The 72,089-nt window shown below is 50.6% G+C and overlaps 1 long non-coding RNA gene across 1 annotated transcript; it reads right to left on the minus strand.

Annotated features, from left to right (window-relative positions):
• Positions 1-13,895: 13,895 nt before the first annotated feature.
• Positions 13,896-42,209, minus strand: LOC147083073 (uncharacterized). Its single transcript, XR_015075987.1, has 3 exons — positions 40,085-42,209; positions 34,303-34,469; positions 13,896-14,146 (listed from the first exon to the last, which is right to left on the minus strand). It is a non-coding gene; the product is annotated as an uncharacterized LOC147083073 (long non-coding RNA).
• Positions 42,210-72,089: the final 29,880 nt, after the last annotated feature.

The raw sequence follows: 72,089 nt of genomic DNA on the forward strand, positions 1-72,089 counted from the left end.
ATTCACCTCCTGCTATAGATTCAGTCTGTCAGGAGGTCTGATAGTCCTCTGGGAATGACGTAACTCTTGCTGAGGTTCCTCCCAGGGTACTAACTCCGGTTCATTCAAATTCCCAAATCATCAGTGTTTTCCACACTGAGGGTTTGTGTCTCTGAAGGTCCAATACCACGATTGAAAACTCTACTCTCAGAGTCGAACTCTTTTCGAGCTCCAGCAGGTGCAAGATCTTTAATAGAGACTGTATCCTCTCACCCATCTGGATATTGAATGTACGCATACTGGGGATTAGCATGGAGGAGTTGTACTTCCTCCACCAGTGGATCAGTCTTGTGGCCTCTCACATGTCTGCGCAACAGCACAGGGCCCGTGGTCGTCAACCACGTGGGTAACAGTACTCCATTGGTAGCTTTTCTTGGAAAGCTAAACATCCTTTCTTGAGGGGTGGCATTCGTCACTGTACACAAAAGAGACCTTATGGAATGCAGCATGTCTGGCAGGACATCCTGCCAGTGAGAGGTCGGCAGGCCTCGCGACTTCAGAGACCGTACGATAGCCTTCCACACTGTCACATTTTCTTTCTTGACCTGACTATTACCACAAGGGTTATAGCTGGTAGTTCTACTCGTTGCAATCCCTTTCGATAGCAAAAACTGTCGCAATTCTTCGCTCATAAAGGCAGAACCCCTATCACTATGTTATAGTTAGGCATGCCAAACAAGGAAAACAGTTGGCAGAGGCATTTAATTACAACAGCACTGGTCACATCCGGACAGGGGATAACAAAAGGGAACCGAGAGTGCTCATCTATTATATTAAGAAAATAGACATTACGGTCGCTCGATGGAATGGGACCTTTAAAATCGAGACTCAAATGCACAAATGGTCGAGTTGCTTTAATAAGATGAGCTGGCTCGGACGGCTTATAGAAGCGGGGTTTGCATTCAGCACAAACACGACAGGTTCTGTTCATTGTCCGGACCTCCTCAATAGAATAGGGTAGATTGTGGGACTTAATGAAGTGGTTCATTCTGGTAACCCCAGGGTGGCAGAGTGCATCATGGAGACTTTGAAGCTTATCTATACCTAGACTAGCACATACTCCTCATGACAAAGCATCCGATGGCTCATTGAATACTCCAGGCCTGTACTGAATATCATAGTCATATGTTGACAGTTCTATTCGCCATCTTAAAATCTTATCATTTTTGATCTTGCCTCTCTGCTTAGTATTGAACATAAAGGCCACAGATCGCTGGCCAGTAATAAGCGTAAAATGTTGGCCAGCGAGATAGTGTCTCCAATACCTGACTGCTTCGATAATCGCCTGTGCCTCCTTTTCCACTGAAGAATGTCGAACTTCTGGTCCTTGCAATGTACGAGAGAAGAAAGCTACTGGTCTACCAGCTTGGTTAAGAGTTGCTGCCAACGCAAAATCAGATGCATCACTTTCCACTTGAAAAGGGATCTTCTCATCCACGGCACATACCACTGCCTTCGCAATGTCCCGTTTGATATTAAAGAAAACCTCCTGAGCTTCCACCAATAGCAGAAAAGACCTTGACTTAATGAGGTCGGACTTTATCTGAGTAGCTAGCCACCCACTGGGCATAGTACGAGAAGAATCCCAGACACCTTCTTAAAGCTTTTACAGTGTGAGGTAAAGATAATTCCTTAAGTGGGCGTAATCTTTCAGGATCTGGCCCGATTACCCCATTCTCCACAACGCAACCAAGAATACACAAACATGTAGTATTGAAGGTACACTTGTTTTCGTTGTAGGTCAGGTTTAACCTCTTAGCAGTCTCCTGGAACTTCACGAGATTTTGATCATGCTCCCGTTGGTCGCGGCCACAGATAGTAACATTGTCCAGGTACGGGAATGTTGCTTCCAATGCGTATTCATCCACCATATGATCCATCTCCCGTTGGAAGATGGATACCCCACTCGTCACTCCAAAGGGCACCCTAAGGAATTGGTACAGGCGCCCATTAGCTTCAAAGGCCATATAAGGTTGGTCTTCTATTTTGACGGGGAGTTGATGGTAGGCAGACTTTAAATCAATGGTGGAGAACACGCGGTACTGAGCTATCTGGTTCACCATCTCAGAAATACGAGGCAAAGGGTAGGCATCTAATTGGGTATACAAGTTTATAGTCTGACTACAATCAACCACAAGTCTTTTCTTTTCATTAGTTTTAACCACCACCACCTGGGCACGCCATGGGCTATTACTGTGTTCGATGATTCCCTCCCGTTGAAGCCTTTCCACTTCCTCTTTTACAAATTTTTTATCTTCTGAACTATACCGTCGACTCTTAGTCGCTATAGGTCTACAATTACGAGCAAGGTTCACGAACAAAGAAGGCGGACTTATTTTTAAAGTAGAAAGGCCGCAGACTGTGAGCGGAGGCTGGGATCCACCATACTTAAGGGTGACGCTCTCATGCTGACACTGGAAGTCCAAGCCTAAAATTAAGTTCACACACAACTGAGGTAATATGAGGAGTTTAAAGTCCTTATACTCTGTATCCTTAACGGTCAATGTGACTTTACAATATCCAGTTACCTCCGAAGTAAGGAACTTGGACGCCATCACGATTTCACTTCGAGTAGGATACACCTTCAATGAACAGGAGTTAACAAGGTTGGGGTATATAAAACTTTCAGTACTGCCACAGTCTATCAAACACCCAGTAGGACGACCATTAATCTCGATGTCCATCATAGATTTCGACAAGGAACATGGTATGGTCTGGTCAACCATTGCCGAGGCTAGAGTAAAACGATAGGCGGCAGCAGAGAAGACATCGGGTACAGGATTACCCTTACACATTTTACGAAAATGTCCCCGTTTCTTACATTTAAAACAGGTAGCCTCTCTGGCTGGGCATCTTTGCCTGGGGTGTTTAGATTGGCCACAAAAATAACACATAGACCCATGGGGTACAGCCACAACAATAGGATTAAGTGGAGGCTCCTTTGGTGTTATGGATGCCTCCATACTCGGAACGCACGAGGCTGAGAGAGATGCATGGGCTGATGCATACACTTCTAAATTCTTCTGGGCTACATCGAATGATCGAGCAGTAGCGACGACCGTTTTTAAAACTAATGAGTCATTCTCGAGGAGTCTCTGTCTAATATAATTAGATCGGAGGCCAGATATGAAAGAATCGTGGATGGATTCTTCCTGATACAATATGGCAGAGACAGCCTTATAGTTGCAATCCTTAGCCAAAGCCTTAAGACCCTGCAGGAAATCGTCCAGGGATTCCTCGGGTAATTGCCTGCGAGTAGACAAATGATACCTGACGTATACTTCATTAACCGACTTAAGGTACTGGGCCTTAAGGGCTGCGAGGGCCTCTTCATATGTAGTAATATCTTCAATTATAAAGTAAGTTTGATGACTTACTAAGTTGGTTAGAAGACCCAACTTGTTAACCGTCGGATCGAACGATGCGATGAAGTGCTCAAAACATCGAAGCCAATGCGTAAATTTCTTCAACGCATCTGCCGAATGGGGATCGATATCCAGATGCTCTGGTTTCAAAAATCGATCCATCTTGCAAAAATTGTTACTTAATAAAATTGATGTGCCAAATAACTGCCTAAATCCAAGAGGTTAAAGCTTAAAACTAAAGGCTTTTATTAAGTAAGAACATGGCATCGAGTTAACACAGGGCAACCATCATTCATCACCGACCCAGCCCTTATGAGTAAGACTCACACCAATCCGGAAGGATCCAGAGGGGCGGGGCTAGGGAGGAGCATTAGTGGCTACACCTGGAGAACATTCCAGACATTAACAAGTACAACAACAACAGACAATACAAATGCCAGAACACAGAGTTATTTCATCACATTACCCTACTGTAAAGTGCCTTGAGATGTTTTAAAAGCTCTATATAAATGTAAATTGTTGTTGGTGTGTAGAGAACTCTGTTGAAATTTAGTGAAATGATCAATAATGAAGGAAGATCATTTCTTTGTTTGGTTCTGTTAGTTTTCATAGAATCATGGAAACGTACAGCACGAAGGAGGCCATTCGGCCCATCGTGCCTGTGCTGTCTCTTAGAAAGAGCACTCGTGCTTAGTCCCACATCCCTGCTTGTTGTCCGTAACCCTGTAAGATCCTCATCCTCAAGTACCCGCCCAACTCCCTTTTAAACTCATTGATGGAATCAGCTCATGACCTTTTCAGGTCGAGCGTTCCAGATCCCCACAACTCTGAGTTTTATTCAATTGTTACCACAGTTGCTTCTGTGGAGGTTTAATAATAAATGCATTTTGCTATGAAAGCAATTAAAACATTCCTAGTATATAAATAGACAGATGCATCAAAATATTAAAATTGTGGGAGGGAGGGCAGTGCTCGCCCAGGGCCCAATAAACAATGGATTTCTTCTTTCCCAACCCAATGCTCAGAAGATGAAGTCCCAGAGCTGCCTCTGGCTCGGTTCCACCTGCCCTATTCTGACAAGCTGAGGTGTTGGTCAGTGCACTGTGATTGCCCTGTGGGCAGAAAATGGCAAATCTAGAAATATGACCAAAATAACACATTTTAACCCCAAAGCTGTAAATCCCCATCCCACACACTCTCCCTCCTCCCTGTGCTGAAATCCAAACCCATCGCACCATCTCCAACATTTCTTTCCTCCACTCCCAGTTCTCCCCCTCCCTCTACTCTGGTTGGGTTCAGTTCCACACCCGCTGTGTGCAGAGTGAGAATAAAATCAATGAGTCAATGATTGTCTCTCCTGGTCACTGGGACCCTGAAACCTTCAGTTCTACACCCGCTGTTTGCAGAGTGAGAATAAAATCAATGAGTCAATGATTGTCTCTCCTGGTCACTGGGACCCTGAAACCTTCAGTTCTCCACCCGCTGTGTGCAGAGTGAGAATAAAATCAATGAGTCAATGATTCTCTCCTGGTCACTGGGACCCTGAAGCCCCACCCACTCTCTGTTCCTGTACCAAGATGGCCGCACATGCGCCGTGCTACAGGTGGAACCAGTCTGTCTTTCCTCCACCAAGATGGCGGCATCTAACCCGGGCCTGTCACTGAGAAAAAGCCTCACCGCTGCCATCCGGTGGAACACATTCGGCCGCTGGATCTCATTCGGGCCTGAGACCATTCTCCAACTTTAAAAACTCTGCGGTGCGGCCTACCCATAGTTTATTAATCTCCCGGCCCCGCTCCCACCGACCTGCATCTCCGCCCGGCGACCGCGCGGGGCTTTCTCTGTAAAGTCGGTGAGGGCCACATGACCCGAGCCCAGGGCCTGATTGATGGGAGCTTCCTACCAACAGGGAGCGAGTGGGGCGGGGCTGGAGGAGCGAGCCGGCGGCGGTTCCTCCAACCAATCGGGGAGCCCGAGGGGCAGGAATGGTGGCACCCAGTGGGCGGGGCTGGAGGAGCAAGCCGGTGGCGGGTCCTCCAACCAATTGGGGAGCCCAAGGCATGGGACTAGCGGCACCCAGTAGGCGGGGCTGGAGGAGCGATCCGGCGGCGGGTCCTCCAACCAATCCGGGAGCTCAAGGGGCAGGACTAGTGCCGGCTGATTGTCTGATCCGCAGGGTAGCGAGTTTCTCCAGTCCCTTATTCAGGGCCCGGGGCCAGGGGAGGCTGTGGGCCTTTATTCCCCGCATTGGACACAAGGCTCTTTGGCTCACAACACACTGGCTCAGGTTTTAATAGAGACTTTTTAAATTCATCAATAAAAGCAGATAAACCCCGTGCTTCTGTGGAAACCCGTCCCTAACTGACAAGGTGCCCGCACTTCCCCACCATGACTCCTCAATAGCTAGGTTTCCCGCAAGTGAAATTCGGTCAGGATAGTGCTGGGGTGGGGCCACCCAGCTCGGGCCATCTCTTCCACGTAGGATGAATAGGCAGGTTCCTCCAGACCCTGTCCGGTTTCTCCCGAAGGTCGCTGCGGGGTCTCCTCCTAGATTCGTCCAGTGGCGAGGTGATCCCCAACATTCTATATAACTATATCTTCATTCGATGCTCAGCTCGGGCTGGGCGAACAGGGCTGCTCCTTTGTCCACTCTCCTGCAAAAGAACTTAAAAGGACATGCAGCCAGGTCTCTCACTGACCTGCTGTCTTAGGTGGAGACATGGTCGGGTCCCTCGGCCTCGGACCAAAATACAAGCATTTGGCACACTTATAAACTTAAACCTTGAACTTAAACTCAAAACTACTAGTTACATTCTAAACTTAAAATTTAAACACCATAAAAGCAAGCTATAAACATTGGTAACTTAACACAAAGCTATAATACAAATGCCGCCCATCTCCAGACGGCCAGGTTAATCTCTGGTGTCACTGTCGCAGATTACTGCTGCCTGCAGCAAAGCTGGACTGCCTCCTGCTTCTGGTCCCTGGCAGCTTATGGCTGCTAGTTGGGGACCTCTGTGGTCTGTTTCCTCCCCGGCTCGGGAGATTGCTCTTTGTGGCGGGTACTCTGGTGGCCATCTTATCTTGGGCTTGTGGACCCGCTGAGACCTTCTGAGGGACGTCTCTGTGGGGGAAACTTTGGCTGACGGACCCTGAGCCTGGGTCACAGCCCTAGCTGGCTGGGAACCTTCTCCCCCTGATGCAAACAGCCCGCACTGTTTAATACACCTGGCAGCCTGCCAGTAATCCGGGTTTGTCTCCTTTTCCCTACCCACTCCTGTACTGGGGGCAGGTATCCCCTCACCACCCGCTGCTGGTGGCTGAAAATCTTCCTCTCCAGGTCCAAAACCTGGGACCAGCTCCTTCCATATGTCCCCTGCAAGAGGAATTGTTATCCCTTCCTCCCAGAGTCCCACACCATAGGGGGAATCACTCTAGAAGCAGGCTGGGAAGCTTGTCCCTTTAACCAGGCGACTGCGCCTGCGTGAGAAAACTGAAGAGGAGCCGCTGTGGTCACGGGCTGGGGAACAGCACCTGCGTGAACAGGCCATTCAAAAGACTGGGGAATCCCTGTCTCCAGACCGGTGACTACGCTTGAGCAGGCAGTCTCTTCAAAAGGCGGCTCCTTTCTGGAGCCCCCCAAGCGATTTTCTGTGAATGAACTTGCAGCAGCCTGCAGATTTCTACTCTCAGGCTGCGGTTTCTCTGTTTCTGAACTAAGTAACTGGTTCAAATTTAAACTTTGGCCAAAACTTAGGTCCCACTGGGGCGGGGAAGTGTCCCAATTGGTGGGCCGGACAACTTTCCCCTTGAAACAAGCCACAGCGCCTGTCTTTACAGCCTGTGAACTTGAACTTGTATGGTCAGATTTATACAATTTACATTGGTTGGCGTGGAACCACTTTGTGCACCGGGGTAGTTTTACTGCATAGACCATGGGGCTGGCCCTATCAACTATACTATAGGGTCCCATGTAGAGTGGCTCTAAACTTCCCACCTGGGCATAGTTTCTTACCATCACGAGGTCTCCTATCTCCCACTGGTGGCTCTTGCTAGGCTCGAGCAGCGGCCGGTTATTCCGATGATGCTTCCCCATGCTGTCTGCTGCCTGCCCATAAATTACCCCCGCCTGCTCCTGACCGGTGAATCCCGATAGTATGTATGGAACCCCGTTAGACAGAGGTGAGGTGGTGGGATTATCCATATGGATCACGGTGCATGATGCCCCCGTATCCAATAGATAAGTCCCTGTAACCTTCTCTACCCCCATCTGTACGAGCGGTCTCTTCCATTCATCGTACTGGAGATTACACAGACGGACAGGCTGCGTGGGCTCCAGTCATTGTGGGGAGGCAGAGGTGGGTGAGGGGGCTGCAGCACCACTGATGGCTGCTACCTTTCCCTGATTGGCCCTGAGGAAAGATTTTATCGATTCCATGACGGACTCGACTGTATCGGGAGGAGTTTCTGTCTCTGCCTTCTGAGTTGGGCCTCGGGGGTCCGGGCTTTATCATCTCTCCCAGGCTTTTCACAATCCCTGTGCCAGTGGCCATCCTCCCCGCACCTGGAACAAGTGACCTTGTTCTGGGAGGGATGGCTCCCCTCCTGGCGCCACTCTTTCTTGTTTTGAGCCCCAGGTTTAACCTCGTGGACCTTACCCTTTTGCTGGGGGTTCCCACTATTCTGACCGTTCCTATATGCTACTGTGAGCTGCCGGATTACAGTCTCTTCGGTTGCTAGGGGGTCTCGGTGGTCAAACCAAGTATCAGCCTTTGCTTTTATCTGGGGCAGGCAATTGGACACCAGGCAACGAAGCCATTGGATCCGCTGCTGCTGGTTCAGGTGTGCCCTATCTTGTCCCCCTGTACACGCGCTGTTGTAGACTGGCCACAGCCTGTCTGCAAATGCCTGTTGGGTCTCCCCTTCCTTCTGCAGAGTTTTCCCTATGCGATCGAATGGACTGCCGTCGTTCGCACCCATGGCTTCCAGTGTTTCCTCCTTTAGGTCCTCAAAACCCTTCTGCCCTCTCTTAGCCTCATCTGAAAGGGTCTGATAGAGCTTACTATCTACAGAGAAAAGCAACATCTTGGCTTTCTCTTCGTCATCACAGCCGTTAACACAGGCTGCCTGTTCTATCTCTTGGAAGTGCACTGAGGGGTCTCCTTATTCAGAGCGCAGGGGAATATGTTTCACCAGGCCTCTGAGCTGTTGGGTATCATAGGGTACCAGATAGGTATGCTGAACAGCCCCATGGTCATTATTGTTCACGGGCGGACCGTACCTCCGTTGTCGGAGGGGGTACACTGGTCCTGGTCCCCGCCTGCCTAGTGGGACTTGCTGGCGTTCTCCGACCACCCCATTGTCCACCCCTTCTTGCTGCCAGAGCTCCTCAAAACTCGGAGCTGTGGGCTGCGGTCTTGGGATCTCTAATTCCCTAGCCAGCTCTGTTCTGGGTGCTGCCTGTGGGGCGGTTTGATTTGGGCTGCTGGTACTGTCCGACGGACTTCCCTTCGGACTTATGAGACATACCATCCCTTTAGTCCTGAATAACTCCATACCCAAACTCACTATCTTTCTGTTACATGGGGTATGATCTGCTCCACTAAATCTTTGGTCGCAGGCCAGCTTATAAGCTGCCTTTACCTCCCTAACCTTTTCCTCCTGCTCTGTTACTGGTGAGGCGGGCATTCTCTTCCAGCAGTCTCATCTCGTTACTCTTTGCTTCTGTAATTTGGCACTTTAGGAACTCTATCTTGTGCCTCGTGTGGCTTTTGCCCTCGCTAGCTTCTTGGGTGAGATGAGCATTTTCCTCCTGTAGCCTCATCTCACTGTCCCTAGCCTCTGTGACTTCCTGCACAAGGTGCTCTATCTCTGCCTGGCATTTTGTGACCTCTAGTGTGAGGCATGCATTTCCTTCCCACACCCTCATCCCACTATCTCTGGCCTCATTCACCTCTCTTATGAGGCGTTCTACCTCCGCCTGGCATTTTTCAAACTCTGACTCCCGATTCTTGGCCTCTGTAACCTCCTCCCGCACCCTCATCTCACCCTTCTTAACCCAGCCACCTATACTATAATAGGTCAGCTTACATGCTGCCGCTAACTTCTGCAGGGCTACCCACAGACTGAAAGCAAGAAAAGCAAGAGCTGATGCTTTCTCCAGATCCAGACCACTTATCCTATCAAAAACTTCCTCCAGTCCTGCCGCGGTCGCCAATTTGTAGGTGGGCATCCTTTACCTGGTTTACGGTAATTTACCTGGTCAGGCAGCCTTTGCCATTGCACTGTGACCAATTTCAATCAGCGGTTTCCAATTGCTAAAAAAAAAACCTCCAGTTCTGACTGGAGGAACTTATAATTAATGATATATTAAAAACGGACAAATAGCCTGGATGCAAGAAAGTCAAATTTTATTAAAACTAAAGAAACTACACCACACGATCAAAGTAATCACAGTAAAATTGCTTAACAGGGGAAGGCAGACGGCAAAAATGAGGGATAAATGGCTACAATGTTAACCTTACAATCTTAGCAACATTTCCCTTAAATTACCACCCCTTTACTTCTCCCGAGATTGTCTTGCTAGTGGGTCAGAAGTCTTGCTCACCTGCAGTCCAAAGAGTAAAAGAGACAAAAAAGGGGGCAGAGGACTTCCTGGGCTTAATCTTTATACCCTGGGAGTCCCTGCTGTTTTCGCGCCGAAAAGGTCCGTGCTCAATTTCGCTCCGAAAAGTCCAAATACACAAGAGAAGGGCATTTAACTTCCTCCATTCATACATGGAGACATCACGTGGTAGTCAATTTCAGTGAATGGATGTGTGTTAGCAACCCATTGTGCTTGCCGTCCGATGATTGGCTGATTCAAATGGGCTACTCCCCAGTGTAAACAAGCAGCTTGTAGGTTACCAGACCCACCCAATACCACAGGGTGACTGACAGCTCGGTCTCCATTCAAACTTACTACAGGGCAGCGCTGAGCTTTTCATATGCTAACAGCCTGTCTGTCCTTTTCTGCTGCCTTTTAAAATTCTGTTTCCATGAAGTCTGTTCAGCCATTTTTATGCCCTGGGCAATTTAAACAGTCCAAAACTCAAGAGTACATCTTTTAATAAAATGTACAATCTTAAAGTGTGCGATTTTCACAAAGTTCTTTGATTCCAGTGTCCAAGTGCTGCCTAGCTTACGAGCTTTTTAACGCAGCCTTTTGCGGTTCTGGGTATGTTTTAAAACATTATCCAACCCAGAGACAATTTAAATCACACAAGTCTTCGTCTACGATGTGGATTAATATTTCCCGATCTTCGGGGGCTGAGGGGATTTTGCGACCCCTACAGTGGTGGGTGAACGACTAGAGACCATTGTCAAGGACAAAATTAATTCTCACTTGGAGAAGCATGGATTAATAAGGGGCAGCCAGTACGGATTTGTTAAAGGTAAATCGTGTCTGATTAACCTGATTGAGTTCGCTGATGAAGTAACAGAGGGTTGATGAAGGTAGTGCAGCAGATGTTGTATATATGGACTTTCAAAAGGCATTTGATAAAATACCACAAGAGACTTACTCTGAAAATAGAAGCAGAGGGAATTAAAGGGCTGATGGTAATTTGGGTATATAATTGGCTAAGGGAGAGGAGGCAGTGAGCAGTGCTGAGGGATGTTTTTCTGACTGGAGGGAAGTATTCAGTGGGCTCCCCCAGGGGTCGGGATTAGGACCATTGCTTTTCTTGTTATATATAACTGACCTGGACTTGGGTATAGGTGAACAATTTCAAAGTTTACGGATGATACTATTTACTATGTTGCCAAGTTTTGAGAGTGTAGTAGTAGCAGACTTCAGAAGGACAGAGACAGACTGTGAAATGAGCAGACACAAGGCAGAAGAAATTAAATGAGGATAAGTGTGAAGTGATGCACTTTGGGAGAAACAACAGGGAGAGGCCGTATCATCTAAATGGGACTAGTTTGAGGGGGTGCAAGAGCAGAGGGACCTGGGGGTCCATATTCACAAGTCTTTGAAAGTGCCACGGCAAGTTGGTGAGGCGGTTCAGAAAGCGTATGGGATACTTGGCTTTGTAAATAGGGCCATTGAATACAAAAACAAGGAAGTTACACTAAACCTTTACAAATCACTAGTTAGGAACATAGGACAGGAGGAGGCCATTCAGCCCCTCGAGCCTGTTCCGCCATTCAATGAGATCATGGCTGATCTGCGACCTAACTCCATACACCCGCCTTTGGCCCATATCCCTTAATACCTTTGGGTAACAAAACCTATCAATCTCAGATTTAAAATTAACAATTGACCGAGCATCAATTGCTGTTTGCGGAAGAGAGTTCCAAACTTCTACCACCCTTTGTGTGTAGAAGTGTTTCCTAATTTCACTCCTGAAAGGTCTGGCTCTAATTTTTAGACTATGCCCCCAGTCCTAGAATCCCCAACCAGCGGAAATAGTTTCTCTCTATCTATCCTATCTGTTCCCCTTAATATCCTGAAAACTTCGATCAGATCACCCCTTAACTTGCTAAATTCCAGGGAATACAACCCTAATTTGTGTAATCCCTCCTCGTAACTTAACCCTTGAAGTCCAGGTATCATTCTGGTAAACCTACGCTGCACTCCCTCCAAGGCCAATATATCCTTCCTAAGGTGTGATGCCCAGAACTGCTCACAGTGCTCCAGGTGTGGTCTAACCCGGGTTTTGTACAGCTGCAGGGTTTTGGCCTCAGCTGGAGTCTTGTGTACAGTTCTGGGCACCACACTTTAGGAAGGATGTCAAGGCCTTGGAGAGGGTGCAGAGGAGGTTGGCCAGGATGGTACCAGGGATGAGGGACTTCAGTTATGTGGAGAGATTGGAGAAGCTGGGATTGTTCCCCTTAGAGCAGAGAAGGTTAAGAGGAGACCTAATAGAGGTGTTCAAAATGATGAGGGGATTTGATCGAGCAAGTAGGGAGAAACTGTTCACTTTGGCAAGTGGGTCGGTAACCAAAGGTCACAGATTTAAAATAGTTGCGAAAAGAACTAGAGGGGAAATGAGGAGAATTGTTTTCATACAGGGGGTTGTTAAGGTCTGGAACACACCATCTGAAAGGATGCTGGAATCAGGTTCCACAGGAACTTTCAAACAGTAATTGGACAAGTCCTTGAAGAGGACTAGTTTGCAGAGTTCTGGGGTAAAGCTGGGGTGTGGGACTAAATTGGACAACTCTTTCAAAGACACGATGGGCCGAATCACCTCCTTCTGTGCTGTTAGATTCTATGATCAGTGTGAAGTCGCTGGTGTCTCTTCAACTCCCCGGAGCTTTTAAAGCTCTTCCCACAGTCAGAACATTTAAAGGGCCTCTCGTCAGTGTGAACTTGCTGATGTGTCAGCAGGTTGGAGGGCCGAGCGAATCCCTTCCCACACACGGAGCAAATGAATGGTCTCTCCCCAGTGTGAACTCGCTGATGTGTCAGCAGGTTGGATGACTGAGTGAATCCCTTCCCACACACGGAGCAAGTGAACGGTCTCTCCCCAGTGTGAACTCGCCGATGTGCCAGCAGGTTGGCTGAATCAGCGAATCCCTTCCCACACACAGAGCAGCTGAACGGCCTCTCCCCGGTGTGTAGGTGTTGGTGTAGCTTGAGGTCCCCGGATCTTATAAAACTCTTCCCACACTCAGAACATTTAAAAGGTCTCTCGTTAGTGTGAACTCGCTGGTGCCCCTTCAGCTCCCCGGAGCTTTTAAAGCTCTTCCCACAGTCAGAACATTTAAAGGGCCTCTCGTCAGTGTGAACTCGCTGATGTACCAGCAAGGTGGATGACTGAGTGAATCCCTTCCCACACATGGAGCAGGTGAACGGGCTCTCCCCAGTGTGTAGGTGTTGGTGTAGCTTGAGCTCCCCGGAGCTTTTAAAACTCTTCCCACACTCAGAACATTGAAAGGGTCTCTCGTCAGTGTGAACGCGCTGGTGTCCCTTCAGCTCCCCAGAGCTTTTAAAGCTCTTCCCACAGTCAGAACATTGAAATGGTCTCTCATCAGTGTGAACTCGCTGGTGTCCCTTCAGTTCCTGGGGGCTTTTAAAGCTCTTCCCACAGTCAGAACATTGAAATGGTCTCTCATCAGTGTGAACTCGCTGGTGTCCCTTCAGTTCCCAGGAGCTTTTAAAGCTCTTCCCACAGTCAGAACATTGAAATGGTCTCTCATCAGTGTGAACAAGCTGGTGTCTCTTCAGATACTTAGCGCTTTTAAAGCTCTTCCCACAGTCAGAACATTGAAATGGTCTCTCATCAGTGTGGACAAGTTGGTGTTGCTTTAGTTCCCCGGGGCTTTTAAAGCTCTTCCCACAGTCAGAACATTGAAATGGTCTCTCCTCAGTGTGAACTCCCTGGTGTGTTTGCAGGTGGGATGAACAAACAAATCCCTTTCCACACACGGAGCAGGTGAACAGACTGTCCCTGGTGTGACTGCGCCGTTGAACTTTCAATGCAGATGGGGAACTGAAGCCCTTCCCACCGTCCCCACCTTTACCCGGTTTCTCCCCGGTGTGACGGTGCACATGTCTCACCAGGTCAGGCGATCGGCTGAATCCGCGTCCACACACCGAACACGTGTGCGGTTTGTCTGCGCTGCGATCGCTGCTCTCTCCTTCCATGTGCAAAGGCTGATGATATTCAGGTCCTGATGAATCCAGCGACTCTGTCAGATCTTGACGTGATGTTTGGTCTGAGCTTCCCGCCTGTAACTGCTCCACTTCTATAACCCTGCAAATTGAGATCAGAAAAGGATCAGAGGCAAACTGTTGTTTAATATTCCCCTTTCCGAACCAAGGTGCAGTGAAGCTGATTTTCAGGCCCCAGCTGCTGCACAGGTTGGTTGAAAGGATCAGCAGTAATGGCGGCTGTAATACCCACAAGGCCCCGGCTCTGCAGAAAGTGCTCTGTTGACTGAGTCCCGCGCATGTGCTCATGGCCCCCGCGCTCTCCCTCCTGCTCTACAATCGCCCGTCCCGATCGGTCCGCAACACGCATGCTCAGCACACAAAACCCTGCGGTTGGAACATCGGGCGTGCCTGCGGAGCCGCAACATCTGGTATGCGTGAGCGGCTCAGGTGGGGGCGAGTCGGTGTTTCGCCTCAGCCACAGGGAGGTGCGTATGCGCAGGACGACCCAACATTCTTCCCGTCAGCAATCACTTCCTCATTTCTTTAATAAAAACAGAAAATGCTGGAAATACTCAGCAGGTCAGGCAGCATCTTTGGAGAGAGAAACAGAGTTAACGTTTCAGGTCGATGACCTTTCGTCAGAACTGCTTGCTCTTTAGTGTCAGCCAGTGGCTCAGTGGGCAGCACTCTCGCCTCTGAGTCAGAAAGTTGTGGGTTCATAGTCCCACTCCAGAGACTTGAGCACAAAAATCCAGGCTGACACTCCAGTGCAGTGCTGAGGGAGTGCGGCACTGTCAGAGGTGCCGTCTTTCGGATAAGATGTTAAATTGAGGCCCTGTTTGCTCTCTCAGGTGGATGTAAAAGATCCCATGGCATTATTTCAGGAAAGAAAGACTTGCATTTATATAGTGCCACCAGATATCCTAAAGTGCTTTACAGCCAATGAAGTACTACAATGAAGTAGTCACTGTTGTAATGTGGGAAAGAGCAGGGGAATTATCCCCAGCGTCTTAGCCAATGTTTATCCCTCAATCAACATAAAAAAGATAGATTATCTGGTCATTATCACATTGCTGCCTGTGGGAGCTTGCTGTGCTCTAACTGACTGCCGCATTTCCTACATTACAACAGTTACACTTCAAAAGTACTTCATTGGCTGTAAAGTACTTTGGGACGTCCGGTGGTGGTGAAAGGCGCTATATAAATGCAAGTCTTTCTTTCTTCACTGGTCTCACCAGCGACCTCTTCTGGCGGTTGGTTGATTGACAGGCGAGAGCCCGCACAAGCGCACTCGGAGCGGCGGATTGGGCCGAGTCCGGCACAGTGACCCCTCCCGGTCACAAAGGGTAATGACTGCGCATGCCCAGAGGAGACCAACCCCCCTCCCCCACTCGGAGCTGCGCCTGCGCACTCGGATCCTGCTGGACAGAGTCGGTGCGGGGCCATTCCGGGGAAAGGCCTTGGTGTCGGTTCCAGAGTCGCGATCGGTGACGCGAAGTGAGTTTTCTCTGCTCCGATTGGGTGGAGAATGGCGCGGGGTGGATCGGTAGAGAATCGAGAGAAATAGAAAAACCGGAGAGTCTGCGAGGCCCCGGACCGAGCGGCGGCACTTGGACGGTGCACGTGATCTCCTCGGGGACACGTCACCCGGGCCCGCGGCCTGATTGACGGCAGCTTCCGACCAATAGGCAGCAAGCGGGGCGGGGCTGGAGGAGCGAGCCGGCGGCGGGTCCTCCAATCGGGGAGCCTGAGGGGCGGGACTAGCGGCACCCAGTGGGCAGGGCTGGAGGATCGAGCGGGCGGCGGGCCCTCCAACCAATCGGAGAGCCCGAGGGGCGGGACCAGCGCCGGCTGATTGTCTGATCCGCAGGGCAGCGAGTTTCTCCAGTCCCTTGTTCAGGGCCAGGGGAAGCTGTGGGCCTTTATTCCCCGCATTGGACACAAGGCTCTTTGTCTCAGGCATAGGGTGACGTCGCACTGAAACTTTCCGCCCTCCTTTACAAAGATGGCTGCCGTTAACCTGGGCCTGTAAGGGGAAGAAATCCCCACAACTGCAAACACAGGATCTTCAGCTTATTATTGGGGGCTTGCCTCCTGCACGAGTTGTTTATGAAGCCTCCCCACCCACCTACTGGTCCATTACTCCCTCCGTCGCGATTTTTACCCGCTGCACCATCGCACTCCCGGCTTCAGCCCCTCTCCATCTCCAGTAACGCACTGCGCATGCTCAATATACCGGCCCCCCCCCGCGCCTGCGCGCTGGGCTCTTGTAGGCTGGGTGCGGCACGTGGTCCACCGCGGGGAATGCTGGGTAAAAGACCAGATTAGTGAATGGAACATGATTTACTGTGATCAGATTGAGGACTGAACCATGTTCATTCTAGTAGTCATGGTTTGTTTCTGCTGATCTTAATAACTCCTGTATCTGCGCTGGAGATTAATATTCTGTTTAAATAGTGAATAAATAAAGCTCGAGGAACAGCACCTCATCTTTCGATTCGGCACTTTACAGCCTTCTGGACTCAACATTGAGTTCAACAATTTCAGACTTTAACCCTTACTCCCATTTTTCATGCTGTATGATTTTGCCATCCCCATTTGTAACATTTTCCAAGACTCGGTTTCACAGCCACATCTCTTTCCTCAGCACCTGTCTCCGGTTCCAACTTATTCCACGTGGATTCCAACTGAACTTCCACCCTTCCTGTTTCAGATCCACCCAGGATAACTTTCCTGCCTCTTACCTTAGTAATATCTGTTACATCTCCAGCTTTTTCCAGTTCTGATGAAGGGTCCCAGACCTGAAACGTTAACTCTGTTTCTCTCTCCACGGATGCTGCCTGGCCTGCTGAGTATTTCCAGCATTTTCTGTTGTTATTTCAGTGAATAAATAAGCTTTGTTTCAAACACACAGTGTGTCAAATATTTGATTTCTCCATGATACGAGAAGACAAATTGATGTTCTGTTCCAGACTGTTTCATTTTTGGGCCTTTTCTTACTCTAGATTATTTCCGTTCTCATCTCGTTCGCCTTCTACCACATCAAACCCCAAGTTTGCTCCGTTTACATAGAAACATAGAAGATAGGAGCAGGAGTAGGCCATTCGGCCCCTTGAGCCTGCTCCGCCATTCAATGAGATCATGGCTGATCATCCAAATTCAGTACCCGGTCCCTGCCTTCTCCCCATATCCCTTGATACCTTTAGCTCTAAGAAATATATCTAACTCCTTCTTGAATATATTTAAAGACTTGGCCTCAACCGCCTTCTGTGGTAGAGAATTTCACAGGTTCACCACTCTCTGGGTGAAGAAATTCTTCCTCATCTCTGTCCTAAATGGCTTACCCCTTATCCTTAGACTATGACCCCTGGTTCTGGACTCTCCGACCATCAGGAACATTCTAACTGCATCTAATTTGTCCACACCTGTCAGAATTTTATAAGTTTCGATGAGATCCCCTCTCATTCTTCTAAGCTCCAGCGAGTATAAGCCCAATCGACCCAATCTCTCCTCACACGTCATTCCTGCCATCCCAGGGATCAGCCTTGTGAATCTTCGCTGAACTCCTTCCATGGCAAGAACATCCTTCCTCAGATAAGGCGACCAAAACTGCACACAGTACTCAAGGTGTGGTCTCACCAAGGCCCTGTACAACTGCAGCAGGACATCCTTGCTCCTGTACTCAAATCCTTTTGCTATGAAGGCCAACATACCATTTGCCTTCTTCACCGCCTGCTACACCTGCATGCTTACCTTCAGCGACTGGTGCACAAGGACACCCTGGTCTCATTGCACTTCCCCTTCTCCCAATCTACTGCCATTCAGCTAACAAGGCCTTGATATCCTCCCTAAAGTGTGGTGCCCAGAATTGAAAACCATACTCCAGCTGAGGCCTAACCAGTCTGTTATAACAATTTAACATAACTTCCTTGCTGTAATTCGCTATTCCTCTTGTAATAAAGCCGAGGACATGGCTCATGGTGTCAGCACTTGACTAATGAGCACTGTCGGAGGCGAGGACATTCACCACTGCTCCACTAATATTAACAGTGGTGTCACTTTAAGCAGATTGGTGACGCAATATCTTTAGGGGTCTTACAATATCTGCAAACGTCTTAAATACATAACTGGTTTGATCTGACTGCTGTTTTACAATTATAATTCTCCACGTGTGCACGTGTCCCGCTGTGTGTCTAACGAACTCTCAGTCAGCGTCCTTCCCTTTCCCCACTGTGGAAATGTGAAAGCGATTCAGTCCCGGATCAGTAATTTCTCCAAACTTAAGTTGATGTTATTCGCCGGCATTAAGTTATAACCCAATTTGAGACCTTGTAAGATGGAGTTTTCTGCTGTTTGACACACGCAGACTCTGGTATAATAAACACACAACAACAGCAGCACCGTAGGGAATCAAGCTGAATACAGAAAGTACAGAGGAGAAATCAAAAACAAACTAAGAGGGGCACGGAAAAACTGAGGAAAGATTAGTGGGAATAGAATAGGGAACATTAAAATCTTTCTTAAACATGTAAAGCCTAAAAGGAGAGTCAATGGAAAGGTGCGATGATTAAGGACCAAAAGGGCAATCTTCTGGTGGATGCAGTGGGCATGGCTGAGGTACTGAATGAGTACTTTGCATCTGCCTTCACTAAAGAAGAGGATGCTGCTAATGTTACAGTGAAGGAGAGGGTGGTAGTGAAATTGGACAGGATATAAATAGACCAAGAGGATGTAGTGAAACAGTTGACAGCGCTCAAAGTGGAAGTGTCATGGTCTGGATGGGATGCATCCTGGGTTACTGAGAGAAGGAAGGCTCTGGCCACAATCTTTGAATCCTCCTTGGATAGGGGAGTGGTGCCACAGGACTGGGGATTTGCAAATGTTACCCCCTTGTTTAAAAATGGAGCATGTGGTAAACCAATGAACGACAGGCAAATCAGTCTAGCGCCGGTGTTCAGGAACCTTCTGGAGATAAATCATTGAGAACCTGCTAAGATATTGTGGTGATTATTCTTGTTTTGTAAGAAGTATTGTGATTGGTTGCCTGTTTCCTGCCTTGAGATATATGCTGTAAACTCATTGGTAGTTGATGTCATGTGATTTGTGGTGGCCATCTTAAATTCAGTTCTCTACAGCCTTGGTTGGGACTGGGTGTTGAAGATATGCTGCTGGGTTTTAAGGTTAATAAAGCCTAGATTTAGAAAGGCAAATCTACTCTTTATTTCAATTTATTAACCTTCTGTTAGAATGGAGCGATATCTTCAACCGGAACGATTTAATGCTGACCCTAATTCTGCAGGAGTGGATGATAAATGGAAACACTGGTATCGTACATTTGAAAACTTTTTGGGTGTGTTGGATCAAGAGTCTCTAAATAAGTTGAATATACTGATCAACTACATTGCTCCGGATGTGTATAAGTATATCTTGGACTGTGAAACTTACGAATTGGCTATTGCTACATTGGAAAAGATTTTTGTTAAACCAAAGAATGAGGTATTTGCACGTCATCTTCTATCTGCCCATAGGCAGCAGGTGGGAGAATCTTTGGATGCTTATTTACAAGCACTTCGGCGCCTTGGTGCTAACTGTAATTATAAGGCCGTGTCGGCAGAAGAATATAAGGAAGAATCGGTACGGGATGCTTTTATTAATGGATTACTGTCTAGATCAATTCATCAGCGGTTATTAGAAAATAAGACTTTGGATCTCAAGAGTGCTTTTGAGCAAGCCTCTACATTGGATTTGGCTCAGAGAAGTTCGGATTCTTACGCTCTTTTTAATCGGCCTGCGACTGTGGTTTCGGCAGTTCCGGATAAAAAGGAATTATGTGGACTTAATAGGAGTGGTTTACCAGATTTTGAAACAGTTTCTACTTCGGCTGCTGTTGCCTCTAGGATTCAGAAGTGTTATTTTTGTGGGAACGCCCGGCACCCTCGTCTGAAGTGTCCTGCTCGGGAGGCTGTGTGTAGTAAATGCGGCAAGAGAGGTCATTATGCACTTGTTTGTAAATCAATTGCCTCCTCTGCGACTATTCAGCCTTTAGATAGGGGGTTTATTGCATCAGTTTCTGCTGCCTTTGCTCATGGCCTAAATAAAGCTATAGTTACAGCCCAATTTAATGGGTTAGAAGTGAAGGCCCTTATAGATACGGGCAGTACCGAGAGTTTTATAAGTCTTCAGTTTGTGAAGGAGAAGCGTTTGAAAATTTCGCCTGTTACTTATCAGGTGTGTATGGCTCAGATGACTCTCACCTCACAAGTAGCTGGTTGTTGCCTTGTGAAATTAATTCTTCTAGGTAATACGTATACTGATATACGCCTATCTGTTTTGCCTAATCTCTGTGCGGATATTTTGATTGGTCATGATGTGCTTCAATTACACGAGTCTCTCAGTCTTTCTTTCGGAGGAACCAAGCCACCTTTATCTATTTGTGGATTAACTTCTTTATCCATTTCTCCATTATCACTTTTTTCCAATTTGATGCCGGATTGTAAGCCAATTGCTACCAAGTCAAGAAGGTATAGCAGTCAGGATAAAGAATTTATTAATTCTGAAGTTCAACGTCTTTTATTGGAAGGAATCATTGAACCTAGTTGTTCGCCCTGCCGGGCACAAGTAGTTGTCACCACTAACGAGAGACATAAGAAACGAATGGTGATAGACTACTCAAACTATTAATAGGTATACTCAATTGGATGCGTACCCTTTGCCTAAGATTGATGAGCTTATCAACAAAGTATCTCAGTATAAGGTTTTTAGCACTATTGACCTAAAGAGTGCTTAGCATCAGATTCCTATCGTTAAGAGGGATCAACCATATACGGCCTTTGAGGCTGGCGGAAAGCTGTATCAGTTTTGCCGAGTACCATTTGGTGTTACTAATGGTGTTGCCTGTTTTCAACGGGCAATGGATGCTTTTATAAGTGATAACTCTCTCTCTGACACCTTTTCATATTTAGATGACATCACGGTGTGTGGCAAATCAAGGGTGGAGCATGATTCTAATTTAGAAAGATTCCTTCAAGCTGCGGAAAAAGTTGGTTTAACTTTTAATAAAGAGAAGTGTATCTTTTCGACCACTGAGGTAAATCTACTGGGGTATATTACCTCGGGAAACAAGATTAAACCAGATCCAGAACGCCTGCGACCATTGATTGATTTTCCTTGTCCTACTAATTCTAAGGCTTTGCAACGAGTTGTTGGACTGTTTTCTTATTATTCTAATTGGATTGCAAACTTTTCGCAGAAGATCCGGCCCCTTATTCGGGTTACGACATATCCTCTATCATGGGAGGGCAGGACGTGTTTTGATAATTTCAAAAAGGATATCCTTGGAGCAGTTGTGCATTCTATTGATGAGCAGGTTCCCTTTGTGATTGAGACGGACACTTCCGATTTTGCAATTGGGGCTACTCTGAACCTTTTTCTCACGTACTTTGAACAATAGTGAGAAAAGACACTCCTCAATAGAGAAAGAGGCGTATGCAATAGTAGAAGCACTGCGTAAATGGAGACATTATTTATCGGGGCGACATTTTACGTTGGTAACTGACCAAAAATCTGTGTCCTTTATGTTTGATGTCAAACATTTTGGAAAGATCAAGAATGATAAAATAATGAGGTGGAGGATTGAGTTGGCATGCTACCATTTTGATATAGTTTATCGCCCAGGGAAGGATAATGTTGCTGCTGATGCACTGTCGAGGGCTTATTGTTCTGTGATTCACGGAGATACGCTTATTAATCTTCATAATGCTTTGTGTCATCCTGGTGTTACGAGGATGATACACTTCGTACGCAGTAAGAATTTGCCCTTTTCAGTTGAAGACGTCAAGCGGATGACTTCATCATGTTCTATCTGTGCTTGGTGTAAACTGAATTTCTTTAAGCCTCAACGAGCTCATCTTATAAAGGCTACTTCTCCTTTTGAACGTTTGAGCATTGATTTTAAGGGGCCTCATCCTTCAACGACTCAATCGATATATATTTACTGTTGTGGATGAGTTTTCAAGGTTCCCTTTTGCTTTTCCTTGCGCAGACGTATCAGCTGCTACAGTTATCAAATGTCTGACTCAACTTTTTGTCATCTTTGGGATGCCTGCGTATATCCATTCAGATCAGGGAAGTTCTTTTATGTCTTCCCAGTTGAAGGAATACCTCCAGAGTCGGGGAATCTCTACGAGTAGAACTACCCTGTATAATCCTCAGGGTAATGGGCAGTGCGAACGATATAATGGGGTGATCTGGAAGGCAGTTATGTTGGCTTTGACATCCCGGAACCGTAAGAATACACAGTGGGAAATGGTATTGCCTGATGCCCTGCATTCCATTAGATCATTGCTTTCAACGGCTACTAATGTGACCCCCCATGAAAGGCTCTTTAACTATCCGCGAAGGTCTACTACGGGATATTCGGTACCTTCATGGCTTACTATGCAGGGACCTGTGCTGCTTCGGTGCCATGTTAGATTGTCAAAATATGATCCTTTAGTGGAGGAGGTGGAGCTGTTGGAGGCAAATTCCCAATATGCTCATATTCTATTCCAAGATGGGAAAGAAAGTACTGTTTCAATTAAAGACTTGGCTCCTTGTGGTGGCCAGCCCTCTTCTGAGGATATTAACAATAGTCATGATTCAGATAATGTGGATGTCGTCACAGATACTACGAATATTTCCAATCCTATTGCAGATAATTATAATTCTATTAGTCAGCCCTCGATGGATGTTCATGACCGTCCCAGTTTACCTCCTGATGGGATTTCCAATCCGGAAACCGTTGATAATCGGGATATGGATAGCCTTCCTGCAGAAGATACTTCTGTGTCTCCTGGTGTGGGAGGGCAAGGAATTTCACCAAGGTTAAGAAAGTCGACACGAACAAGATACCCGGTCGACCGATTGAACATGGACTTTTAAAATAATTTGATAGTAATGTTTCAAAATTGTTGAAATATTATATTTGTATTGTTTTAGTTATAAATAATTAATTGTAAATTGTAAAGGCTACCTAGGTTGGAGTATGTTTTAAAAGGAGGGGTGAATGTGGTGATTATTCTTGTTTTGTAAGAAGTATTGTGATTGGTTGCCTGTTTCCTGCCTTGAGATATATGCTGTAAACTCATTGGTAGTTGATGTCATGTGATTTGTGGTGGCCATCTTAAATTCAGTTCTCTACAGCCTTGGTTGGGACTGGGTGTTGAAGATGTGCTGCTGGGTTTTAAGGTTAATAAAGCATAGATTTAGAAAGGCAAATCTACTCTTTATTTCAGATATCATCCCTCCTTACAGCAGTAATTGACTCCTTGATTAATATTGCAACACCCCCTCCTCTTTTACACCCCCCCTCTGTCTTGCCTGAAGATTCTATACCCTGGAATACTGAGCTGCCAGTCCTGCCCCTCCCTCAACCATGTCTGTGATAGCAACAAGATCACACTCCCATGTGTTCATCAACACCTTGAATTCATCTGCTTTACTCACAAGACTCCTTGCATTAAAATAAATGCCATCCAGCCTTGCCATGCTCCCTTGTGCCGTTACATATTTGCTCTGCCTTCCAGGCTGACCTGTTTTTTCCTCTATATTTGGCTCTGCATCACACCCTACTATAGCTCCACTTTGTATCCCATCCCCCTGCCAAGTTAGTTTACACTCCCCCCAACAGTACCAGCAAACCTCCCTGCAAGGATGTTGGTCCCGTTCCGATTCATGTGCAACCCGTCCGACTTGTACAGGTCCCACCTTCCCCAGAAGCAGAGCCAGTGATCCAGGAAACTAAAGCCCTCCCTCCTGCACAAACTCTTCAGCCACGCATTCATCTGCTCTATCCACCTATTCCTATAATAATCACTACCACGTGGCACCGGGAGCAATCCAGAGATTACAACCTTTGAGGTCCTGCTTTTTAATCTGCTACCTAGCTCCCTAAATTCTTGTTGCAGGACCTCATCCCGCTTTCTACCCATGACCTTGGTACCAATGTGAACCACGACCTCTGACTGTTCGCCCTCCCCCTTCAGAATGCCCTACAGCCGTTCAGTGACATCCCTGACCCTGGCACCAGGGAGGCAACATACCATCCTGGAGTCACGTCTGCAGCCACAGAAACGTCTATCTGTTCCCCTTACGATAGAATCCCCCATCACTATTGCTCTCCCACTCTTTTTGCTCCCCTCCTGTGCAGCTGAGCCACTCGTAGTGCCACAGACTTGGCTCTTGCTGCATTCCCCTCAGAAAGCATCTCCCCAGCAGTATCCAAAATGGAAAATCTGTTGGGAGAGAGAGATGGACCCAGGGGACTCCTGCACTGCCTTCCTAGTTCTTTTACTCTGTCTGGCAGTCACCCATTTCCTGTCTGCCTGTGCACTCTTTACCTGCGATGTGACGACCTCATTAGACAAGCTATCCATGAAGAACTCAGCTTCGCGGATGCTCCACAGTGACTCCAGCCGCAGCTCCAAAACGCAGATTGCGAGTAGCTGCAGCTGGAGACACTTCCTACACACATGTTCGCCCTGGACACCAAAAGTGTCCCCGACTTCCCACATAGCACAGGAGGAGCACTCCACACTGCTGAGCTGCTCTGCCATGTCCTACCCTTAATTTACTCCCTTTAAATATTAAATACACTAGGGACCTTACTTCCCTTTAAACACTACTTACGCTAAACTAGAGACCTTACTTTTACTTTAACGACTGGACTGTAGAAATACTCACCAGGTCCTACTTACCAATCAGCTCCTTCCCTGGTTGTGATGTCACTTTAGCGGTTTTGCAGTTGTGGTTTGACTGCTCCCGCTCTCGGATTCTTTCCTGCAGTCCTGTGACGTCACTCCTTGATTTTGCTGTTCTTTTGGAATTCGCCGGATATGTATCGGCCTCCTCACTGCTGCCGACTCCTCGCAGGTCCGCGCTGTCCTCGGCCTCCCGCTGTTCAGCGAATGAGGCCCGACCAGAGCGGACCTGCGAGCGAGCAGCTGAGGAGTTTCAAAAACCGGCAGCAGTTGGGGAGCAGCGGCTGATTCAGCGAACGAGGCCCGACCAATTCAACAGCAGGGGAGAGAAGTAAAAAGTAATCAAATTGTGACGTCACCAGGAAGCAGGTGTGATTGGTTGGTGAGTATTTCTCTCTTTTTAAACTTTAACTCTGGTTTATAGTTTCTAAGGTCTCTCTAGTGCAGCAGGGACTGCTGGTAAACCAGTTAACTGTAGTGTAATTAATGGGATTGATTGATTTAATTTAAATTCAATTAATTAAAGGGTAAGTCATGGCAGGACAGCCGGGCCCAGTGATATGCTCCTCCTGCAGTATGTGGGACTCAGGGACACTTCCTGTGTCCCTGACAACTACATGTACAGGAAGTGTATCCAGCTGCAGCTACTGACAGACCGCATTGCAGCGCTGGAGCTGCGATTGGATACATACTGGAGTGTTCACGATGCTCAGGACATCGTGAATAGCACACTTACGGAGTTGGACACACCGCAGGTAGAGGTTGGACAGGAAGAAAGGGAATGGGTGACCAACAGGCAGAGTACTAGGTGCAGGCAGGTAGTGCAGGGGTCCCCTGTAGCCATCCCCCTCTCCAACAGATACACCACTTTGAGTGCTGTTGGGGGGGATGGCTTATCAGAGGAAGGCAGCAGCAGCCAACTTCCTGGCACCAGGGGTGGCTCTGCTGCACAGAATGGGAGGAAAAAGAGGGGTAGAGCTATAGTAATAGGGGATTCAATTGTAAGGGGAATAGATAGGCATTTCTGCAGCCGCAAACGAGACTCCAGGATGGTGTGTTGCCTCCCTGGTGCAAGGGTCAAGGATGTCTCCGAGCGGCTGCAGAACATCTTGGAAGGGGAGGGTGAACAGCCAGTTGTCGTGGTGCATGTAGGCACCAACGATATAGGTTAAAAGCGGAATATAGGAAGTTAGGAGATAAATTAAAAAACAGGACCTCAAAGATCTCAGGATTGCTACCAGTGCCACGTGCTAGTCAGAGTAGAAATAGAAGGATACTTCAGATGAATACGTGGCTAGGGGAATGGTGCCAGGGGGAGGGATTCAAGTTCCTGGGACATTGGAACCGGTTCTGGGGGAGGTGGGACCAGTTCAAACCAGACAGTTTGCACCTGGGCAGGGCTGGAACCAATGTCCTAGGGGGAGTGTTTGCTAATGCTGTGGGGGAGGGTTTAAACTAAAATGGCAGGGGGTTGGGAACCTGAGCAGGGAGACAGAGGAAAGGGAAACAAGGATAAAAGCAAAAGATAGGAAGGAGAAAAACACAAGTGGCAGTCAGAGAAATCAACGGTTTAAATCAAACATGGCCACAGTAAATAATAATTCTAATAGGTCTAAGAGCGTTAAAAAAACAAGCCTGAAGGCTTTGTGTCTTAATGCGAGGAGCATTTGTAATAAGGTGGATGAATTGGCTGCACAAATAGAAGTAAACAAATACGATTTGGTTGGGATTACGGAAACGTGGCTCAAGGATGGCCAAGACTGGGAACTCAACATCCAGGGGTATTCGATATTCAGGAAAGATAGACAAAAAGGAAAGGGAGGTGGGCTAGCATTACTGGTTAAAGAAGGGATTAACACAATTGTAATGAAGGATATTAGCTCTGATGAGGTGGAATCTGTATGGGTAGAATTGAGAAATACCAAGGGGAAAAAAACGTTAGTGGGAGTGGTTTATAGACCTCCAAACAGTAAGGCGGAGGTTGGGGATGGCATTAAAAGGGAAATTAAAGAAGCGTGCACTAAGGGCACAGCAATCACCATGGGTGACTTTAATCTATATATAGATTGGGCCAACCAAATTAGTAACAATACTGTGGGAGGAGGAATTCCTGGCGTGTTTACGGGATGGTTTCCTGGACCAATATGTCGAGGAACAAACCAGAGATCAGGCCATCTTAGACTGGGTATTATGTAATGAGAAAGGATTAATTAGCAATCTTGTTGTACGAGGCCCCTTGGGTCGGAGCGATCATAATATGATCGAATTCTTCATTAAGATGGAGAATGAAGTAGTTGACTCGGAGACTAGGGTCCTCAATTTAAATAAAGGAAACTACGATGGTCTGAGGAGCGAGTTGGGTAGGATTGATTGGGGAATGTCACTCAAAGGGTTGACGGTGGATAGGCAATGGCAAACAAAGACCGAATGGACGAACTACAGAATTTGTTCATCCCAGTTTGGCATAAAAATAAAAGTGACCCAACCGTGGCTAACAAGGGAAATTAGGGATAGCACAAGGTCCAAGGAGAGGGCATATAAATTGGCCAGAAAAAGCAATAATCTTGAGGATTGGGAGCAGTTTAGGATTCAACAAAGGGATTAATTAAGAAAGGGAAAATAGAATATGAGAGTAAGCTTGCAGGGAACATAAAAACTGACTGTAAAAGCTTTTATAGATATGTGAAGAGAAAAAGATTGGTGAAGTCAAGCGTAGGTCCCTTGCAGTCAGAATCGGGGGAATTTATAATGGGGAACAAAGAAATGGCAGACCAACTAAATACATATTTTGGTTCTGTCTTCACAAAGGAGGACACAAATAACCTCCCAGAGATGCTGAGAAACATAGGGTCTGATGAAAGGGTGGAACTGAAAGAAATCAGTATTTGCAGGGAAATGGTGTTAGGAAAATTGATGGGACTGAAGGCCGATAAATCCCCAGGGCCTGATAATCTACATCCCAGGGTACTTAAGGAAGTGGCCCTAGAAATAGATGCATTGCTGGTCATCTTCCAGAACTCCATAGACTCTGGAATGGTACCCATGGATTGGCAGGTAGCTAATGTTACCCCACTATTCAAAAAAGGTGATAGAGAAAAGGCGGGGAATTATAAACCGGTAAAGTGGACATCGGTAGTGGGGAAAATGCTGGAGTCCATTCTAAAAGATGTAATAGCAGAGCACTTGGAAAGCAGTGACTGGATCGGACAAAATCAACATGGATTTACAAAAGGTAAATCATGCTTGACTAATCTACTGGAATTTTTTTGAGGATGTAACTGGTAAAATAGATAAGGGAGAACCAGTGGATGTGGTGTATTTGGACTTTCAGAAGGCTTTCGATAAGGTCCCGCATAAGAGATTAGCGTGCAAAATTAAGGCACATGGGATTGGGGGCAAGGTATTGACTTGGATAGAGAACTGGTTGGCGGAGAGAAAGCAAAGAGTTGGAATAAACGGGTCGTTTTCCGAGTGGCAGGCAGTGACTAGTGGGGTACCGCAAGGATCGGTCCTAGGACCCCAGCTGTTCACAATATATATTAATGATCTGGACGAGGGAATTGGATGCAATATCTCCAAATTTGCAAACGACACAAAGCAGGGTAGGAGGGTATGCTGTGAGGAGGATGTCGTGAAACTCCAGCACGATTTGGACAGGTTGGGTGATTGGGCAGAAACATGTCAAATGCACTATAATGTGGATAAATGTGAGGTTATCCACTTTGGTGGCAAAAACAGGAAGGCAGATTATTTTAATGGCAATAGATTGGGAGAAGGGGAAGTGCAAAGAGACCTGGGTGTTCTTGTGCACCAGTCACTGAAGGTGAGCATGCAGGTGCAGCAGGCGGTTAAGAAGGCAAATGGTATGTTGGCCTTCGTAGCCAAAGGGTTCGAGTACAAGAACAAGGATGTCCTGCTGCAGTTGTACAGGGCCTTGGTGAGACCACACCTTGAGTATTGTGTGCAGTTTTGGTCGCCTTACCTGAGGAAGGATGTTCTTGCCATGGAAGGAGTGCAGTGAAGATTCACCAGGCTGATACCTGGGGTGGCAGGAATGACGTATGAGGAGAGATTGTGTCGATTGGGCTTATACTCACTGGAGTTTAGAAGATTGAGAGGGGATCTCATTGAAACTTATAAAATTCTGTCAGGCCTGGACAGACTAGATGCAGGAAGGATGTTTCTGATGGCCGGGGAATCCAGAACCAGGGGTCATAGTCTAAGGATAAGGGGTAAGCCATTTAGGACTGAAATGAGGAGGAATTTCTTCACCCAGAGAGTGGTGAACCTGTGGAATTCCCTGCCACAGAAGGCAGTGGAGGCCAATTCATTAAATATATTCAAGCAGGAGTTGGATATATTTCTTAAGGCTAAAGGGATATGGGGAGAAGGCAAGGACAGGGTACTGAAATTGGATGATCAGCCATGATCTCATTGAATGGCAGAGCAGGCTCGAGGGGCTGAATGGCCTGCTCCTATCTTCTATGTTTCTATGTATTTATGCCTCCTCGCTGCTGCTGCCAACTCCTCGCAGGTTCTCTTTAGAGCAGAAAATGTTAATTGGGAGATTTAATAGAGGTGCTCAAAATCATGAAGGTGTTTCCATAGAGTAAATAAGGAGCAACTGTACCCACTGACAGAAGGGTCGGTAAACAGAGGAGACGGATTTAATGTAATTGACAAAACGCCAGAGGTGAGGTAAGATAAGATTGTTTTTAGGCATCGTGTTATGATCTGGAATGCAATGTCTGAATGAGTGATCGGAGCAGCGACAATAGTAACTTTTAAACCTGAATTAGTGAAATACACGAAGGGGAGAACATTAGCAGTGCTCTGGGCACAGAGCAGGGGAGTGGGACACATTGGCCTGCTCTTTCAAAGAGCCGGTACAGGCCCGCTGGGCCCAATGGCCTCATTCTGTGCTGTCTGGTTCCCAGTTTCTATGGTATCAACCTCTAACTCTTTGTTCCTAACCGTGTAAACGATAAATGTACCTGAATGCTATTTACAGAAGCAGACCTTCAGCGTCTGAAATTGCATTGGGAAGTTTAATTCTGTTAACCAGCAAACGATGACCGAAAATTGATAAAAAAGGGAGAAAATCGACTGAGTGTACCAGCAAGAAACATTTAAAAATTGTAGGAGCTTCTGAAAGTAAGTAAACATGGAGAGTAGCAAAAGTAAGCATTGGTCCCTTAGAGGCTGAGACAGGAGAAATTATAAATGGGAAATGAGGAAATGGCAGATTTTAAACAAATATTTTGTATCGGTCTTCACAGTAGAAAACACAAATAACGCACCAAAAATAGCAGGGAACCAAGGGACTAATGAAAGGACTGACATCAATTACTTTAAGTTCCTTAGAGGAAAAAAAGTACTTGAGAAACTAATGGGACTAAAATCTGACAAATCCCCAGGACCGGACGGCCTACATCCTAGGGTTCTACAAGAGGTGGCTGAAGAGAGAGTGGATGCATTGGTTGTGATCTTCCAAAATCCCCTAGATTCTGGAACAGTCCCAGTGGATTAGAAGGTAGAAAAAGTAACCCCGCTATTCTAGGAAGGGGGAAGAGAGAAAGCAGGGAACTACAGGCCAGTGAGCCTGGCGTCAGGAAAATGCTGGAATCCATTATTAAGGGAGGGGTAAGAGGGCACTTAGAAAATCATATGATCAGGCGCAGTCAACATGGTTTTATGAAAGAGAAATCATGCTATTAGTGTTTTTTGAGGATGCAACTAGCTGGATAGATAATGGGGAACTGGTGGATGTAAAATATTTGGATTGCCAAAAATAAATCAAAAAAGGTGACTCAACCGTGGCTAACAAGGGAAATTAGGGATAGCGTAAGATCCAAGGAGAGGACATATAAATTGGCCAGAAAAAGCAGTAAACCCAAGGATTGGGAGCAGTTTAGGATTCAGCAAAGGAGGACAAAGGGATTAATTAAGAGGGGGAAAATAGAATGAGTAAGTTTGCAGGGAACATAAAAACTGGCTGTAAAAGCTTTTATAGATATGTAAAGAGAAAAAGATTGGTGAAGTCAAGCGTAGGTCCCTTGCATTCAGAATCGGGGGAATTTATAATGGGGAACAAAGAAATGGCAGACCAATTAAATACATACTTTGGTTCTGTCTTCACAAAGGAGGACAAATAACCTCCCAGAGATGTCAGGGAACATAGGGTCTGATGAGAGGGAGGAACTGAAAGAAATCGGTATTTGTAGGGAAATTGTGTTAGGGAAACTGAAGGGATTGAAGGCCGATAAATCCCCAGGTCCTGATAATCTACATCCTAGGGTACTTAAGGAAGTGGCCCTAGAAATAGTAGATGCATTGCTGGTCATCTTCCAGAACTCAATAGACTCTGGAATAGTTCCCATGGACTGGAGGGTCGCTAATGTTACCCCACTATTCAAAAAAGGTGGTAGAGAGAAAACAGGGAATTATAGACCGGCAAGCCTGATATCGGTAGTGGGGAAAATGCTAGAATCCATTACAAAAGATGTAACAGCAGAGCACTTGGAAAACAGTGATATGATTGGACAAAGTCAACATGGACTTACAAAAGGTAAAACGTGCTTGACTAATCTACTGGAATTTTTTGAGGATGTAACTGGTAGAATAGATAAGGGAGAACCAGTGGATGTGGTGTATTTGGACTTTCAGAAGGCTTTCGATAAGGTCCCACATGAGAGATTAGCATGTAAAGTTAAGGCACATGGGATTGGGGGCAAGGTACTGACTTGGATAAAGAACTGGTTGGCAGACAGGAAGCAAAAGAGTTGGAATAAACGGCTCTTTTTCCGAGTGGCAGGCAGTGACTAGTGGGGTACCGCAGGGATCGGTCCTAGAACCCCAGCTATTCATATATATATATATATAAATAAATGATCTAGACGAGGGAACTAGATGTAATATCTCCAAATTTGCAGACGACACAAAGCTGGGTAGGCGTGTGTGCTGTGAGGAGGATGCCGAGAAACTCCAGTATGATTTGGACAGGTTGGGCGATTGGGCAGAAGCATGGTAGATGCAGTATAATGTGTATAAATGCGAGGTTATCCACTTTGGTGGCAAAAACAGGAAAGCAGATTATCTGAATGGCAATAGATTGGGAGAAGGGGAAGTGCAAAGAGACCTGGGTGTTCTTGTGCACCAGTCGCTGAAGGTAAGCATGCAGGTGCAGCAGGCGGTTAAGGCGGCAAATGGTATGTTGGCCTTCGTAGCGATAGGGTTTGAGTACAGGAACAAGGGTGTCCTGCTGCAGTTGTACAGGGCCTTGGTGAGACCACATCATGAGTATTGTGTGCAGTTTTGGTCACCTTATCTGAGGAAGGATGTTCTTGCCATGGAGGGAGTGCAGCAAAGATTCACCAGACTGATACCTGGGATGGCAGGAATGACGTATGAGAAGAGATTGGGTCGATTGGGCTTATACTCGCTGGAGTTTAGAAGAATGAGAGGGGATCTCATTGAAACTTATAAAATTCTAACAGGACTAGACAGACTACATGCTGGAAGGATGTTCCTGATGGTCAGCGGGTCCAGAACCAGGGGTCACAGTCTAAGGATAAGGAGTAAGCCATTTAGGATAGAGATGGAGGAATTTCTTCACCCAGAGAGTGGTGAACCTGTGGAATTCTCTACCGCAGAAGGCAGTGGAGGCCAATTCATTAAATATATTCAAGAAGGAGTTGGATATATTTCTTAAGGCTAAAGGGATCAAGGGATATGGGGAGAAGGCAAGGACAGGGTACTGAATTTGGATGATCAGCCATGATCTCATTGAATGGTGGAGCAGGCTCGAGGGGCCGAATGGCCTACTCCTGCTCCTATCTTCTATGTTTCTAAGAGGCATTTGATAAGGTGCCACATAAAAGGCTGCTATGCAAGATAAGGACTCATGGGGTTGAGGGTAATATATTAGCTACAAGGACAGGTTGGAGAAGCTGGATTTGTTTTCATTAGAACAAAGGAGGTTGAGGGGTGATTTGATCGAGGTGTACAAGATTATGACGGGTTTGGATAGACTAGACAGGGAAAGGCTGTTCCACTAATGGATGGTACGAGGACTAGGGGACACAGATTTAAGGTTTTGGGCAAGAGATACAGGGGGCGAATGAGTGTAAAAACCTTTTTACACAGCGAGTGGTGAGGACCTGGAACTCGCTGCCGATGGAAGTGGAGACATTCAATGTTTTCAAGGGGAGACTGGATAGGCACTTGAGGGAAATAAACTTGCAGGGCTACGGGGATAGAGCAGGGGAATGGGACTGACTGGATTGCTCTACAGAGAGCCGGCACGGACTGGATGGGCCGAATGGCGGCCTTCTGTGCCATTATGACTATTAGCATTGATAGAGGATTGGTTAACTGACAGAAAACAGAGTGTAGGGATAAACAGGACATTTTCAGCTTGGCAGGCTAGTGGGGTGCCACAAGGATCAGTGCTGGGGCCTCTGCTATTTACAATCTATATTACTGACTTAGATGAAGGGACCGAGTGCAATGGATCCAAGTTTGCTGCTGATACAAAGCTAGGTGGGACAGTAAGCTATGGGGACACAAAGAGCCTGCAAAGGGATATGGGCAGTCTAAGTGTGCGGGCAGTAAGGTGACAGATGGAATATAAATGTGGGGAAATGTGTGCGTATTCACTTTAGTAGGAAGAGTAGAAAAACAGAACCTTTTTTAAATGGTGAAAAATTATTAAATGTTAGTGTTCAGAGAGATTTAGGTGTTCTCGTACAGGAGACAAAGTTAGCATGCAGGTACAGCGAGCAATTGGGCAGGCTGATGGCATGTTGGCCTTTATGACAGGGGGTTGGAATACAACAGTGAGGAAGTCTTGCTACAATTGTACAGGGCTTTGGTGAGACAACACCGGAGTACCGTGCACAGTTCTGGTCTCACATCGATAAAGGATGGGATAAAGACAGTAGGGAGAAATCATCTTAGCTCCAAAAATAAAGTAAAAAAATCAGTTTGGATGGAGCCAAGAAACAGCAAGGGGCAGAAAACATTGGTTGGAGGTGTTTATAGGCCCCCCAAACTGTAGTTGTAATGTAGGGCGGCGTATAGTTCAGGGAACTAGAGGTGCATGTAGTAAGGGTAATATATTAATCATGGGGGATTTTAAGCTATGTATAGATTGGGGAAACCAAATCTGCAGTAATAGTGTGGGGACATCATCTGAGTCAATGGGACTCTCTGACCTTTCTCCCCAGTCCATCTCCAGGACCAGTGTGTATCTGAGTCAATGGGACTCTCTCTGACCTTTCTCCCCAGTCCATCTCCAGGACCAGTGTGCATCTGAGTCAATGGGTCTCTCTCTGACCTTTCTCCCCAGTCCATCTCCAGGACCAGTGTGTATCTGAGTCAATGGGACTCTCTCTGACCTTTCTCCCCAGTCCATCTCCAGGACCAGTGTGTATCTGAGTCAATGGGACTCTCTCTGACCTTTCTCCCCAGTCTATCTCCAGGACCAGTGTGTATCTGAGTCAATGGGACTCTCTCTGACCTTTCTCCCCAGTCCATCTCTGGAAGCTCTTTGAATCGGAAGAGTTCTCTCCGGTTGGTGCTCTCACAATCCTGTGTTGGTTCACCTGCTGTCGTTCCTCAGTCTACAATCCCGGTTTACTCTCAGCTGTGAACCTCTCTCAATCACTCAGTCTTTCACCGGGAGATCTAATTATGGCAGGACAGAAAATAACAATATCAACAGTGTGAAGTAATGTAATATAGACATTTCTTCCGCTTCATAAAAATAAAAGTTTGGGTCCGAGTGCTTCTGTCTGATGTTGTCCCTTTTCTCAGAGCCCCGCCACGCCCGCCTGGGCTTCCAGCAAATCACCAAAGTTCTGGATAGAAATGTACAATTTCCCTGTGCTTTAGGCAAACCGAAGCTGGGGCAATCTTTCCCAGGTAACACACTGTCTGATCTCACTGGGCCCATCCTCCCCGGGTTACACACTGCCTGATCTCACTGGGCCCATTCTCCCCGGGTTACACACTGTCTGATCTCATTGGGCCCATCCTCCCCGGGTTACACACTGTCTGATCTCACTGGGCCCATCCTCCCCGGGTTACACACTGTCTGATCTCACTGGGCCCATCCTCCCCAGGTTACACACTGCCTGATCTCACTGGGTCCATCCTCCCCGGGTTACACACTGTCTGATCTCACTGGGCCCATCCTCCCCGGGTTACACACTGTCTGATCACACTGGGCCCATCCTCCCCGGGTTACACACTGTCTGATCTCACGGGGCCCATCCTCCCCGGGTTACACACTGTCTGATCTCACTGGGGCCATCCTCCCCGGGTTACACACTGCCTGATCTCACTGGGTCCATCCTCCCCGGGTTACACACTGTCTGATCTCACTGGGCCCATCCTCCCCGGGTTACACACTGTCTGATCTCACTGGGGCCCATCCTCCCCGGGTTACACACTGTCTGATCTCACTGGGCCCATCCTCCCCGGGTTACACACTGTCTGATCTCACTGGGCCCATCCTCCCCGGGTTACACACTGTCTGATCTCACTGGGCCCATCCTCCCCGGGTTACACACTGTCTGATCTCACTGGGCCCATCCTCCCCGGGTTACACACTGTCTGATCTCACTGGGCCCATCCTCCCCGGGTTACACACTGTCTGATCTCACTGGGCCCATCCTCCCCGGGTTACACACTGTCTCATCTCACTGGGCCCATCCTCCCCGGGTTACACACTGTCTGATCTCACTGGGCCCATCCTCCCCGGGTTACACACTGTCTGATCTCACTGGGCCCATCCTCCCCGGGTTACACACTGTCTGATCTCACTGGGCCCATCCTCCCCGGGTTACACACTGTCTGATCTCACTGGGCCCATCCTCCCCGGGTTACACACTGTCTGATCTCACTGGGCCCATCCTCCCCGGGTTACACACTGTCTGATCTCACTGGGCCCATCCTCCCCGGGTTACACACTGTCTGATCTCACTGGGCCCATCCTCCCCGGGTTACACACTGTCTGATCTCACTGGGCCCATCCTCCCCAGGTTACACACTGTCTGATCTCACTGGGCCCATCCTCCCCGGGTTACACACTGTCTGATCTCACTGGGCCCATCCTCCCCGGGTTACACTCTGTCTGATCTCACTGGGCCCATCCTCCCCGGGTTACACACTGTCTGATCTCACTGGGCCCATCCTCCCCGGGTTACACACTGTCTGATCTCACTGGGCCGACCCTCCCCAGGTTACACACTGTCTGATCTCACTGGGCCCATCCTCCCCGGGTTACACACTGTCTGATCTCACTGGGCCCATCCTCCCCGGGTTACACACTGTCTGATCTCACTGGGCCGACCCTCCCCAGGTTACACACTGTCTGATCTCACTGGGCGCATCCTCCCCGGGTTACACACTGTCTGATCTCACTGGGCCGACCCTCCCCAGGTTACACACTGACTGATCTCACTGGGCCCATCCTCCCCAGGTTACACACTGTCTGATCTCACTGGGTCCATCCTCCCCGGGTTACACACTGTCTGATCTCACTGGGCCCATCCTCCCCGGGTTACACAATCATAGAAACTTACTGCACAGAAGGCTGCCATTCGGCCCATCTTGTCCGAGCCGGCTGACAAAGATCTATCCACTCTAATCCCACTTTCCAGCACTTGGTCCATAGCCTGGTAGCTTACGGCACTTCAAGCAGTTTTTAAACGTGATGAGGTTCTCTGCCTCGACCACCCTTTCAGGCAGTGAGTTCCAGACCTCCACCACCCTCTGGGTGTAAAAAACTCACCTTAAAACCCCTCTAATCCTTTGACCATCTGCTTTAAATCTATGCCCCCTGGCTATTGATCTCTCCACTAAGGGAAATAGGTCTTTCCTATCCACTCTATCTAGGCCCCTAATAAATTGATGCACCTCAATCGAGTCTCCCCTTGGCCTTCTCTGTTCCAGAGAAAACAACCCCAGCCTATCCAATCTTTCCACATAGCAAAAATTCCCCAGCCCAGGCAAAATCCCCGTAAGTCTCCTCTGCACCCTCTGGTGCAATCACATCCTTCCTGTAATGTGGTGACCAGAACTGCACCCAGTATTCTAGCTGCGGTCTAGCTATACAGTTCACTCATTACCTCCCAGCTCTTATATTCTATGCCTCGGCTAGTAAAGACCTTTCTCCCCAGTCCATCCACTAGACGGTGCAGAGCAGATGTAATTTTTTTCACCCAGAGGGTGGTGGGGGTCTGGAACTCACTGCCTGAAAGGGTGGTAGAGGCAGAGACCCTCAGCACATTTAAAAAGTACTTGGGTGTACACTTGAAGAGCCGTAACCTACAGGGCTGTGGAGCAAGAGTCTGCAGGACGGGTTCATGGAATCCATTCGGGACATTTTCCTGGAACAAAATGTCATGGAACCAACAATGTTAGAACTTGTATTGTGTAATAAGACAGGGTTAATTAGCAACCTCATAGTAAAGGATCCAGTGGGGCAGAGTGATCATAATATGTTAGAACTTCACATTAATTTTGAGAGAGTGACTTGCCTAAGTCCAAAACTAGTGTCTTAAACTTAAATAAAGCCAATTACATAGGTGTGAGGGGCGAGTTGGCTGAGGTAGATTGGAAAAATAGATTAAAAAGGTATGGCGGTAGATAAGCAGTGGCTAGCATGTAAAGAAATATTCATAATTCTCAACTAAAATACATTCCATTAACAAAAACTCCACGGGAAGTGATCCAACCGTGGCCAACTAAAGGTAAGGATAGCATTAGATTGACAGAAGCTTATAATGTTGCAAAGAATAATAGTAAGCCTGAGGATTGAGAGAGTTTCAGAAACCAGCAAAGAGTGACCAAAAATTGATAAAAAAGGGGAAAAAATGCAATGACAGAAAACGAGCAAGAAATCTAAAAGCAGATTGTAAGATTGTCTACAAGTATGTAGGAAGGAAGAGAGTAGCAAAAGTAAACATTGGTCCCTTAGAGGCTGAGACAGGAGAAATGATTATGGGGAATAAGGAAATGGCAGAAACGTTAAACAAATATTTTGTATCTGTCTTCACAGTAGAAGACACAAAAAGCATATCAAAAATGGTGGGGAACCAAGGGTCTAATGAGGGTGAGGAACTTAACGTAATTCATATGAGTAGCGAAAAAGTACTTGAGAAACTAATAGGACTGAAAACCGACAAATCCCCTGGACCCGACGGCCTACATCCTAGGGTTGTAAAAGAGGTGGCTGAAGAGATAGTGGACGCATTGGTTTTGATCTTCCAAAATTCCCTAGATTCTGGAATGGTCCCAGCGGATTGGAAGGTCGCAAATGTAACACTGCTATTCAAGAAAGGAGGGAGAGGAAAAACAGGGAACGACAGGCCAGTTAGCCCTACATCAGTCATTCGGAAAACACTGGAATCCATTGTTAAGGAAGTGGTATCCAGGCACTTAGAAAAATCATAACATGATTAGGCAAAGTCAACATGGTTTTATGAAAGGGAAATCATGTTTGACAAATTTAGAGTTTTTTGATGATGTTACTAGCAGGGTAGATAAAGGGGAACCAGTGGATGTAGTATATTTAGATTTCCAAAAGGCAGTCGATAAGGTGTCACATAAAAGGTTATTGCACAAGATTAGGGCTCATGGGGTTGGGGGTAATACAGTAGCATGGATCAAGGATTGGTTACCAGACAGAAAACAGAGTAGGGATAAACGGATCTTTTTCAGGTTGGCAGGCTGTAACTAGTGGGGTGCCACAAGGATCAGTGTTGGGGCCTCAGCTATTTACAATCTACATTAATGACCTAGATGAAGGGACAATGTGTAATGTATCCAAGTTTGCTGACGATACAAATCTAGGTGGGACGGTAAGTGGTGAGGAGAACACAAAGACTCTGCAAAGGGGTATAGATAAGACTGAGTGGGCAGTAAGGTGGCAGATGGAGTGTAATGTGAGGAAATGTGAGGTTATTCACTTTGGTAGGAAGAATAGAAAAACAGAATATTCTTTAAATGGTGAGAAACTTTCAAATGTTGGTGTTCAGAAAGATTTGGGTGTCCTCGTGCAAGAAACACCGAAAGCTAGCGTGCAGGTACAGCAAGCAATAAGGAAGGCAAGTGACATATTGGTGTTTATTGCAAGGGGGGTTGGAGTATAAGAGTAAGGAAGTCTTGCTCCAATTGTACAGGGCCTTGGTGAGACCACACCTGGAGTTCTGTGCACAGTTTTAGTCTCCTTATCTAAGGAAGGATATAATTGCCTTGGAGGCGGTGCAACGAAGGTTCACTAGATTGATTCCTGGGATGAGAGGGCTGTCCTATGAGGAGAGATTGTGTAGAATGGGACGATACTCTCTGGAGTTTAGAAGAATGAGAGGTGATCGCATTGAAACATGTAAGATTCTGAAGGGGATTGACAGGGTAGATGCCGAGAGGTTGTTTCCCCGGGCTGGAGTGTCTAGAACTAGGGGGCATAGTCTCGGGGCATAGTCTCACAACGTGGACCACTTTCCATACCTCGGGAGCCTACTGTCAACAAGGACAGACGGCGATGACAAAGTCTAACACCGCCTTTAGTGTGCCAGTGCAGCCTTCGGTCGCCTGAGGAAGAGAGTGTTTGAAGACCAGGACCTCAAACCCGGCACTAAGCTCATGGTCTACAGAGCAGCAGTGATACCCGCCCTGCTGTATGCCTCAGAGACATGGACCATGTACAGCAGGCACCTCAAAGCACTGGAGAGGTACCACCAACGCTGCCTCCGCAAGATCCTGCAAATCTATTGGCAGGATAGACGCACCAACGTCGGTGTTCTCGCTCAGGCCAACATCCCCAGCAGCAAAGCTTTGACCGCGCTCGATCAGCTCCGATGGACGGGTCACATTGTCCACATGCCCGATACGAGACTCCCAAAACATGCGCTCTACTCGGAGCTCCGACACGGCAAGAGAGCCCCAGGTGGGCAGAGGAAACGCTTCAAGGACACCCTCAAAAGACTCCTTGAAAAAGTGTAACATCCCCACTGACACCTGGGAATCCCTGGCCCAAGACCGCACAAAGTGGGGGAGAAGCATCCGGGAAGGCACCAAACACCGAGTCTCCTCGCGGGAGCAATCGGAAGACAAACGCAGGCAGCGCAAGGACCGCACGTCAACCCAAACACCCCACCCCCAAAGAATCGCCCCCCGGGCCAGCTTCCAGCCCCCCCTGGGCCCCGCGCCCGCTTCGCCCCCAGGTTCCCAGAGATTGCCTGAGAGAGGCCGGCGCTGCTGTAAATGCCGGAGATTCTCTGATCCACACTCACCGCACCATCCGCCGCTCCTCAGTCCCGCCGCCATTTTATCTCCTTCCTCAAACCGGAGCCTCATCCGGGGACTGCGAGCAGCACCGAGCATGCGCACTGCGGGCACACAGCCCGCGCTTAAAGTTCCTCACGGAGTCCGTCTCTTCTATTGGCTGCGACTCGTAGATTGACAGCTGCGCTCACCAATCGCAGCCCGCAACGGCTCGGGGCCCCGCCCACTGTGTTAAAAGGCCGCCGCCAGCTCCGGGGTCACGTGGCTCCTGATCGGCCGTTCAACCGCCTCAGCGCGCGGGTGAGGTCATAGCCCCGCCCACCCGCGAGCCCTTGTTGCCCAAGGTGCCGGCCGGCGGCTGTCCTTCCCCCGGGGGGCGGACTCCTCTCTAACTCTGGTCTCCAACTACTCCTCCCCACTCCGGGCTGTCCTTCCCCCGGGGGGGGGGACTCCTCTCTAACTCTGGTCTCCAACTACTCCTCCCCACTCCGGGCTGTCCTTCCCCCGGGGGGCGGACTCCTCTCTAACTCTGGTCTCCAACTACTCCTCCCCACTCCGGGCTGTCCTTCCCCCGGGGGGGGGGGACTCCTCTCTAACTCTGGTCTCCAACTACTCCTCCCCACTCCGGGCTGTCCTTCCCCCGGGGGGGGGGACTCCTCTCTAACTCTGGTCTCCAACTACTCCTCCCCGCTCCGGGCTGTCCTTCCCCCGGGGGGGGGGACTCCTCTCTAACTCTGGTCTCCAACTACTCCTCCCCACTCCGGGCTGTCCTTCCCCCGGGGGGGCGGACTCCTCTCTAACTCTGGTCTCCAACTACTCCTCCCCACTCCGGGCTGTCCTTCCCCCGGGGGGGGGACTCCTCTCTAACTCTGGTCTCCAACTACTCCTCCCCACTCCGGGCTGTCCTTCCCCCGGGGGGCGGACTCCTCTCTAACTCTGGTCTCCAACTACTCCTCCCCGCTCCGGGCTGTCCTTCCCCCGGGGGGGGGGACTCCTCTCTAACTCTGGTCTCCAACTACTCCTCCCCACTCCGGGCTGTCCTTCCCCCGGGGGGGCGGACTCCTCTCTAACTCTGGTCTCCAACTACTCCTCCCCACTCCGGGCTGTCCTTCCCCCGGGGGGCGGACTCCTCTCTAACTCTGGTCTCCAACTACTCCTCCCCACTCCGGGCTGTCCTTCCCCCGGGGGGGGGGGGGACTCCTCTCTAACTCTGGTCTCCAACTACTCCTCCCCACTCCGGGCTGTCCTTCCCCCGGGGGGGGGCGGACTCCTCTCTAACTCTGGTCTCCAACTACTCCTCCCCACTCCGGGCTGTCCTTCCCCCGGGGGGGGGCGGACTCCTCTCTAACTCTGGTCTCCAACTACTCCTCCCCACTCCGGGCTGTCCTTCCCCCGGGGGGGGGCGGACTCCTCTCTAACTCTGGTCTCCAACTACTCCTCCCCACTCCGGGCTGTCCTTCCCCCGGGGGGGGGCGGACTCCTCTCTAACTCTGGTCTCCAACTACTCCTCCCCACTCCGGGCTGTCCTTCCCCCGGGGGGGGGACTCCTCTCTAACTCTGGTCTCCAACTACTCCTCCCCGCTCCGGGCTGTCCTTCCCCCGGGGGGCGGACTCCTCTCTAACTCTGGTCTCCAACTACTCCTCCCCACTCCGGGCTGTCCTTCCCCCGGGGGGCGGACTCCTCTCTAACTCTGGTCTCCAACTACTCCTCCCCACTCCGGGCTGTCCTTCCCCCGGGGGGCGGACTCCTCTCTAACTCTGGTCTCCAACTACTCCTCCCCACTCCGGGCTGTCCTTCCCCCGGGGGGGGGGACTCCTCTCTAACTCTGGTCTCCAACTACTCCTCCCCACTCCGGGCTGTCCTTCCCCCGGGGGGGCGGACTCCTCTCTAACTCTGGTCTCCAACTACTCCTCCCCACTCCGGGCTGTCCTTCCCCCGGGGGGGGGGCGGACTCCTCTCTAACTCTGGTCTCCAACTACTCCTCCCCACTCCGGGCTGTCCTTCCCCCGGGGGGGGGGACTCCTCTCTAACTCTGGTCTCCAACTACTCCTCCCCACTCCGGGCTGTCCTTCCCCCGGGGGGGCGGACTCCTCTCTAACTCTGGTCTCCAACTACTCCTCCCCGCTCCGGGCTGTCCTTCCCCCGGGGGGGGGACTCCTCTCTAACTCTGGTCTCCAACTACTCCTCCCCACTCCGGGCTGTCCTTGCCCCGGGGGGGCGGACTCCTCTCTAACTCTGGTCTCCAACTACTCCTCCCCACTCCGGGCTGTCCTTCCCCCGGGGGGGGGGACTCCTCTCTAACTCTGGTCTCCAACTACTCCTCCCCGCTCCGGGCTGTCCTTCCCCCGGGGGGGGGGGGCGGACTCCTCTCTAACTCTGGTCTCCAACTACTCCTCCCCACTCCGGGCTGTCCTTCCCCCGGGGGGGCGGACTCCTCTCTAACTCTGGTCTCCAACTACTCCTCCCCGCTCCGGGCTGTCCTTCCCCCGGGGGGGGGGGGACTCCTCTCTAACTCTGGTCTCCAACTACTCCTCCCCACTCCGGGCTGTCCTTCCCCCGGGGGGGGGGGACTCCTCTCTAACTCTGGTCTCCAACTACTCCTCCCCACTCCGGGCTGTCCTTCCCCCGGGGGGGGGGACTCCTCTCTAACTCTGGTCTCCAACTACTCCTTCCCCCGGGGGGCGGACTCCTCTCTAACTCTGGTCTCCAACTACTCCTCCCCACTCCGGGCTGTCCTTCCCCCGGGGGAGGACTCCTCTCTAACTCTGGTCTCCAACTACTCCTCCCCACTCCGGGCTGTCCTTCCCCCGGGGGGGGGACTCCTCTCTAACTCTGGTCTCCAACTACTCCTCCCCACTCCGGGCTGTCCTTCCCCCGGGGGGCGGACTCCTCTCTAACTCTGGTCTCCAACTGCTCCTCCCCGCTCCGGGCTGTCCTTCCCCCGGGGGGCGGACTCCTCTCTAACTCTGGTCTCCAACTACTCCTCCCCACTCCGGGCTGTCCTTCCCCCGGGGGGGGGGGCGGACTCCTCTCTAACTCTGGTCTCCAACTACTCCTCCCCGCTCCGGGCTGTCCTTCCCCCGGGGGCCGGACTCCTCTCTAACTCTGTTCTCCAACTACTCCTCCCCACTCCGGGCTGTCCTTCCCCCGGGGGGGGGCGGACTCCTCTCTAACTCTGTTCTCCAACTACTCCTCCCCGCTCCGGGCTGTCCTTCCCCCGGGGGGCGGACTCCTCTCTAACTCTGGTCTCCAACTACTCCTCCCCACTCCGGGCTGTCCTTCCCCCGGGGGGCGGACTCCTCTCTAACTCTGGTCTCCAACTACTCCTCCCCACTCCGGGCTGTCCTTCCCCCGGGGGGCGGACTCCTCTCTAACTCTGGTCTCCAACTACTCCTCCCCACTCCGGGCTGTCCTTCCCCCGGGGGGCGGACTCCTCTCTAACTCTGGTCTCCAACTACTCCTCCCCACTCCGGGCTGTCCTTCCCCCGGGGGGGGGGACTCCTCTCTAACTCTGTTCTCCAACTGCTCCTCCCCGCTCCGGGCTGTCCTTCCCCCGGGGGGGCGGACTCCTCTCTAACTCTGGTCTCCAACTACTCCTCCCCACTCCGGGCTGTCCTTCCCCCGGGGGGGGGGACTCCTCTCTAACTCTGGTCTCCAACTACTCCTCCCCGCTCCGGGCTGTCCTTCCCCCGGGGGGGCGGACTCCTCTCTAACTCTGGTCTCCAACTACTCCTCCCCACTCCGGGCTGTCCTTCCCCCGGGGTGGGGGGGACTCCTCTCTAACTCTGGTCTCCAACTACTCCTCCCCACTCCGGGCTGTCCTTCCCCCGGGGGGGCGGACTCCTCTCTAACTCTGGTCTCCAACTACTCCTCCCCACTCCGGGCTGTCCTTCCCCCGGGGGGGGGGGGACTCCTCTCTAACTCTGGTCTCCAACTACTCCTCCCCACTCCGGGCTGTCCTTCCCCCGGGGGGGGGACTCCTCTCTAACTCTGGTCTCCAACTACTCCTCCCCACTCCGGGCTGTCCTTCCCCCGGGGGGGGGGGACTCCTCTCTAACTCTGGTCTCCAACTACTCCTCCCCACTCCGGGCTGTCCTTCCCCCGGGGGGGCGGACTCCTCTCTAACTCTGGTCTCCAACTACTCCTCCCCGCTCCGGGCTGTCCTTCCCCCGGGGGGGGGGACTCCTCTCTAACTCTGGTCTCCAACTACTCCTCCCCACTCCGGGCTGTCCTTCCCCCGGGGGGCGGACTCCTCTCTAACTCTGGTCTCCAACTACTCCTCCCCACTCCGGGCTGTCCTTCCCCCGGGGGGGGGGGACTCCTCTCTAACTCTGGTCTCCAACTACTCCTCCCCACTCCGGGCTGTCCTTCCCCCGGGGGGGGGGGACTCCTCTCTAACTCTGGTCTCCAACTACTCCTCCCCGCTCCTGGCTGTCCTTCCCCCGGGGGGGGGGACTCCTCTCTAACTCTGGTCTCCAACTACTCCTCCCCACTCCGGGCTGTCCTTCCCCCGGGGGGCGGACTCCTCTCTAACTCTGGTCTCCAACTACTCCTCCCCACTCCGGGCTGTCCTTCCCCCGGGGGGGGGCGGACTCCTCTCTAACTCTGGTCTCCAACTACTCCTCCCCACTCCGGGCTGTCCTTCCCCCGGGGGGGGGACTCCTCTCTAACTCTGGTCTCCAACTACTCCTCCCCACTCCGGGCTGTCCTTCCCCCGGGGGGGGGACTCCTCTCTAACTCTGGTCTCCAACTACTCCTCCCCGCTCCGGGCTGTCCTTCCCCCGGGGGGGCGGACTCCTCTCTAACTCTGGTCTCCAACTACTCCTCCCCGCTCCGGGCTGTCCTTCCCCCGGGGGGGGGGACTCCTCTCTAACTCTGGTCTCCAACTACTCCTCCCCGCTCCGGGCTGTCCTTCCCCCGGGGGGGCGGACTCCTCTCTAACTCTGGTCTCCAACTACTCCTCCCCGCTCCAGGCTGTCCTTCCCCCGGGGGCCGGACTCCTCTCTAACTCTGGTCTCCAACTACTCCTCCCCACTCCGGGCTGTCCTTCCCCCGGGGGGGGGGGGACTCCTCTCTAACTCTGGTCTCCAACTACTCCTCCCCACTCCGGGCTGTCCTTCCCCCGGGGGGCGGACTCCTCTCTAACTCTGGTCTCCAACTACTCCTCCCCACTCCGGGCTGTCCTTCCCCCGGGGGGGGGGACTCCTCTCTAACTCTGGTCTCCAACTACTCCTCCCCACTCCGGGCTGTCCTTCCCCCGGGGGGGGGGGCGGACTCCTCTCAAACTCTGGTCTCCAACTACTCCTCCCCACTCCGGGCTGTCCTTCCCCCGGGGGGGGGCGGACTCCTCTCTAACTCTGGTCTCCAACTACTCCTCCCCACTCCGGGCTGTCCTTCCCCCGGGGGGCGGACTCCTCTCTAACTCTGGTCTCCAACTACTCCTCCCCGCTCCGGGCTGTCCTTCCCCCGGGGGGCGGACTCCTCTCTAACTCTGGTCTCCAACTACTCCTCCCCACTCCGGGCTGTCCTTCCCCCGGGGGGGCGGACTCCTCTCTAACTCTGGTCTCCAACTACTCCTCCCCACTCCGGGCTGTCCTTCCCCCGGGGGGGGGACTCCTCTCTAACTCTGGTCTCCAACTACTCCTCCCCACTCCGGGCTGTCCTTCCCCCGGGGGGCGGACTCCTCTCTAACTCTGGTCTCCAACTACTCCTCCCCACTCCGGGCTGTCCTTCCCCCGGGGGGGCGGACTCCTCTCTAACTCTGGTCTCCAACTACTCCTCCCCGCTCCGGGCTGTCCTTCCCCCGGGGGGGCGGACTCCTCTCTAACTCTGGTCTCCAACTACTCCTCCCCGCTCCGGGCTGTCCTTCCCCCGGGGGGCGGACTCCTCTCTAACTCTGGTCTCCAACTACTCCTCCCCACTCCGGGCTGTCCTTCCCCCGGGGGGCGGACTCCTCTCTAACTCTGGTCTCCAACTACTCCTCCCCACTCCGGGCTGTCCTTCCCCCGGGGGGGGGGGGGAGACTCCTCTCTAACTCTGGTCTCCAACTACTCCTCCCCACTCCGGGCTGTCCTTCCCCCGGGGGGGGGGGGGGGGGGGGACTCCTCTCTAACTCTGGTCTCCAACTACTCCTCCCCACTCCGGGCTGTCCTTCCCCCGGGGGGGCGGACTCCTCTCTAACTCTGGTCTCCAACTACTCCTCCCCACTCCGGGCTGTCCTTCCCCCGGGGGGCGGGCGGACTCCTCTCTAACTCTGGTCTCCAACTACTCCTCCCCGCTCCGGGCTGTCCTTCCCCCGGGGGGGGGACTCCTCTCTAACTCTGGTCTCCAACTACTCCTCCCCGCTCCGGGCTGTCCTTCCCCCGGGGGGCGGACTCCTCTCTAACTCTGGTCTCCAACTACTCCTCCCCGCTCCGGGCTGTCCTTCCCCCGGGGGGCGGACTCCTCTCTAACTCTGGTCTCCAACTACTCCTCCCCACTCCAGGCTGTCCTTCCCCCGGGGGGCGGACTCCTCTCTAACTCTGGTCTCCAACTACTCCTCCCCACTCCGGGCTGTCCTTCCCCGGGGGGGGGGGGGACTCCTCTCTAACTCTGGTCTCCAACTACTCCTCCCCGCTCCGGGCTGTCCTTCCCCCGGGGGGGGGACTCCTCTCTAACTCTGGTCTCCAACTACTCCTCCCCACTCCGGGCTGTCCTTCCCCCGGGGGGCGGACTCCTCTCTAACTCTGGTCTCCAACTACTCCTCCCCACTCCGGGCTGTCCTTCCCCCGGGGGGCGGACTCCTCTCTAACTCTGGTCTCCAACTACTCCTCCCCACTCCGGGCTGTCCTTCCCCCGGGGGGGGGACTCCTCTCTAACTCTGGTCTCCAACTACTCCTCCCCACTCCGGGCTGTCCTTCCCCCGGGGGGGGACTCCTCTCTAACTCTGGTCTCCAACTACTCCTCCCCACTCCGGGCTGTCCTTCCCCCGGGGGGGGGGGACTCCTCTCTAACTCTGGTCTCCAACTACTCCTCCCCGCTCCGGGCTGTCCTTCCCCCGGGGGGGGGACTCCTCTCTAACTCTGGTCTCCAACTACTCCTCCCCACTCCGGGCTGTCCTTCCCCCGGGGGGGGGACTCCTCTCTAACTCTGGTCTCCAACTGCTCCTCCCCGCTCCGGGCTGTCCTTCCCCCGGGGGGGGGGGACTCCTCTCTAACTCTGGTCTCCAACTACTCCTCCCCACTCCGGGCTGTCCTTCCCCCGGGGGGGGACTCCTCTCTAACTCTGGTCTCCAACTGCTCCTCCCCGCTCCGGGCTGTCCTTCCCCCGGGGGGCGGACTCCTCTCTAACTCTGGTCTCCAACTACTCCTCCCCACTCCGGGCTGTCCTTCCCCCGGGGGGGGACTCCTCTCTAACTCTGGTCTCCAACTACTCCTCCCCACTCCGGGCTGTCCTTCCCCCGGGGGGGGACTCCTCTCTAACTCTGGTCTCCAACTACTCCTCCCCGCTCCGGGCTGTCCTTCCCCCGGGGGGGGACTCCTCTCTAACTCTGGTCTCCAACTACTCCTCCCCGCTCCGGGCTGTCCTTCCCCCGGGGGGGGGGGACTCCTCTCTAACTCTGGTCCCCAACTACTCCTCCCCACTCCGGGCTGTCCTTCCCCCGGGGGGCGGACTCCTCTCTAACTCTGGTCTCCAACTACTCCTCCCCACTCCGGGCTGTCCTTCCCCCGGGGGGGGGGGAGACTCCTCTCTAACTCTGGTCTCCAACTACTCCTCCCCACTCCGGGCTGTCCTTCCCCCGGGGGGGGACTCCTCTCTAACTCTGGTCTCCAACTACTCCTCCCCGCTCCGGGCTGTCCTTCCCCCGGGGGGGGGGACTCCTCTCTAACTCTGGTCTCCAACTACTCCTCCCCGCTCCGGGCTGTCCTTCCCCCGGGGGGGCGGACTCCTCTCTAACTCTGGTCCCCAACTACTCCTCCCCACTCCGGGCTGTCCTTCCCCCGGGGGGGCGGACTCCTCTCTAACTCTGGTCTCCAACTGCTCCTCCCCGCTCCGGGCGGCGGCTTTTATAGCAGCCGCCGGCCCCGCCCAGCCCAGCCGCGCCTTCTGATTGGCTGAAAACCCGGCAAATCTCCGCCTCTGATTGGCGCGTTTTTCAATCCGCTCCAACCTCGGACACCAACGGAAAAGGCGGCTTTTCGAATAAAAGCTCGTCTGTGAATCAGTCTCGTTATTGTTAAAGTGATGGCCCTCTGTGGGAGTGAATATTAACCAGTTATTAAAATCATTGCATCTGTGGGACTGAATAATAATCATTATTGTTCAAATCATTGCATCTGTGGGATTGAATAATAATCATTATGGTTAAAATTATTGCATCTGTGGGATTGAATAATAATTATTGTCTAAATTATTGCATCTGTGGGATTGAATAATAATCATTATTGTTAAAATTATTGCATCTGTGGGATTGAATAATAATCATTATTGTTCAAATTATTGCATCTGTGGGACTGAATAATAATCATTGTTAAAATTATTGCATCTGTGGGATTGAATAATAATCATTATTGTCTAAGTTATTGCATCTGTGGGATTGAATAATAATCATTATTGTTCAAATTATTGCATCTGTGGGACTGAATAATAATCATTATTGTTTAAATTATTGCATCTGTGGGATTGAATAATAATCATTATTGTCTAAATTATTGCATCTGTTGGATTGAATAATAATCATTATTGTTTAAATTATTGCATCTGTGGGATTGAATAATAATCATTATTGTTTAAATTATTGCATCTGTGGGATTTGAATAATAATCATTATTGTTTAAATCATTGCATCTGTGGGATTGAATAATAATCATTATTGTTTAAATTATTGCATCTGTGGGATTGAATAATAATCATTATTGTTTAAATTATTGCATCTGTGGGATTGAATAATAATCATTATTGTTTAAATTATTGCATCTGTGGGATTGAAGAATAATCATTATTGTTTAAATTATTGCATCTGTGGGATTGAATAATAATCATTATTGTCTAAATTATTGCATCTGTGGATTGAATAATAATCATTATTGTTTAAATTATTGCATCTGTGGGATTGAATAATAATCGTTAAAATTATGGTATCTGGGACTGAATAATTAAAACTATGGCATTTGTGAGACTAAATAATAATCATTACTGCTAAAGATTGTCATCTGTGGGATTGAATAATCATTTTAATTAAAATTATAGCGTCTGTGGGACTGAATAATCATTAAAATGGCATCTGTGAGACTGAATAATTCATTATTAAATTTGAATTATGGCAAATTGATCCTTTAAAATTACTGGTTCCTGAATTGACAGATTTAATTTCATTTTAGCTTTTCAGCGACCCGCTTATAAATGAGTGCTTTGTACAAAACAGGGCAGTGACAATGCATCATTTTGTTATATATTTGTTAAATTTCAATCTATTTTAAATTAACGATATACTGTATTACAAAAACACACCAGCAAAATCTGAACATACGACAAAAAAATGAAAGTGAGGGTCAAATAAAGAAAGGATGATAAAAACATTTTTTAAAAGAGTTTCATTCTTTATGCTGTCCATATTTCAAATGTCATTAGTCAAATGAAAATAAATAGTCCCTTCTGGATCTTGTGAGTGGCTCTGAAAAGAGCCTTTGGGTTGAGTTTTTAAGGTGGGAGGAACGAGAGGCTTTATTTGCAGCTGGTGTATTTGGTGACTGCTTTCATCCCCTCCGAGACGGCGTGCTTGGCCAGTTCCCCCGGGCAGCAGGAGGTGGACGGCGGTCTGGATCTCCCGGCCGGGAGGAGATGGTCTGGCGTTTGGTGTAATGGATCAGGCGGGAGGCCTCGCAGGACTCTGAGTGATTGATAGGGAATAAGGCGGACGTCAACCCTTTATATCAGAGGGGAGAAGAAGCTCTCCCGGTTTACCCTTACTGAAGTGCCAAACAACGGTCTGAATCCAAGAGGTTAAGGCTTATAACTCAAGGCTTTTATTAAGTAAGGACATAACATAATATTAACACAGAGCAACCATCATTCATCACCGACCCAGCCCTTATGAGTACAACCCAGCTCTTATAAGTAAGACTCACACCAATCCAGAGGGGCCGGGCTAGGGAAGAGCATTAGTGATTACACCTGTAAAACATTCCAGACATTAACAAGTACAACACAACAGCCAATACAAATGCCAGAACACAAATGCCAGAACACAGTTATTTCATCACATTCACCCCCTGCTATAGATTCAGTCTGTCAGGAGGTCTAATAGTCCTCTGGGAATGACGTAACTCTTGCTGAGGCTCCTCCCAGGGTACTAACTCCGGTTCATTCAAAGTCCCAGAATGATCAGTGTTTTCCACACTGAGAGTTTGTGTCTCTAAAGGTCCAATACCATGATTAAAAACTCTACTCTCAGAGTCAAACTCTTTTTGAGCTCCAGCAGGTGCAAGATCTTTAATAGAGACCGTATCCTCTCGCCCATCCGGATATTGAATATACGCATACTGGGGATTAGCATGGAGGAGTTGTACTTCCTCCACCAGTGGATCAGTCTTGTGGCCTCTCATGTCTGCGCAACAGCACAGGGCCCGTGGTCGTCAACCATGTGGGTAACGATACTCCATTAGTAGCTTTTCTTGGAAAGCTAAACATCCTTTCATGAGGGGTGGCATTCGTCGCTGTGCACAAAAGAGACCTTATGGAATGCAGCATGTCTGGAAGGACATCCTGCCAGCGAGAGGTCGGCAGGCCTCGCGACTTCAGAGACAGTACGATAGCCTTCCACACTGTTGCATTTTCTTTCTCGACCTGCCCATTACCACGAGGGTTATAGCTGGTAGTTCTACTCGTTGCAATCCCTTTCGATAGCAAAAACTGTCGCAATTCTTTGCTCATAAAGGAAGAACCCCTATCACTATGTATATAGTTAGGCATGCCAAACAAAGAAAACAGTTGGCAGAGGCATTTAATTACAACAGCACTAGTCACATCCGGACAGGGGATAACAAAAGGGAACCGAGAGTACTCGTCTATAATATTAAGAAAATAGACATTACGGTCACTCGATGGAAGGGGACCTTTAAAATCGAGACTCAAACGCTCAAATGGTCGAGTTGCTTTAATAAGATGGGCTGGCTCGGACGGCTTATAGAAGTGGGGTTTGCATTCAGCACAAACAAGACAGGTTCTGGTCATTGTCCGGACCTCCTCAACAGAGTAGTGTAGATTGTGAGACTTAATGAAGTGGTTCATTCTGGTAACCCCAGGGTGGCAGAGTGCGTCGTGGAGGCTTTGAAGCTTATCTATACCCAGACTAGCACATACTCCTCGTGACAAAGCATCCGATGGCTCATTAAATACTCCAGGCCTGTACTGAATATCATAGTCATATGTTGACAGTTCTATTCGCCATCTTAAAATCTTATCATTTTTGATCTTGCCTCTCTGCTTAGTATTGAACATAAAGGCCACAGATCGCTGGTCAGTAATGAGAGTAAAACGTCGGCCAGCGAGATAATGCCTCCAATACCTGACTGCTTCAATAATTGCCTGTGCCTCCTTTTCCACTGAAGAATGTCGAACTTCTGGTCCTTGCAATGTACGAGAGAAGAAAGCTACTGGTCTACCAGCTTGGTTAAGAGTTGCTGCCAACGCAAAATCAGATGCATCACTTTCCACTTGAAAAGGGATCTTCTCATCCACGGCACATACCACTGCCTTCTCAATGTCCCATTTGATATTAAAAAAAGCCTCCTGAGCTTCCACCGACAGCGGAAAAGACGTCGACTTAATAAGAGGTCGGACTTTATCTGAGTAGTTAGCCACCCACTGGGCATAGTACGAGAAGAATCCCAGACACCTTCTTAAAGCTTTTACAGTGTGAGGTAAAGGTAATTCCTTAAGTGGGCGTTGTGGCGTACCGATCACAGAAAGGACACAATCCGCTTTTCGGTCCGTAGACTATAAATCAGGCGTCATGCCTTCAAGAAGGATCACACCTTTAAGAAACTCGATCTGCAACATAGTTAAGCCCAGAGCGGGGGAGGAGCAGTCGAAGCTGTGGACTGATGAAAGGCAGTCGGACTTGGTGTAGTCTCTGACGCCATTTTTGTGTTCAACATGCAATCTCAACAATTAAACCTTTTCTGTTGAACCTCTCCGAGTTCAGTATTTTTTGCTAGGAGTACGTAGACTCCTACATTGGTGACCCCGATGCTCAGGACGACTCCTAAGCGTAACCATGGCTGACACAAACGCAGTTTCTGTGAAGCTGCCGGAGTTCTGGGAGAACCTAGCCACCACCTGGTTCCTTCAAGCCGAATCGCAATTCCGACTCCGCAGCATCACCGCCGACGCAATGATGTACGACTACCTCCTCACCTCCCTGGGCAGCTCCACAATCACGAAAGTCTGGACAACACGACAAAACCTTTCGGAGGAAGGCAAGTACGCACATCTCAAGGCCGCGCTCCTTAAAAAATTCACAGCCTCCCAATTTTTGCGCAACTGCCACCTCCTCGACCTCCCGGGCCTCGGTGACTCCACGCCGTCAGACTTGCTCTCACACATGCTTGCTCTGACCGACGAGAAACCGCCCGGCTCCCTCTTCCACACGCTCTTTATCCGCCAACTACCTCCCAGCATCCGCCCGGCGATTGTGGCGTCCAGCCTCACGGACCTCGAGGCCCTGGCCGACGAAGTCGATAAGCTCCTGTCCGCCGGTTCCAACCACGCCGTCACCCCCGACCTGGCCTCCGCAGTGTCGGCGCGCGCTCCACTCTCTATCGCGCGGCCACACAGCTCGGCCACGAGGCCCCCACGTCCTCCGACCCAGGGCTACTGCTACTTCCATACCCGGTTCGGCGCACGGGCACGCCGCTGCAGCCATCCCTGCACGTTTCCAACCACCCCCACACCAGCCTACACGATGGCCGTGGGGCAAGCAGGCGTGCTGCTGTACGTTACGGACAGCGCCTCCGGACGCCGTTTCCTATGCGACACGGGAACGCAGCGCAGCATCATCCCCGCGTCCGCCCTCGAGATCCAGCGAGGCGGCCACGGCCCTGCGCTGGCTGCCGCCAACGGCACCGATATCCGGACGTACGGCACCCGCACTGTCACCATCGACCTCGCAGGCCGCCGCTACCACTGGGAGTTGATCACTGCCAAGGTGCTCTCCCCGCTCCTCGGTGCGGATTTCCTGTGCGCCCACGGCCTGTTGGTCGACATGCCTCGGCGCCGCTTCGTGGACATGAACACCATGTCACCTATACCGGGCGCCATGGCCCCCTCCCAACCCGCCGAAATGGCGTGGCAGTGCCGCGCCCGCTCAACGGACGACTACTCAGCACTCCTGGCTGAGTTCCCAGCCCTCACCAACCCGACCTTCTCCGCGAAAGTTGCTAAGCACGGGGTAGAACACTTCATCCCCACCACAGGCCCACCGGTGTATGCCCACGCCCGCAGGCTGGACCCGGCCAAGCTGGAGATCGCGCGGGCCGAGTTCGCCACAATGGAACCGCTCGGCATCATCCGCCGCTCCAACAGCCCCTGGGCCTCCCCACTCCACATAGTCACCAAACCCGATGGGGGATGGCGCCCCTGCGGGGACTACCAGCGCCTAAACTACGCCACCACGCCAGATCGGTACCCCATACCGCACATTCAAGACTTCTTGGCTAGACTGGCCGGCCGCTCAGTCTTCTCCAAAGTCGACCTGGTGCGCGGTTACCATCAGGTGCAAGTCCACCCCACGGACGTTCCCAAGACGGCCATAATCACCCCTTTGGGTTATTAGAGTTCCTCCGAATGCCCTTCGGCCTCAAAAACGCGGCCCAGGCCTTCCAGCGGCTCATGGACTCGGTCCTCCGGGACCTGAAGTTCCTCTTTGTCTACCTGGATGACATCCTGGTAGCTAGTTCCTCCAAGCAGGAACACATCGAGCAGCTCCGCACCCTGTTCCAGCGGTCAGTGAGCACGGGCTCATCATCAGCCCAGCCAAGTGCCAATTCGGCCTCAGCAGGATCGAATTCCTCGGCCACCACATCACGCAGGACAGAGCCATTCCCCTGCCCGCCAAGGTGCAAGCCGTCCAGCAGTTCCCCCGGCCCACCACCATCAAAGGCCTACAGGAGTTCTTGGGGATGATCAACTTTTACAACCGCTTCATTCCCGGAGCGGCCTCCCTCATGCGGCCCCTATACGAAGCCCTCCGGGGTAAGAAAGACAGAATAGCGATCGAGTGGTCGGCGGACATGTTGACTGCTTTCGACTTGACCAAAAAGGCGCTCGCCGACGCCACCATGCTTGCTCACCCACAGCCCAACGCCAGGGTGGCCCTCACCACGGACGCCTCCGACCACGCAGTCGGCGCCATGTACGAACAGTGGGTCGACGGGGCCTGGCAACCGCTGGCCTTTTTCAGCCGCCAACTGCGCCCCCCGGAGGCCAAATACAGCACCTTTGACCGCGAGCTCCTCGCACTGTACCTGGCAGTCCGCCATTTTAGATTTCTTCTGGAGGGCCGCCCCTTCACCGCGTTTGTTGCCCACAAACCCCTGACATTCGCGATGGCAAAATCTGCGGACCCGTGGTCAGCCAGGCAACAACGCCAGCTCGCCGCGGTGTCCGAATTCACCACGGACATCCGGCACGTCTCCGGTCGAGACAACATGGTGGCCGACAGCCTATCCTGCCCCGCCGTCCACGGCACCCACCTGGCAGTGGACTATGCTCAACTGGCAGTGGAGCAACGCACCGACCCCGATCTGCTCTCCGCGCCCACAACCCTCCCAGGGCTGCGACTGACCGACGAGGGCTGCGACTGACCGACGTCGCCTGCGGCCCGTCCGCCGTCACAGTCAAATGCGACACCTCCTTGGCGCAACCCCGCCCCATAGCCCCGGCGTCCTGGCGAAAACGGGTGTTCGACATCGTCCACGGCCTCTCACACCCCGGCACCCGCGCTTCCATTAGGCTGGTGGCCAACTGATTTGTCTGGCGCGGCCTGCGCAAAGATGTGCGCGTCTGGTCCAGATCCTGCATAGCTTGCCAGCGTGCCAAAATCCACCAGCACGTCAAAGCCCCACTCGAGGAGTTCACCGTGCCAGAAAGAAGGTTTGACCACGTCCACATCGACCTCGTCGGCCCCCTGCCGCCATCACAAGGTCACACGCACCGGCTGACAATCGTGGACCGTACCACCCGCTGGCCCGAGGCCATTCCACTGACGTCCACCACCACCGCCGACATCGCGAGGGCGTTCATCGGTACCTGGGTCGCTCGGTTCGGCGTCCCCTCCGACATGACGTCGGATAGAGGCCCGCAGTTCACCTCTGATCTGTGGGCCGCCATCACCCGAAACCTCGGGGTGGCCGTTCACCGCACCACGGCTTACCACCCCCAAGCCAACGGACTGTGTGAGCGATTCCACAGGTCCATGAAGGCGTCCCTCCGCGCCAGCCTCGAGGACGAGGCTTGGATCGACCGCCTCCCGTGGGTGCTACTTGGCCTATGCTCCGCGGTCAAGGAAGACCTGCAAGCCTCGGCGGCGGAACTCGTGTACGGCCAGCCGCTGCGCGTACCCGGAGAGTTCCTGCCCACCGCCACGACCCCCTGGTCGGCTGACCAGCAACGCCGCGCTTTCGCCAACCGAGCACAACAGTTTGCTCCAGTACCCACCGGCCGGCACGACGAACCAGCAACCCACGTACCACCTAGCCTGCACATGGCCAAATTTGTTTTCATGCGCCATGACGCCCACCGAGGACCTCTACGGCCCCCATACGATGGACCCTACAAGGTACTCCAGACGGGGAACAAGTTCTTCCTCCTCGAAGTGGGCGGCAGAACTGACAAGGTGTCGGTCGACCGGCTCAAGCTGGCGCACCTGGAGCCCGACGAACCCGTTCAAGTGGGCCAACCCCCACCGCGGGGCAGACTGCCTAAGAGCCCGACGCGTCCGACCGCCCCGCTCCCGACACCAACCGCCAAGAGCCGTTCCAGCCGTGCCATCAAGCCGCCATGCCGGTTCGTACACTCCCTACAAGCGGATTCTGGGGGGAGCTGTGTGGCGTACCGATCACAGAAAGGACACAATCTGCTTTTTGGTCCGTAGACTATAAATCAGGCGTCATGCCTTTAAGAAGGATCACACCTTTAAGAAACTCGATCTGCAACATAGTTAAGCCCAGAGCGGGGGAGGAGCAGTCGAAGCTGTGGACTGATGAAAGACAGTCGGACTTGGTGTAGTCTCTGACGCCATTTTTGTGTTCAACATGCAACCTCAACAATTAAACCTTTTCTGTTGAACCTCTCCGAGTTCAGTGTTTTTTGCTAGGAGTACGTAGACTCCTACAGTGTAATCTTTCAGGATCCGGCCCAATTACCCCATTCTCCACAACGCAACCAAGAATACACAAACGTGTAGTATTGAAGGTACACTTGTTTTCGTTGTAGGTCAGGTTTAACCTCTTTGCAGTCTCTAGGAACTTCGTGAGATTTTGATCATGCTCCCGTTGGTCGCGGCCACAGATAGTAACATTGTCCAGGTACGGGAATGTTGCTTCCAATGCGTATTCATCCACCATATGATCCATTTCCCGTTGGAAGATGGATACCCCATTCGTCACTCCAAAGGGCACCCTAAGGAATTGGTACAGGTGCCCATTAGCTTCAAAGGCCGTATAAGGTCAGTCTTCTATTTTAATGGGGAGTTGATAGTAGGCAGACTTTAAATCAATGGTGGAGAACACGCGGTACTGAGCTATCTGGTTCACCATCTCAGAAATACGAGGCAAAGGATAGGCGTCTAATTGGGTATACAAGTTTATAGTCTGGCTATAATCGACCACAAGTCTTTTCTTTTCATTAGTTTTAACCACCACCACCACCTGGGCATGCCACGGGCTATTACTGTGTTCGATGATTCCCTCCCGTTGAAGCCTTTCCACTTCCTCTTTTATAAATTTTTTATCTTCTGAACTATACCGTTGACTCTTAGTCGCTATAGGTCTACAATTAGGAGCAAGGTTCATGAACAAAGAAGGCGGACTTATTTTTAAAGTAGAAAGGCCGCAGACTGTGAGCGGAGGCTGGGATCCACCATACTTAAGGGTGATGCTCTCATGCTGACACTGGAAGTCCAAGCCTAAAATTAAGTTCACACACAACTGAGGTAATATGAGGAGTTTAAAGTCCTTATACTCCGTATCCTTAACGGTCAATGTGACTTTACAATATCCAGTTACCTCCGAAGTAAGGGACTTAGACGCCATCACGATTTCACTTCGCGTAGGATACACCTTCAATGAACAGGAGTTAACAAGGTTGGGGTGTATAAAACTTTCAGTACTGCCACAGTCTATCAAACACCCAGTAGGACGACCATTAATCTTGATGTCCATCATAGATTTCAACAAGGAACTCGGTATGGGCTGGTCAACCGTAACCGAGGCAACAGCAGAGAAAACATCGGGTACAGGATTACCCTTACACACTTTACTAAAATGTCCCTGTTTCTTACATTTAAAACAGGTAGCCTCTCTGGCTGGGCATCTTTGCCTGGGATGTTTAGATTGGCCACAAAAATAACACTTAGACCCATGGGGTACAGCCGCAACAATAGGATTAAGTGGAGGCTCCTTTGGTGTTATGGATGCCTCCATACTCGGAGCACACGAGGCTGAAAGAGACGCATGGGCTGATGCATACACTTCTAAATTCTTCTGGGCTACCTCGAATGATCGAGCAGTAGCGATGACCGTTTTTAAAACTAACGAGTCATTCTCGAGAAGTCTCTGTCTAATATAATTAGATCGGAGACCAGATATGAAAAAATCACAGATGGCTTCTTCCTGATACACTATGGCAGAGACAGCCTTGTAGTTGCAATCCTTTGCCAAAGCCTTAAGGTCCTGCAGGAAATCGTCCAGAGATTCCTTGGGTAATTGCCTGCGAGTAGACAAAAGATACCTGGCGTATACTTCGTTGACCGACTTAAGGTACTGGGCTTTAAGGGCTGCCAGGGCCTCTTCATAAGTAGTAATATCTTCAATTATGAAGTAAGTTTGATGACTTACCAAGTTGGTTAAAAGACTCAACTTGTTAACCGTCGGATCAGTGAATGATGCGATGAAGTGTTCAAAACATCGAAGCCAATGCGTAAATTTCTTCGACGCATCTGCCGAATGGGGATCGATATCCAAACGCTCTGGTTTCAATAATCGATCCATCTTCCAAAAGTTGTTACTTAATAAAATTGAAGTGCCGAACAATGGTCTGAATCCAAGAGGTTAAGGCTTAAAACTCAAGACTTTTATTAAGTAAGAACAGAACATAATATTAACACAGGGCAACCATCATTCATCACCGACCCAGCCCTTATGAGTAAAACCCAGCTCTTATAAGTAAGACTCCCACCAATCCAAAGGATCCAGAGGGGCACTCTTTTGGTTGAACCAAACATAAACAAATAGACTGTAACTAATAAAACTTTAAATAAACCTTAACAAATCAAATTAAAATTTGGTTGGCCAAATCAATTATGCACTCCAGTCCCCGCGGCGCCCACCGGTCGCGGAAATACTCGAGCGTGCCGGCGGACACCGCGTGCTCCATCTCCAGGGCCACCCGGGCACGAACATGGCCGCGGAAGAGAGGCAGGCAATCCGGCTGGACGACCCCCTCGACCGCCCGCTGCCTGGACCAATTGATGGCTTTTTTAACCAGGCCCAGGAGCAGACCCACGAGGAGGTCCTCCAACCTGCCCGCTCCCCTCCGCACCGGGTGACCGTAGATCAAGAGCGTGGGACTGAAGTGCAACCAAAAATCGAGGAGCAGCCCCTTCAAGTAATGGAAGAGGGGCTGCAACCTCTCACACTCCATATATATATGAAAAACGGACTCCTCCAGGCCGCAGAAAAAACAGGCGGCCTGGGAGTCCGTGAACCTATTAAAAAATATATTGCACGGGACTGCTCCGTGCAACACCCTCCAGGCCAAGTCCCCAATAGAACAAGGGAGGACTCCCGCATAGAGAGCCCTCCATTGGGGACCTCCGCCTCCGCCGGAAGGCAAGATGGCACGCCAAGGTGTGTCCGGACGGCAGGCGAAGATGGCAAAGTGGAGAGTGTGCAGGAGCAGCCCGTACAGGAAACACCTCCGTGTGGAATGAAAAGGCACGGAGGGTATTTCCTCGAGACGGCTCAAGTTGTGAGGCGCCGGTTCCCGAGGGGAGTTTCGGGGCCGGGCGCCGATGAGGAATTCCGTCCGAACGGGGGAAAGCTCGGACGGGATTGCCCCACGTGTTTGAGCCGCCTCGATACACCTTGTGGCGCCGGGGCGCAGTGTCGCTTTCATCGACTCGATGGCTTTGACCGCGAGCTGGACGTTGGCCCAAGACATGCGCCGCGCCAACTCCTCCGGCGCCATCAAGCCCGCTCCTCCACCATCGAGCAGGTCCCCGACTCTGGTCACCTTGCCAGGCACAGCCCTGCCCTCCGCCAGCCGCCTGAACCCGCGGTCGTGGAGGTGCGGATTCCTGAGCAGCGGCTCCCGAAGGACAGCCGCCATTCCTGACAGGGGAGAGCTCCACCTGGAAGCGACATAGTTCCAAACCCATAGCAATTCCTGGTAAAAGACAGGCAGCTCCTGCAGGCTGGCACGCGTGCCGCCCACTTTCACAAACAGGAGCTGCATGTCGTAATTGAGGCCGTGCAGCTGGCGGAAAAAAGACGTCGCCAGCGCACACCATCTCGGAGGATTCTCGACGTACAGGTATCTCTGCAGCGTCTGAAGATGGAAAGTCGCAGCCTGGGTGCGAAGGCACACCAGTGCCTGTCCGCCCTCCCTAAGCGGGAGACTCAGAACCGCGGCAGAGACCCAGTGCTTCCTTTTGTCCCAGAAGAAGTCGATGAGCTTCTTCTGCATCTTGGTGACAAACGCAGGGGGAGGGATCAAAGTGACCAACCGGTACCACAACATGGCGGCCACCAGCTGGTTTATGACCAGCGCTCGACCCCTGTAGGACAACACTCGGAGCAGTCCTGTCCAGCGTCCTAAGCGAGTGGTGACTTTGGCCTCCAAATCTTGCCAGTTCGCCGGCCAGGCGTCCTCGGCAGGGCTAAGGTTCGGATCAGCCACAATCCTATTGAATGGCGGAGCAGGCCCGAGGGGCCGTATGGTCTACTTCTGCTCCTACTTCTTATGTTCTTATGTTCTTTTTCTCTTCACATATCAATAAAAGCTTTTACAGTCAGTTTTTATGTTCCCTGCAAGCTTACTCTCATATTCTATTTTCCCCTTCTTAATTAATCCCTTTGTACTCCTTTGTTGAATCCTAAGCTGCTCCCAATCCTCAGGTTTACTGCTTTTTCTGGCCAATTTATATGTCCTCTCCTTGGATCTTATGCTATCCCTAATTTCCCTTGTTAGCCACGGTTGAGTCACCTTTTTTGTTTTATTTTTATGCCAAACTGGGATGAACAAATTCTGTAGTTCATCCATGCGGTCTTTGAATGTTTGCCATTGCCTATCCACCGTCAACCCTTTGAGTGACATTCCCCAATCAATGCTACCCAACTCGTTCCTCAGACCATTGTAGTTTCCTTTATTTAAATTTAGGACCCTAGTCTGTGAGTCAACAATTTCATTCTCCATCTTAATTAAGAATTCGATCATATTATGATCACTCCGACCCAAGGGGCCTCGTACAACAAGATTGCTAATTAATCCTTTCTCGTTACATAATACCCAGTCTAAGATGGCCTGATCTCTGGTTGGTTCCTCGACATATTGGTCCAGGAAACCATCCCGTAAACATAAGAACATAAGGACATAAGAAATAGGAGCAGGAGTAGGCCATACGGCCCCTCGGGCCTGCTCCGCCATTCAATAGGATCATGGCTGATCTGAATCTAGACTCACGTCCACTTCCCTGCCCTCTCCCCGTAACCCCTAATTCCCTTATCTGCTAGGAAAATGTCTATCTCCATTTTAAATTTATTTAATGTTGCAGCTTCCACAGCTCTCTGGGGTAGCAAATTCCATAGATTTACTACCCTCTGAGTGAAGAAGTTTCTCCTCATCTCAGTTTTGAAAGGGCAGCCCCTTATTCTAAGATTATGCCCCCTAGTTCTAGTCTCACCCATCAGTGGAAACATCCTCACCGCATCCACCCGATCAAGCCCCCTCACAATCTTATATGTTTCGATAAGATCGCCTCTCATTCTTCTGAACTCCAATGAGCAGAGTCCCAACCTACTCAACCTTTCCTCATACGTCAACCCCCTCATCTCTGGAATCAACCGAGTGAACCTTCTCTGAACCACCTCGAGAGCAAGTATATCTTTTCTTAAATATGGAAACCAAAACTGCACGCAGTATTCCAGGTGTGGCCTCACCAATACCCTGTATAACTGCAGCAAGACTTCCCTGTTTTTATACTCCATCCCCCTTGCAATAAAAGCCAAGATTCCATTTGGCCTTCCTGATCACCTGCTGCATCGGCATACTAACTTTTTGTGTTTCATGTACCAGGACCCCCAGATCCCTTTGTACTGTAGCACTTTGCAGTTTCTCTCCATTTAGATAATAACTTGCTCTTTGATTTTTCCTGCCAAAGTGCATAACCTCACACTTTCCAATATTATATTCCATCTGCCAAATCTCTGCCCACTCACTTAGCCTGTCTATGTCCTTTTGCAGGTTTTTTATGTCCTCCTCACTCACTGCTTTCCCTCCCATCTTTGTATCGTTGGCAAACGTGGATATGTTGCACTCGGTCCCTTCCTCCAAATCGTTAATATAGATTGTAAAGAGTTGGGGTCCCAGCACTGACCCCTGCGGAACACCACTAGTTACTGATTGCCAGCCCGAGAACGAACCATTTATCCCAACTCTCTGTTTTCTGTTAGATAGCCAATCTTCCACCCATGCCAGTATATTACCCCCAATCCCGTGATTTTTTATCTTGATCAATAATTTTTTGTGTGGAACCTTGTCAAATGCCTTTTTGGAAGTCCAAATACACTACATCCACTGGTTCCCCTTTATCCACCCTGTATACTACATCCTCAAAGAATTCGAGCAAATTTGTCAAACATGACTTCCCCTTCATAAAACCATGCTCACTCTGTCCTATTAAATTATGTTTATTCAAATGCTCTGATACTGTTTCCTTAATAATGGACTCCAACATTTTGCCAACCACAGATGTTAGGCTAACTGGTCTATAGTTTCCAGCTTTTTGTCTACTTCCCTTCTTAAATAAGGGTGTTACATTAGAAGTTTTCCAATCTGCCGGGACCTTTCCTGAGTCCAGGGAGTTCTGGAAAATAATCACCAATGCATCCACAATCCCTACCGCCACTTATCTCAAGACCCTAGGATGTAGGCCATCAGGTCCGGGGGATTTATCCGCCTTAAGTCCCATTATTTTACTGAGTACCATCTCCTTAGTGATTTTAATCGTGTTTAGCTCCTCCGCCCCCCCCCCCCCCATTGTCCCCTGTTTGTCCAGTGTTGGGATATTTTTAGTGTCCTCTACTGTAAAGACTGATACAAAATATTTGTTCAGCATCTTTGCCATCTCCATGTTCCCCACCACTACTTTCCCGGTCCCATCCTCGAAGGGACCAACGTTCACTTTAGCCACCCTTTTTCTTTTTATATAGCTGTAGAAACTCTTGCTATCTGTTTTTATATTTTTTGCTAGTTTACTTTCATAATCTATCTTCCCTTTCTTAATTAATCTTTTAGTTATTGTTTGCTGGCTTTTAAATGTTTCCCAATCTTCTATCCTCCCACTAGATTTGGCTAATTTATATGCCCTTGTTTTCAGTCGGATACTATCCTTTATTACTTTACTAAGCCACGGATGGCTGTCTTTTCTTTTACTCCCCTTTTTCCTCAGTGGAATATATTTATCTTGAAAGATGTGAAATGTCTCCTTAAATGTAGACCACTGCTCTTGTACCGTCTTACAGTTGAATCTGTTTTCCCAGTCCACTTTAGTCAATTCTACTCTCATACCTTCATAGTCTCCTTTATTTAAGCTTAGTACGCTGGTTTGAGATCCAACTCTCTCACCCTCAAACAGAATTTGGAATTCAACCATATTATGGTCACTCATTCCAAGGGGATCCTTTACTAGGACATTTTTTATTAATCCTGTCTCATTACACAGGACCACATCTAAGATTGCCTGCCCCCTGGTTGGTTCAGTTACATACTGCTCAGGGAACCCGTCCCTAATACACTCTAGGAACTCTTCCTCAATGCTGCCCTGCCCAATTTGATTAGTCCAGTCAATATGAAAGTTAAAATCCCCCATGATTATAGCTGTTCCCTTATTACAAGCCCCAACTATTTCCTGATTTATCCTCCGACCAACAGAGTTGCAGCTGTTAGGAGGCCTATAGACTACGCCCACAAGTGACTTTTTCCCCTTATTATTCCTTATCTCCACCCAAACTGTTTCACTATCCTGATCCTTTGACCCAATATCATTTCTGACTATTGCAGTGATTCCATCCTTGATTAACATAGCAACCCCACCTCCCTTTCCTTCCTGTCTGTCCTTCCTAATTGTCAAATACCCTTGTATGTTTAGTTCCCAGTCATGATTATCTTGCAGCCATGTTTCCGTAATGCCCACCAGATCATACCCATGTGTAGTTATTTGCACCATCAACTCGTCAATTTTGTTACAAATGCTGCGTGCATTCAGATAAAGAACTTTCAAATATGTTTCTGACAATTTATTCCTGCTTTTATCCCTTTTACTACTTTACCTTTATCATTATTCATTCTGTCCCTTCCTGACACGCTCTGGTTTTTAATTCCTCCACTGCTACCTTGCCCTATTGCCTTCTCCACTGTCATTTTTATTTTTCGCTCTCTTAAAACCTCCCCCCCACTAATTAGTTTAAAGCCCTCTCTACAGCCCTAGTTATTCGATTCACCAGGATTCTAGTCCCAGCACTGGACAAGTGAAGTCCGTCCCAACGGAACAGCTCTCTCCTGTCCCAGTACTGATGCCAGTGTCCCAGGAAGCAAAACCCATTTCTCCCACACCAGTCTTTGAGCCACTCATTTAACTCTCTAATTTTATTTACCCTAGCCAAATTTGCACGTGGCTCAGGTAGTAATCCAGAGATTATTACCCTTGTGGTTCTGCCTTTTAATTTGGCCCCAAGCTGCTCAAACTCCCTCAGCAGAACCTCCTTCCTTGTCCTATCTATGTCGTTGGTACCAACATGGACGACGACAACTGGATCCTCCCCCTCCCACTCCAAGTTTCTCTCCAGCCCAGAGGAGATGTCCTTAACCCTGGCACCGGGCAGGCAACACAGCCTTCGGGACTCTCGCTCTCAGCTGCAAAGAACTCTATCTATCCCCCTAACGATACTATCCCCTACCACGACAACATTTCTTTTAACTCCCCCCACTTGAATGGCCCCCCGCTCCACGGTGCTGTGGCCAGGTTGCTCATCCTCCCCGCAGTCCCTGTTCCCATCCTCACAGGGAGTAAGAGCCTCAAACCTGTTGGACAAGAGCAAGGGCTGCAGCTCCTCCAACACTACCTCCTGGATCCCCGTACCTGCCTCACTTCTAGTCACACCATCCTGACCCTGGCCACGGACTACATCTGAATTAATTAATCTAATTGGTGTGACTACCTCCTGATACACAGAGTCCAGGTAACTCTCCCCCTCCCTGATTTGTCTCAGTGTTTGAAGCTCGGACTCCAGCTCTTCAACACGGAGCCGGAATTCCTCGAGCAGCCAACACTTACTGCAAATGTGATCACCGTGAGCATCAATGGCGTTCACCAGCTCCCACATATTGCAGCAGCAACACATCACCTGATCTCCCATTCTATGTAATTAATTAAATTTATTAATATTATTTTTAAATACCCTCTGCCCCGATTCTAGATGATGAATATCGCACCTTAGAAACTATAAACCACAGAGTTTAAGCTTAAAAAAGAGAGAAATACTTACCAACCAATCACTTCCCCGCTTTCTGGTGACGTCACACTTGGATTACTTTTTACCTCTTTCCTTCTCTCCGAGTTCCGAGTTCGGAGACTGGTAAACCTTACCTGGTCTCTGGGGCCTTTTATAGCCCCACTCTGCCGCTCGAGATTCCCGCCGACGCTGTGAGACCTTACCTGGTCTCTGGGGCCTTTTATAGCCCCGCTCTGCCACTCGAGTTCCCCGCCAACGCTGTGAGGCCTTACCTGGTCTCTGGGGCCTTTTATAGCCCCGCTCTACCGCTCGAGTTTCCCGCCAACGCTGTGAGGCCTTACCTGGTCTCTGGGGCCTTTTATAGCCCCGCTCTGCCGTTCGAGATTCCCGCCGATGCTGTGAGGCCTTACCTGGTCTCTGGGTCCTTTTATAGCCCCGCTCTGCCGCTCGAGATTCCCGCCGATGCTGTGAGGCCTTACCTGGTCTCTGGGGCCTTTTATAGCCCTGCTCTGCCGCTCGAGATTCCCGCCGATGCTGTGAGGCCTTACCTGGTCTCTGGAGACTTTTATAGCCCCGCTCTGCCGCTCGAGATTCCCGCCGACACTGTGAGGCCTTACCTGGTCCCTGGTGCCTTTTATAGCCCCGCTCTGCTGCTCGAATTTCCCACCGACGCTCTGAGGCCTTACCTGGTCTCTGGGGCCTTTTATAGCCCCGCTCTGCCGCTCGAGATTCCCGCCGACGCTGTGAGGCCATACCTGGTCTCTGGGGCCTTTTATAGCCCCGCTCTACCGCTCGAGATTCCCGCCGACGCTGGTAGGCCTTACCTGGTCTCTGGGGACTTTTATAGCCCCGCTGCTGCCGCTGAAATTCCCGCCGATGCTGTGAGGCCTTACCTGGTCTCTGGGGCCTTTTATAGCCCTGCTCTGCCGCTCCAGGAATTCCTCCTCCACAGTAGAGGACATGAGAGGGGGGAGGGAGTCCCTTTAAATGTGGAGGGGGTGGGTGTCCCTTTAAATGTGGAGGGGTGGGTGTCCCTTTAAATGTGGAGGGGGTGGGTGTTCCTTTAAATGTGCAGGGTGTGGGTGTCCCTTTAAATGTGGATGGGTGACCCTTTAAATATGGAGGGGGTGGGGGTCCCTTTAAATGTGGAGGGGGTGGGTGTTCCTTTAAATGTGGAGGGGGTGGGTGTCCCTTTAAATGTGGAGGGGGGGAGGGTGTCCCTTTATATGTGTAGGGGTGGGTGTCCCTTTAAATGTGGAGGGTGTGGGTGTCCCTTTTAATGTGGAGGGGGTGGGTGTCCCTTTAAATGTGGAGGGGGTGGGTGTCCCTTTAAATGTGGAGGGGTGGGTGTCCCTTTAAATGTGGAGGGGGTGGGTGTCCCTTTAAATGTGGAGAGGCATGCTCATTCGGCCCCACCACAACACGAGGCTGCCAGTGCGCCTGCGCGAGGCCTCCGAGGAGCAGACGGAAGGCCGGGCACGGGGAAGAGGCGGAATCAGCGGCCGGGGTAAAGTGTTGGGGAATCGATTTAAATCGAGGTGAATGGGGAGCGGAGAGCGAGATTATAAAGTAAAAGACGAGAAAAACCAAACCTGAGAGTCGGGCGGGCGGGACCTCCGCGGACGGTGGCATAGTGGTTCGCACTGTTGCCTCACAGCACCAGAGACCCGGGTTCGAATCCGGTCTCGGGCGACTGTCTGTGTGGAGTTTGCACATTCTCCCCGTGTTTGCGTGGGTTTTCTCCGGGTGCTCCGGTTTCCTCCCACAGTCCAAAGATGTGCTGGTTAGGTTGATTGGCTATGATAAATTGACACTTAGTGTTAGGGGGATTAAATACGTGGGGTTACGGGGATAGGGTGGGATATGTGTTGGTGTAGGGGTTATGGGGATCGGGGATCGGGGATCGGGTGGGATATGTGTCGGTGCAGGCCCGACGGGCTGAAATGGCCTCTATCTGCACTGTGGGGTTTCTGTGTGATTTCTGTGTGTGACACCGAACGGAGCGGATTGAGCCGCGCGGGGGGGGCGGAGTGAGCCGGAGCAATGTGATTCTGACTGACGGGAGCGCGGACCAATAGGAAGAGAGCTGAGCTGGGAGGACTGAACTGGGCGGCCTGGTCCTCCAACCAATGGCGGCGCGACTAGGGGGCGGGACCTTCCTCCCCGGCGCTGGTGGGCTGGGGCCCGATTGTGACGTCATCAGAGGAAGAGGCCATTCAGGTGGATGGAGGCCCGACCCGGCCTGTGATTGACGGGAGTTCTGACCAATAGGACGAGGGCTAAGGTGGGAGGACTAAACTGCGCGGCCTGGTCCTCCAATCAATGGCGGCACGGCTAGGGGGCGGGGCCTCTCCAGCTCAGGTGCGCTGGGGCCGATTGTGACGCGCTGTCCCCAGGTGAGAGCAGCTCAGGCAGCACAGAGCTGGAGCTGGAATCTGGGAGAGGGGCCGCAGGCAGCACAGAGCTGGGGCTGGAATCTGGGAGAGGGACCGCAGGCAGCACAGAGCTGGGGCTGGAATCTGGGAGAGGGGCCGCAGGCAGCACAGAGCTGGGGCTGGAATCTGGGAGAGGGGCCGCAGGCAGCACAGAGCTGGGGCTGGAATCTGGGAGAGGGGCCGCAGGCAGCACAGAGCTGGGGCTGGAATCTGGGAGAGGGGCCGCAGGCAGCACAGAGCTGGAGCTGGAATCTGGGAGAGGGGCCGCAGGCAGCACAGAGCTGGGGCTGGAATCTGGGAGAGGGGCTGCAGGCAGCACAGAGCCGGGGCTGGAATCTGGGAGAGGGGCCGCAGGCAGCACAGAGCTGGGGCTGGAATCTGGGAGAGGGGCCGCAGGCAGCACAGAGCTGGGGCTGGAATCTGGGAGAGGGGCCGCAGGCAGCACAGAGCTGGGGCTGGAATCTGGGAGAGGGGCCGCAGGCAGTACAGAGCTGGGGCTGGAATCTGGGAGAGGGGCCGCAGGCAGCACAGAGCTGGGGCTGGAATCTGGGAGAGGGGCCGCAGGCAGCGCAGAGCTGGGGCTGGAATCTGGGAGAGGGGCCGCAGGCAGCGCAGAGCTGGGGCTGGAATCTGGGAGAGGGGCCGCAGGCAGCGCAGAGCTGGGGCTGGAATCTGGGAGAGGGGCCGCAGGCAGCGCAGAGCTGGGGCTGGAATCTGGGAGAGGGGCCGCAGGCAGCACAGAGCTGGGGCTGGAATCTGGGAGAGGGGCCGCAGGCAGCACAGAGCTGGGGCTGGAATCTGGGAGAGGGGCCGCAGGCAGCGGGCCTGGCAAAGGGGCACAAGCTTCACAATACAAGCTTCTTTAAATACATTCAAAAAGGAGTTGGATATATTTCTTAAGGCTAAAGGGATCAAGGGTATGGGGAGAAGGCAGGGACCGGGTACTGAGTTTGGATGATCAGCCATGGTCTCATTGAATGGCGGAGCAGGCTCGAGGGGCCGAATGGCCGACTCCTGCTCCTATCTTCCATGTTTCTATGTTTAATGGAATGGGTGGACATGTGGCAGATGAAATTTAACGCAGAAACGTGCAAAGTGATACATTTTGGTAGGAACAAGGAGAGGCAATATAAACTAAAGGGTACAATCCTAAAGTGGGTGCAGGAACAGAGAGACCTGGGGGTATGTGTGCACAAATCATTGAAGGTGGCAGGGCAGGTTGAGAAAGTGGTTAAAAAAGTATACGGGATCCTGGGCTTTATAAATAGAGGCATAGAGTCCAAAAGCAAGGAGGTGATGATGAACCTTTATAAAACACTGGTTTGGCCTCAACTGGAGTATTGTGTCCAATCCTGGGCACCGCACTTTAGGAAGGATGTGAAGGCCTTGGAGAGGGTGCAGAAAAGATTTACCAGAATGGTTCCAGGGATGAGGGACTTCAGTGATGTGGAAGAGACTGGAGAAGCTGGGGTTGTTCTCCTTGGAGCAGAGAAGGTTAAGGGGAGATTGACCAGAATGGTTCCAGGGATGAGGGAATTCAGTGACGTGGAGAGACTGGAGAAGCTGGGGTTGTTCTCCTTGGAACAGAGAAGGTTAAGGGGAGATTGAGCAGAATGGTTCCAGGGATGAGGGACTTCAGTGATGTGGAGAGACTGGAGAAGCTGGGGTTGTTCTCCTTGGAACAGAGAAGGTTAAGGGGAGATTGAGCAGAATGGTACCAGGGATGAGGGACTTCAGTGACGTGGATAGACTGGAGAAGCTGGGGTTGTTCTCCTTAGAACTGAGAAGGTTAAGGGGAGATTGAGCAGAATGGTTCCAGGGATGAGGGACTTCAGTGACGTGGATAGACTGGAGAAGCTGGGTTTGTTCTCCTTGGAGCAGAGAAGGTTAAGGGGAGATTGACCAGAATGGTTCCAGGGATGAGGGACTTCAGTGACGTGGAGAGACTGGAGAAGCTGGGGTTGTTCTCCTTAGAGCAGAGAAGATTGAGAGGAGATTTGATACAGGTGTTCAAAATCATGAGGGGTCTGGACAGAGTAGATAGAGAGAAACTGTTCCCATTGGCGGAAGGGTCGAGAACCAGAGGACACAGATTTAAGGTGATTGGCAGAAGGTCCAAAGGCGACATGAGGAAAAACTTTTTTACGGAGCGAGTGGTGAGGATCTGGAATGCACTGCCTGAAAGGGTGGTGGAGGCAGATTCAATCACCGCTTTCAAAAGGGAATTGGATAAGTGCCTGAAGTAAAGGAATGTGCAGGGTTACGGGGAAAGGGTGGGGGAGTGGGACTAGCTGAGAGTCAGCACGGGCTCGACAGGCCGAATGGCCTCCTTCTGTGCTGTAACCATTCTGATTCTATAGGAGCAGGAGTCGGCCATTCGGCCCCTCGAGCCTGCTCCGCCATTGAATAAGATCATCGACCCCAACTCCACTTTCCCGCCCGATCCCCATATCCCTCGATTCCCCGAGAGCCCAAACACCTTTCGATCTCAGCCTTGAATCTACTCATCGACTGAGTCTCCACAGCCCTCTGGGGCAGAGAATTCCAAAGATTCACCACCCTCTGAGTGAAGAAATTCCTCCTCACCTCAGTCTTAAATGGCCCACCCCTTATCCTGAGACTGTGACCCCTGGTTCTGGACACTCCAGAACTTCAGCCAGGCAAAGCCGCCATCGGTCACTGCAAGAACGGTTAAATGTTTAAAAATGAAACAACAACAACTTGTATTTATATAGCGCCTTTAAAACATCCCAAGGCGTTTCACAGGAGTGTTCTAAGACAAAAAAAATGACACCGAGTCACATAACAAGAAATTAGGGCAGGTGACCAAAAACTTGGTCAAAGAGGCAGGTTTTAAGGAGCGTCTTAAAGGAGGAAAGAGAGGTAGCGAGGCGGAGAGGTTTAGGGAGGGAATTCCAGAGCTTAGGGCCCAGGCGGCTGAAGGCACGGCCACCAAAGGTGGAGCGATTATAATCAGGGATATTCAAGAGGCCAGAATTAGAGGAGCGCAGATATCTCTGGGGGGTTGTGGGGCTGGAGGAGATTACAGAGATAGGGAGGGGGCAAGGCCTCTGAAAACAAGGATGAGAATTTTGAAATCGAGGCGTTGCTGAACCGGGTGCCAGTGTAGGTCAGCGAGCACAGGGGTGATGGGTGAACGGGACTTGGTGCGAGTTAGGACACGGGCAGCCGAGTTTTGGATGACCTCAAGTTGACGTGGGCTGGAATGTGGGAGGCCAACCAGGAGTGCGTTGGAATAGTCAAGTCTAGAGGTAACAAAGGCCGGGTGAGGGTTTCAGCAGCGGATGAGCTGAGGCAGGGGCGGAGACGGGCGATGTTACGGAGGTGGAAGTAGGCGGTCTTTGTTATGCTGTGGATATGTGGTCGGAAGCTCATTTCAGGGTCAAATATGACACCAAGGTTGTGAACAGTGTGGTTCAGCCTCAGGCAGATGTTAGGGAGAGGGATGGAGTCAGTGGCTAGGGAACGGAGTTTGTGGGGTGTCTGTCCCTTTAACTACAATTCATAGAATCATAGATATTTACAGCACAGAAGGAGGCCATTCGGCCCATCTTGTCCGTGCCGGCCGACAAAGAGCTCTCCACCCTAATCCCACTTTCCAGCACTTGGTCCGTAGCCCTGTAGGTTACAGCACTTCAGGTGCACATCCAAGTACTTTTTAAATGTGATGAGGGTCTCTGCCTCTCCCACCCTTTCAGGCAGTGAGTTCCAGACCCCCACCACCCTCTGGGTGAAAAACATTCTCCTCAACTCCCCTCGAAACCTCCAACCAATTACTTTAAATCTGTGCCCCCTGGTTATTGATCTGTCTGCTAAGGGAAATAAGTCCTTCCTATCCACACTCTCTCTGCCCCTCAATGTTATACACCTCAATCAGGTCTCCCCTCAGCCTCCTCTGTTCCAAAGAAAACAACTCCAGCCTGTTCGATAAGGTCCCGCATAAGAGATTAGCGTGTAAAGTTAAGGCACATGGGATTGGGGGTAAGGTACTGACTTGGATAGAGAACTGGTTGGCAGACAGGAAGCAAAGAGTTGGAATAAACAGGTCTTTATCCGAGTGGCAGGCAGTGACTAGTGGGGTACCGCAGGGATCGGTCCTTTGACCCCAGCTATTCACAATATATATTAATGATCTAGACGAGGGAACTAGATGTAATATCTCCAAATTTGCAGATGACACAAAGCTGGGTGGGCGTGTGTGCTGTGAGGAGGATGTAGAGAAACTCCAGTATGATTTGGACAGGTTGGGTGATTATACTGCATCTGCCATGCATCTGCCCAATGTGGATAAATGTGAGGTTATCCATTTTGGTGGCAAAAACAGGAAGGCAGATTATTATCTGAATGGCAATAGATTGGGAGAAGGGGAAGAGCAACGGGACCTGGGTGTCCTTGTGCACCAGTCGCTGAAGGTAAGCATGCAGGTGCAGCAGGTGGTTCAGAAGGCAAATGGTATGTTGGCCTTCGTAGCAAGAGGGTTTGCGTACAGGAACAAGGATGTCTTGCTGCAGTTGTACAGGGCCTTGGTGAGACCACACCTTGAGTATTGTGTGCAGTTTTGGTCGCC

This window comes from Somniosus microcephalus, unplaced genomic scaffold (assembly GCF_052327205.1).
Source record: "Somniosus microcephalus isolate GS21.2 unplaced genomic scaffold, FLI_Smic_1.0 scaffold98, whole genome shotgun sequence".
NCBI classification, from domain to species: Eukaryota; Metazoa; Chordata; class Chondrichthyes; order Squaliformes; family Somniosidae; genus Somniosus; species Somniosus microcephalus.